The 54,249-nt window shown below is 39.6% G+C and overlaps 2 protein-coding genes and 1 long non-coding RNA gene across 4 annotated transcripts; 2 read left to right on the top strand and 1 right to left on the bottom strand.

Annotated features, from left to right (window-relative positions):
- Window positions 1–10,894: 10,894 nt before the first annotated feature.
- LOC103714783 (uncharacterized) lies at window positions 10,895–35,184 on the bottom strand. Of its 2 annotated transcripts, none has more exons than XR_005507320.3 (4): window positions 34,882–35,184; window positions 34,691–34,742; window positions 11,745–14,464; window positions 10,895–11,437 (listed from the first exon to the last, which is right to left on the bottom strand). It is a non-coding gene; the product is annotated as an uncharacterized LOC103714783 (long non-coding RNA). The 2 variants fall into 2 exon arrangements; XR_605269.6 differs by having other exon boundaries at window positions 10,895–11,430.
- A 4,225-nt stretch (window positions 35,185–39,409) lies between these two features.
- On the top strand, window positions 39,410–40,231 carry LOC103714784 (uncharacterized). The gene has a single exon (XM_008802192.5). It carries the CDS (start codon window positions 39,450–39,452, stop codon window positions 40,128–40,130), a length of 681 nt encoding a protein of 226 aa, XP_008800414.1. The 5' UTR covers window positions 39,410–39,449; the 3' UTR covers window positions 40,131–40,231.
- Window positions 40,232–46,230: 5,999 nt separating this feature from the next.
- LOC103714785 (uncharacterized) lies at window positions 46,231–47,026 on the top strand. The gene has a single exon (XM_008802193.6). The coding sequence runs from the start codon at window positions 46,268–46,270 to the stop codon at window positions 46,940–46,942; it is 675 nt and encodes a 224-aa protein (XP_008800415.5). The 5' UTR covers window positions 46,231–46,267; the 3' UTR covers window positions 46,943–47,026.
- Window positions 47,027–54,249: the final 7,223 nt, after the last annotated feature.

Here is a 54,249-nt window from a genome sequence, read left to right as displayed (position 1 = left end):
CAAAGTCCACCTGCATAGCGGGAAATGATTATTTTTAAAAAAGAACCTTAAGTGGTATGCCTCATCCAAATATTTATTTCTAAGTTTGCAGTTTTTTTTAAAAAATTTTTACACATGAGCTTCCCAATTGTTTAAACACAATTATTTTCTCTATAATAGCCACCTCCATGACAATCAAGGTTCCTATGCATGAAGTTTTGGATCGGTTTGATGGGCATAATTTCAAGGGATGGCTTCTCAATATCCATTTCTTCCTTACTATGTACTTTGACAACAAGATAGTATTGACTTGGCTAAGAAGAAAAGAATCATAAGCAAGTTTAAACATATTTCAAGAAAATATCATTATATTAGAAAACTAGTAAGAAAGAGTAAAATTATGTTAGACTATCTGTCGACTCATGATATACTAACTGACCCTCTTATTAAATCCATATCAAGAGACAAGATATGGAAAACCCAGAGGGAAATAGGATTATTACCACTAATCATTAGAGTTTATTACATAATATGCAATAGAAATTTAGTAATTAAAGTTTTTTATTTATTATAATTTGTTACATTTCAAGAATAGTTAGAAAAAGAAAAAAATCATATCCCATGCATCAAGCAAGCTATATGCTAGTGTTGTTCTAAAACGTAAATCACTTAACATGAAAGCTAACTATGAAGAATCGCAGTTAGCACCTTTTAGGAGTGTGCGCGTGTAACAACCCATGACCTCACCCAAAATGGCATGAACGGTAATATTTGGGATCTTGGTCCGGTACGAGTACCCAAGATCTACCCAGCAAATAACCGATGTGGGACTAAACACACGCCCGCACGAATCCTCACATACTTTTCTCGTTTAAGCTCCGACGTCCTTGCCAGGCTAAGGGTTCAAATCTATTCAAATTTCATCACAAGCACCACAATCGACCCGTGGTCAGCCGCAAGAGATCCGTGCTGCAGTGTCCCCTATTCTGTACGAGTACCCAAGATCTACCTAGCAAATAACCGATGGAGAACTAAACATACGTTCGCACAGATCCTCGCAGTGCGAGTTATATACTAGTGTTGCTAGGGGCGGCCCAATGCATTTGGGGGCCTAGGGCGAACTCACTAAATGAGGCCTTTTTTAAAATAAGAATAATAATAATAAATTTTTAATAAGTATAAAATACTTTAAAAATTTATTTAAAAATAATCCGTCTAGCTTTTTGAGATGCCTAGGGCGAACTCACTAAATGAGGCCTTTTTCTTTTTTTTTAAGTTTTTCATATCCACATTCATATTTTCTATTAGACATTTGAATATAAAAATTATATTACCAAACAAAGCAATTAAGATAATTACTACAAACAAATTAAAATATAAAAGAGAAAAAATAGAAGAGAAAATTTGTAACAAAATTATAGAAATTGCAACAAAATTAGGAAAATTAGACACTGGATGTTGAAAATATAATCAAACAACAAAAAGAGGGTTAGAAGGATCACACCATATGTTGTGCTACAGTGCCACTAGGCCCACTACCCACTGAGTCACTGTCACAGACTGACAGACTCAGTCTCTCAGTGACAACTGACACCGTGACACGGACGTGAGGGCTCAGGGCTGAGGGGACGGCCGGGCCCGCCGGGGTCACGGGACAACGGGAGCCGGGGCCGGGGAGGGAGGCGAGGGCCGAGGAGGTCACGCCGTCTGCCGTCACGGCCTCACGAGTCACGCCTCACGGGAGCCGGGGCCGGGGTCGGGCGAGGAGCGGAGGAGGTCACGGGCTCACGGCTCACGGCCACGGGAGTGACGGACTGACGGCCTAACGGTGTCACAGGCGGGGTCCGGCCGTCCGGGGACTGGGAGGCGCTCAGGCGGAGGAGACGACCTCGCCGGCTCGCTGGATTGAGCCGGACGGGCCGACGGGGTCACGGCCTCACGGGAGCCGGGGGCCCGAGAGGCGGGAGGGAGGCGAGGAGGTCGCGGGCGGCGGGACCGCCTGGATGCCGGGGAGGCGGGGCGCCGGGGTCGCGGGGACGGTCGCGGGTTGCCGGGGCCCAAGGAGGCGGGAGGCGGACTGGCGGAGGCGCGGCCGCGCGGGGGGAGGCGAGGAGGAGACGAGTAGACGACCCAGGGCCAGGCGGCAGGCAGTCACACCTTCACGGCTTCACGGAACAGTCGAACAGAGCTGTCAGAGACTCAGAGCAGAAGAGGATTGAGGAGTGGAGGAGGAGTGGAGCAGGATGAGGATTTTAAAAAGAGCCAGAGAGGAGGAGTGGACAGTGGAGCACCCGCGTCTTGTCGAGGTAGCCGTTGGCTCCTGCGGCCTTACCCTCTAAGGCTCTGACACTGTAACTAGCTAGTAGCTAGGAGCGGCCGAGCGGGAGCTGGGAGGCGGCCGAGCGGGGCTGCGGGAGCTGGGAGGCTAGAGCCTAGGATGCCGTCGCGCGGGGGCCTTCTCTTGAGCCGGGGCCTTGGGCGACCGCCTAGGTCGCCTAAGGCTTGGGCCGCCCCTGAGTGTTGCTCTAAAACATAAGTCCCTTAACATGAAAGCTAACTAACAACTATGAAGAACCACAATTAGCACCTCTTAGGAGGTTAAGTGGATTGGTGAACCCAACTATAAGTAGGTGCTACTGGTGACCATTCATGGTGATTCATCTCACTTCATATTTACATAGCATTGCTCCAGCATATTTGCAATGCCATTAAAGTTCTTTAGAAGCATTAACACAAACAGTTCTTATAGGCTCTGGCGTCGAGAACACGTGAGTCCTAAGGTGCGTGCCATGGTGGTTGGACGCTCCTCGAGGCAACGTTTTCAAGGAAAAGAACCGGGCAGTTGGAGACTGACTTTTGTGAAGGGCTAAGAATTGATGGTGGCCTCGCATTCAAGAAGACTTAAAACGGACAAAAGATTACTCCAGTGAGAGCCTGGAAGTCAGATGATCAGAGTTCTGTATATATCTTTCAGCTTAAAATATTCTGTAAGTCTTTTTTTTTAGAACCGGACCCGGGTGTAACGGCACTTCCAGTTGCTTTGACAAGACGGCAAGCTGATGCATCACCATATTGCCTTCCTTCTCTGACCTTTTGACAACAACAGGAGAGATCGAAATCTAAAGACAGGTAGTTTTCTACCAGTTGACAAGGATGGATCACCTAACCACATACAAAGCTTCAGGTTAGCAAATCTTTGTCCATATCTATCCACTATATATAACTATTATAAGTTTTTTTAAATAAATATTTTTCTAAATATCAAATTTTACAATAATATTCTTTCAAAATTAATATTTGTATCTATACCTTCGTAACATACTTGTTTTGTTATTCTACCTTATTAATCCTTATTTTTGCATATATACCCACACCATCTAATGCTGTTAAAAATTTAATAATTTTAAATTAAAATGACTAAGATATCTTTAATGGATAGACATGCAAAAAGAAACATTTATAAAGCGATCGTGATGGAGGCAAAAAGATAATTTCAAATTGTATTTTATTTTTAATTAAAATAAATATGATTTTTATTAATGATGTTAGAAGAATCGTTATATTAGAAGCATTTGTGTAAAAATAGTATTTTATGAGGATGTAGAAATAAATATAAATTTTTAAAAAATATTTATATAAATTTAAATTTTAGAAAAGTATTTATGTAAAAAAAATCCTATATTGTATAATATGTAAATCTATGTATATAATTTATATAGTAAGCGGCCCTCCTCGTTCCCTTTGGTCCGCTCTCATGTATTATTATAATAAAGCAATGCTACGGTAACTGAGACAAACCATTCAAAAAAATCACCCCACGGCGCCAACCCGAAGGGAGCGGCGACTTCGTGAGTTATATCTTGAAGTTATTAAAGCTTTTTCTGTGACAAGTAACTAGGCGAGGTTTTTTTCTTGCTAAAACAAAAGCTAGGCGAGGTTTTTTTTTTTCGCTAAAACAAAAGCTAGGGGAGGTTTTAAGCAAGCCATTGCCAGTAGAACTGGGAAACTAAGATGCAGCTACGTTTCCATAATAAAAGTTTTTTTTTTTGAATTATAGAAAAATTTACACTTTGAAAATGAGATAGATTATCAAATTATGAAAATCAAATAGTCCAGTCTTTTTCCTTCTCTATCTTTCTCTTTTCTCATCTTACCTATTTTTAGAGCAAAAAAGTTTCCGGTTTTCTCATCCTAAAGCCAGGCTTCCTGTCAGGTGGATGAATTTTCTTTTTTCTTCTTTAAAACAATAAGTATGGGCTGTTTCACCAGTGACTGAGACTCAGTCCACTTGGGACTTCAGTGACACACTGCAACGTCGGAAATAAAATGAAGTATGGGCGACATAGGGAAATTTGGAAGAGAACATCAAATTCTGATCAAATCCAGCAATTGCTCAACCAAAAATTATGATTCAGGGATTAAGGAGGATGTGGAGGATGATCAACTCGGGAAGATGCCGTTGAATCTCCAACTCGAAGCTAAGATTTCCGATGGGAAGGTCACCGGAGGGAGGGGTAGGATTCCTCCTCGGCGTTGGACTCCGATTGGATTTGAGGGAGAAGGTGACTCGCGTCGGGAGTCTGTCTTCCCTTCTGCACGTGCAATGCATGTGTGCTGCACTAACCCCCCGTGCCGGCACATGTGCTGTCAACTTGGTTTCTATTTCCCCAAACCAAGTGGGATAATGGGCTAATTTATGGTTCCTAGGCCTGTCTCGAGCTGACCCAATTCTTCCAGGATGGCAGATGGACCACCCGTCGTTTAGTTGGATCGGACGTTGCGCTTAGCTTTACAAAACTCTACGAGACGAGGGTTAAAGTTGCAAATGAGTCAGGTTGACCTATGATCCAACCCAGCCTGACCCACTTAGACTCGATCCGATCCGATTTAAAAGACTCATAGGACCGGGTCAGGTTTTAAAATTAAACCTATTACATTTTTTGGATCGGATCTGGATTTACTAAATTCTGACCCAACCTGACCTCTAACCTATTTGAATGGGTCTTTTTTTCTTCTTTCTCGCCTAGAGGAATTGTTATTTGGCGCTGGGAGGATCGGAAGACCGTTCGGTGGACCTTGGTGGAGGGTTTAATCAAGTTTGAGTCTGTCCCAGTTATTGTTTGGGAGATCGGAGAGATGTCGATCGCGCTGGGGAGATGGAATGAGATCAGAGGATTGGAGTTCAGCAGGGGGATCCGGTGCTTCTCAATCTACAAGTCGTCAGAGCGGCGGTAGATTGATTCGTCAGAGGAGGAGGAGGTGGTGGGGAAGGGGCGAAGAAAGGGCAGGAGGAGGAGTCGTGCAGCTTGTCAATTGGGCAGAACAATGATTGCTCGACGGCGGGATCGGGATTAGATGGGGAGGAGTCTAGGGAGATTGAGATGTAGAGCAGGTATAATGGTTGCTGGAGACCATAGGAGTGCTGGAGGAGTCACTTCCGATCTAGAACTGCAACGTTTCTTGAGATCCTTCATTTTTTTTTTCTTTTCCAGTTGAAAAATTAGATTTTTTCTTTTCTTTTACTTTTGTTTAGTGATTTTTCTATTTTTTTCTTTCTTTTTTGATTGGGGTTGCAATTTTTCGAAACATACTGAAGAAATGTGACGAAACTGGTTTTAAAAGAATTATCCAGAAAGCTAGATGATTTTTTTAGTCTTCGTAACACTTGAAGATTGTTATAGTCTTGATTCTTTGTTACTATGTTTTTGTAAAGTTGAATGGGTCAACCCAATTCAAACTGGACTTGAATTTTTTTGAGTTGGAATCGAATTATACATGGACCTGACCCGACTGACCCGTTAGATCAAAAATTGTAGCCGTAGACTTGATCCGACCCGACCCAATCTTTTATTGGGTTGGGTCTAGGTCCAAAATTAGGACCTGAACAAGGAACTGTGTTGGGTCGGGGTCCCTCGTGATCCGGTCCGACCCAACCCATCTGCACCCCTAATAAGAGTATGATTTTTTTTCTCCTTTTTTCCGCTACTCTAAAAATGAAATATAGCAATACAACAAATTATAATAAATAGAAGGCTTCCATAAGCAAATTTTTGTTGTATATTAAGCAATAAACTTTAATGATTATCAAGTAGAAATTTTAAACATTAAGAGCAACATTCACTTGATAAACAAAGTAGTTTCCATAAGTAAAGTCTCCATGCAAAAACTTCCCTCATTAATACTAGTATCATTAGAATTGGCCATGCATAATGTGCAGGGGGCACATAATTTTTTCTTTTTTTCAACTACTTTTGAAATGCAATATGAGAACATAATAAATTATAATAAATAAAGATTTCAATAGCTAAATTTTTATTGCAAAGTAAGCAATGGACGCTAATGATGACCTTAAGGTTTGGTTTTTTCTTCTTTTTCAACTATTTCGGAAATGCACTATGACAATGTAACAAATTACAACAAATAGTTGCTTTTTTAGGGTACAATAATAAATAGAGACCTTAATAACCAAAATTCTGTTGTAAATTAAGTAACGGCTTTTTATGATGACCCCATGCAAAGTTTCTCTTTTATTATTTTTTAGCTATTTTTGAAATGTAATAAGGCAACATAACAAATTACAATAAATAAATAGACAAATTTTTGTCGCTCGTTAAGTAATGCACTCTAGTTATGGCCGAGCACATTAATATTAATGTTATTAATATCAACTAAATAAGCTTTAATATATTAATATCGATACCATTAATACTAGCACTCATGCGGTGGATGGGGAGCTCTGCCCAAGCTATATATGTACTCTAGGTATTTACTAGCATAGAACTCGTGCGATGCATGGGTACAATTTTTTATCTTTTTTTGGATTGTTCTTAAACAGCAATATAGCTATATAATAAAATATAGTAAAATATTGTGCAGAGTTGTCAAAACCATCGTAGTGTCATTATAACATTGTAAGTATATTTTTGGGCTTCTCCAATATTTCTCTAGAGATAATTATGTTGTAGCCAACAAACAACCTCGACGATATATATTTATTACAATAGCTAATAATTATTATATATAGTTACTATACATTATTATTTTATAAAAAAATATATAGTTATTATATATAACTATTATATTAGCTATTATATATAAATATTATATTATTATTATAATATAATTATGATTACTATTTATATTATAATATTATATGCATTATTAGAATAGATTTATTTTTGTGATATATTTATTAAGATAATGAATATAATATCAAATATTGATGATTGGAAAGTAATGAGGGGACTCCTTTAAGGCCTACTTCGAATTACCACAAATTTTGTAATTGGAGCTGTACAATTTCAATTACAAAAATTAATAGGTCCTTCATTGCAGTTGAAATGCAGCCCGCGATTGCAATTTCAAGCATCCAAATAATTGCTTTGGAAGACTGCAATTCAATTGTAGCATTTCAACTATGACCACCAAATTACTAGCAAACAAATAACTCATGAAATTTTGGTTTGTCCGGATAGATTTGGGTTACGGGCAGGGCTATAATTAGGGGAGAAATAGCCCACTAATTTTGCTTGAGTTTGACCTAAATTTTTGGATTTGGATTAAATAAGAGGCTCGATAATCTACTAGGTCAGGTTTGCTTATAAATGTAAACATGAAATATTATTCGGTTATATTTGGATTTAGATCGACCTACAATCTAAAACTCAAAGATCAATCTTATGCACCTTATAATAATTTTGTTTTTCGTCGTGGCAAATATCAAGTATCCAAGTTGTAGCCCGCTTTGTTCCATCAAATACCTATATTCGGCATACAATTTGACTACTTGAAATTCATTTCTTTCAAAAAAATAAAAATGATCACAGGATATAACACTAAGCCAGGGGAGGTCAGATGGAGTGCCAACTTTGTTATCCTATACATATTTCTTTTTTTAAAATCTGATTACCATCAATGAAGCAAGTTTTCTACATTTTACAAGTAGTATGTCTTGATCTATTAGAATAGATCAAGATGAGAATATCAGACATGCACTGGCCAAATCTCCTACAGGAAAGCTAAGCTTAGAAGTACGGGTTAACTTTGCAAATGACAAGGAATCAAATGGGAAAATTTTAGCTAATTGTAATTATTGTAAGAAAAAGTTATCTGGGAGCAGTATTAGTGGAACTTCACATCTAGAAAATCATTTGGGTTTGTGTGTAATATTAAGGAGCAAGAAAAATAAAACTTGATGCAAAGCAACAAATCATAAACATGGGTCAGAAAAAAGATGGCAAGAGAATAAGAATCTTTTGATTTATTTTTTTTCTTGAAGATAAGAGGAAGGCATAACCCACCCAATTTACTAATAAGGAGAAAAAAGAGAATACAAATTAGAATCACAATCCTGCAAAATTAAGCTAGGCAAAACAATGAAGGAACCAACTCAAAGAAAGGAAAGAGAACATTACAATAATCTTAATACTATGTAAAACTTTTCAGGCTAGTGGGGTTACACAAGGTTGACTAGTGTCGAAGTAGTTCAGCTGCTTGTCTCCAAGTGATAAATAACCAGAATTAGGTTCAAGTAGGTTTAAGAAGATTCAATTGTTTCTCCAAGTGATCCTAAGCAAAACCAGAGATGAAGCGTAACCTTTGATGTTCAAAGCTTCAGTGTCGTGGGAAACTTATAATAAATAACCAGAATTCGAGATAGTGATTCCAGTTAAGTTCTGCATGAGGGGCAATCACCAAATATATTCCAAGTCTTTTCAGTAGGTTTTGTCTTGTGTTTAGTTTTCTAAGTTATCACCAGCCACAATGAAATTTTGATTATAACTAGTGCTTGTTTCTTCCACAAACTAACGAAGAAAGGAGACCTAAGAGACTAAGACCCCTGTTATTAAAAAAACTCATAGACTTGGTTCGAAAGGTGGTGTTACATCGTCCGTTCCACTTATTAATGACATGGCGCAGAATAACATGTTGTGAGCCATTCGATAAGATATGAAATAACTTCTATTGCTGCTGGCTGGCAGATCCAACGCTCTAAAAGTCTTAACATTCTAACATCCCTTCGTCTACTGGACTGTGAACTTTCACAGCTGAGATATAAAGATTGGGAAACAGCCGGTTTAAAGCCAAATTATCAAATCGAAGATACTCCCATTGGCTCAGAAGAGCCAATAAAAGACAGTGGCATCCTTTCAACTTTTTGTAATTTGTACGTACATCCCAGAATTTTTATTTTTTTTAATTAGACCCCAAAACTTAAGATTTGGTTGCAATATGGCCTAGCTGTCCATCTTCGTAAGGATCCATGCACACTTGATTGTCAAGTGAATTAAGTTTAGACATAAAATTCCATTAGAAGACAAATTACTTTTTGGCAGGAATGGAAGGAGATTACATGGCAATCATGTGATTGCCACTCGTTCTGTTCTTTTTTTTTCTTTCTTTTTGAATAGGAGCTTCCATATCTGGTTGAGTCCGGTAAAGAGAGAGAGAAGAGGAGAGAGTGGAGGGAGAAGAGAGGAACCTTGAAATTGTCAATGGCTTCAAGCATGAAAACTTCAGCCAAAGTTTCCGTCAAATCCTTCCAATTTGCTGCAACTATGAGTTGAAGGCTCCATTGAAGATCTCAAAGACCGCAATCAATCTTGGACGATGGTTCTATGGGTGCTCGATATACGAGATATGGGGTTTGCTAATTTTAATTATTTTTTCAAGCAAGAACTCTCACAAATCTCTTGAATATGTTAATGTAGACCAGAAGATAATGTGATTTTTTTTAATGGTATAATCCTCCATCCTCACCACATTCTAGAAGAAGTAATCAACAAGTTGATACAGAAAAATAAGAATATGAAGAATAAGATCTGGGTCCACAGATTGAGAAGAAAGCGCCTGACACGGTGCTTGGTTGCTTACTGAGTAATCATAGCAAGTTTTTTGGCACTGAAATGGAGAACTAGGAAGTGGGATGGAGGGTTAATATAGAAGGTTTCACCCCATAAGCAGCTGTAGATATAGCAGTCAGGGAAGAGGCCAAGTGTAAATTTTTGAAAGTTTTAAGATATGAGTGATACTATTGTAAGCTTATAGGATTTGTTTGCAATATTTTAAGACTGTAATGAATGGAAATGTTTACTTTTTTGTGTTAATTGTGTTCTTCTGTCTCATGTCTAAAGACAAGAACGATATGATATAACTTTTCTGAAACTATAGAATCGCATCTCAACCACTAGTGAACCCGAGTTGCTTTTAGCGTCCAAATATATAAGAGTCAACTTTTAAGGTCTAAGTGTTACTATATAAACTTTTGGAGTCTGTCTGTCAGTTCAAAAATGCCGTGGATGGAAATACATGCTATCTAGTGCTAGCTATATTCTTAGTTCTGATGTTTATGATGCTTTTGACATGGTAGAATCACATTTCAGCCACTAAAGCTAGTACTGAGGAGCACACTAACCAGCTGTTACTTAAGGGCATGGAATTGTATTTCATTTTATGGAAGCAGATTATGGAATGACTTCAATTTATTAGCTGGTAGTTAAGGGTATGCAACAGATACTTATGTGCAAACCAAATGAGTAAAACTCAGCACAAATGAAATGTCCTGGATTGCTGATACTCAACATCACATTCTACTACATATCAAAGATAATAAACATGTTCTGAATTTAGTAGAAATGCAACAAAAGTAACACTTAAGTTGCTGATACTTGATCTTCAACAGCACAAGTGAAACAAACTTAACGTTCTGCAAACCAAGCTACTGAAATATAAGTTGATACTCAAGTATCAGCCCAACCTACTGATACTCAAGTACTAAACATTCTGTTAACCAAACTAAGTTGCAGAAAGTATCGCATTCAAATGAAACAAAACTGAAAGTATCATATTCAACTAAAACAAATAGTTGCGAGTATCACATTCAACTAAAACAGAAGTATAAGATTCAACTGTGCCATTACATTCAACTAAAAAAAGTATCACATTTCACATTTACCATTATATGAAAGCGTCACATTCACCATTATATTCAATTGTACCATATACCAAAAGTATCACAAACTATGCCATTCCACTGTACAAAATGGTATCAAATAGTATGCGAAAAAAAAGGAACAAAATTATATCAAAATGGTACAGAAGAGTATCAAATCCTCCATGGATGCCTTTTAAGAGGGCAGAGCCTAAATCCTTTAGGATGTTGCTGCTGGTGGTGGTGCTAATGTTGCTATTGATGCAGCTGATGCTCCTAGTGCTACTTGGGCTGTTGCTGTTGGTGCTACTACTAGTCTACTAGTGCGGTGCTAGTGGGTTGCTGCTACTGGTGCTGTTTAAGCTGCTATTGCTGCTACTCTTATGTAGTTGATTTGTTGTTGTGAAATGTTGTCCCCTCCATGTGTTTCTTGGGACATCTCTACTAGCAATCCCAAAATGTCTCCTTGAGGTACTTTCAATATGCAGCTGCTGAGGTGGCACACTTGGATTTTCTGCAGCCTAAGAACTAAACACAAGTAAATATTGAAGGATATGCAACTTACACATTAACCCTAAGGCAACACATATCCAAGCAAGTAAATATGTAAATAAAGTGGCACAATATGCAAGTAAACATGGCACACTATTATGCAAGTAAACACGACACAATATGCAGGTAAATATGGTATAATATGTAATTAAACATGCTTCAATGTACATTAGGTTCATTTGAAGTTCCAAATTGTTGTTTAGAGTGCCCCACTTAAAATTAGAAATCAAGTTTTAATTTCTTTTTTAAAACCAAACACTTGAAAGGGTGTGGCATTGCTTACCTTTTGATGAGCTATCCCCTCTCTTGTTTCTTTTCTAGGCCTCCTCCTTTTAGCACTTGACCTACCAGTTGCCTTGGCTTTTTGGCTTAAGGAACCTTCCCCCTTTTGGGCCATTTGTTTTCTAGTAGGTCTATCCTTTAGGATCTTTGCATGTTCTGGCATTGTGGTTCGACTCCAAGCAATTGGTACATCTAAGAGAGGAGCTACTTCTAATTTTATGCGAGTTGAGCACATCATCCTCCTCCCTTCTTTTGCACTTCTTTAGCCGAGCAAGAGGTCTCCTCAGTGGGGGTGCAACTACTAGATCAAACTATACTGAAGGCTCCTAAATTTGAATACCAGGCACATGCTTAATAACTGGCTTATAGACTTTGAAGAACATATCCCTGGATTACCAATAGTCTACAAAATGCTCTTCCTCCTTCCTTGAAAACATAATTGCTACAGCTGCATAGCAACAGGAGATTCTAGTAAGATCAAACTTTTGACACCTATAGATTCTTCTCTATCAGTCAACTACAAAAGTGCCATTTGGATGATCAACCTCAAAACTGCCACCACCATCCTAAATAACATGGCAATCCATGGCATGTAGCTTAGCTAACTCTACCTTCTTCTGAATTTTGGCACATATTGGACTCCCATACCTATGACAGCCTGTCTCTTGGCCTGAAAGAGTTGCATAAGAATCCTTCTTAAAGTCTTCGGTAAAGTTATAACGGGCTTGTCCCCAGCTTCCATAATATAACTATTAAAATATTCACAAATATTATTCAAAATCATATCACATTTATAAAAAAATTTCGCAACAAACCAAAAAAAATTTGTACAGTATGATTAGTGAGGCCAATATGCTAAGGGATATAATTAAATAAGCCCCACACCTTGGTCTGGTGCTGAATGCATGTCTACACCATAAGAAACCATTTGGCTATTTTTAGGTCGAAATCAACCATAGCTTTCATTATAACCTAAAATTTAGGGGCATCTTTAAAATTCTTGCCTTTCCACAACTTCCAAAAGTTGGCATGCAAATTCCTCGCACAAAATCAACGATTGACATTTGGCATGATGGAGTTAAAGGTCTCCACTAACCCCAGCAAAAAAAAACATTAGATAACAAACAAATAAGGGTTAATACTTTATAATTAGTGAGGCTAATATGATAAAAAATGAATACTAAGCCTTACCTTCTACTTTTCTGATATGAAAGTCCATCCTTTTTCCTCCATCGTTCCTATATGTCATCATTCCCATCTCTCTTAATAGCAGCCAGCAGTCGCCCTCCCATGGCACCCTTCAAGTGGCAAGCATATAATAAATCTCTATCTATTTAGGAACCCCCTCTTGCATGCATCAATGCAAACATACAATCTGGAAGATGGGCTGCTCCCCTTTCCTAGGCAAGGTTCCCATAAGTATAGAGCTATCAGGGTTTGTCTTCTTAATGATGTCACAGTACTTCCAAAGCTTTCCATACTGTCTCTGTGACCCATGAATGGCTACAAGTACCTTTTTCTTATCCCTATATGCTTAGGCCTTAGAAATTTGTACTTTCATTTGTCTCCTCACACGTGCCATAAAACTTTCAATATTCCAGTTGGCATCAGACTTGAAATCCTCCATGTAGCCATCTGGAATTGACATTATGGTTCTCAAAATGCTTATTGCATTTATGAGTAGGATCAAATTTTTTTATTTGATATGTCTCTACCCTCAAGGGATGAGGCATGAATCCTCTGCCCACAGTTCTTCTCGCACACTGCAGTAATTTTGGCCCTCTTATTGTGTTTGTAAGCTTAGTCAAAGCCCTCCTATATAGAGTACTACCTCAATGCCTTCCTAAATATATGCACTGAAGTAAAAAAAGCATGCCAAGCTTCAGCTCTATAGGTCCGCTAAAATTACTTTCCTTATTGAACTCTGAAAACCTAGAATATTCTGAAGCTTCTCCTTCTAAAGACCTACCCAAGCTTCTAGCCTCATCACCATCAGGTATCTCGTATTCCCTACCAATCAACTCATCTGCTTCATCAGTTTCTTCCCTAATGTATTCTCCAATTTCTTCTTCCTACTGCTTCTGGACCTATGTCTCAATAACGGAGTCATCAATGTAATACTCAAAGAGGTCATCATCATCCTCATCACTTTCCTTGAAGTCACTTAAGGACAAGTTACCGCCACTATCTTCTTGCACTTGTTCTACTAGAGGCCTCTTACAAGGCCTACTTCCTTGTTCATGTATTATTCATGTCCTCCCTCTTCTATATTCATATTTACTAAATCCTCCTCTTCCCTACAATGCTTTGGAACCCTATCCTGTGGTGCAATATGATGAGCAACAGATACTTCTTTATCCTGCTGGGTCGATGGAAGTGCAGGGGTGCCTCCACTAGATCTAAATCAATTTCATCCATACCATGCTCTACATAGATTGCTACATTGCTCGCGCTGCTTGTATCCTCTATCATCTTCAACACATCCATATTATTAGTGTCCTTAGTCCCTTTTCCATTAACTGCCCAGGAACTAAATAATACAATTGCTCAGTCTTCTGATAATCGAGATCTATGGTCAAGTTTTCTATCTCAATCAAGCTCATCTTGCCTCGGTCACAATTGTCAAAGTAACTGACAGTCCCACCCACATACTGCATTATGGGGGAGAAACAAAGGCAACCCCCATGGTGGCTCTTCGAAGTGAAAAGCTCAAAAGCCATGCTGCATACATAGAAAATTAGTGTTAACAGTAAGACAGGGTATGTAATGACAATAAGACAACATCCAACAGAATTACAGGAACCTACTACTTATATAATAGGTTTTGCAACAGAAAGCCATAATGCTTAAGAATATTGCAGGGTATTCTAACAGTAAGACAACATACAACAGAAAGTCATTAACGGGCTTGCATACCAAGCGAGGGAACCCACTGTTATTTTTATACAGTCTGCATGTCATATGGGCAATGCCATATGGGAAAAGTAGTGCAATGTGGGCAATGTTAACATAAAGAATCCTAAAGCCTAACATAAAGGCATAAAGTCCAACCTTGGCAGATATCTGTGGTCATATGATCCACAGTCTGCATAAAATCTAACATAAACAATCATGTGGACAAATAAAAGTCTGCACATCATACATTCGGAAAAAAAAAAGTTTGCATATTATGTGGTTACCAATATGCCGTGGAAAAAGATCCACAGACAATATTGTACATATTCCACATCGGCAGATATCATTACCATAAATCCTAAATTACATTCCTACATGGAAATAGGTTCCTAGACATAATAATGTGGCTCCCTAACCCAAGCAATATTTTAGTATAATCCCTACAGAGTAACAGTGGGTTTTCAACCCAAGCAATATTGTACTACAATAGAGCTCCCTAACAAGCACTATTCTACTAAATAGTTCCAAAACATTAGGGTCTCTGATTCATGAATAACAACAGGAATAGGGAGAGGACCTTATCCAAGAAAGTCAAATATAACAAATATACACAGAAGCCACATAACATACTATATAAGTGTTGATCACAAAAATCAGAAGTTGCACCTCATGTTGCTTGGACAAACATAGAAATACATACTTAATAAAAAGCCTAAAACCATAATAGATAAAAGAAACAGGACTTATCTCATCTGGATGTGTTCCGCTATATGAATCGAGGTATGGTTCATTAAAGTCTGATACAATTTTTGACACTTTCATCACATCAGCCACTATAATATGCCAAATACATAGACAGATGGCTTTGGACAAGATAGGGGCTAGCCATGAAACCTATAAAGCTAGTTGTTGTGTAGACCCACCTAATGCTTACAGCTAATGCAACAAAACCATTTAAGGCTTCCCCAGAGTTGGAAGAGTCCACATGATAACGTACAAAAAAAATAAAAATATGGAAAAACATCATAATATACAAAGTAAATATGAAGCCATGACCAACAGAAGTTGCATTTATTCATTTTTCTCTCCCAACCAATAAATAGGAGTGAAAATTAAGAATAAACCAACAATGGTAAAAAAAAAAAAAATCACATAACATGTGCACATAGGTGTGCACATGGAAGTCAATCAGTCAGTGGGCTCAAATATTTTAAAGCAGTGCACATTGTAATCATAAGATGTCACCAGCATATTCAAATATTTTAAACAAAACATCTATCGACATACATTAGGATCATGGATTCATAAAACAATTGGCATTATTAAATACAAACAATATTCAAATGCCAATACACAAAGTCGTAGACACTTCTTACCTAATTGACAGATCCAGGGATGGCCTCTCAGTTGAGCACATAGGTGCACCACTGGGCTACGACTTCCACCTTGGTGGGGGAGATCGAAGGAGGGTACCAGTTGGGGAAATAAGAGGGATGGAGTCAAAATATAGGAGGAGGAAATGAGAGCCTGCAGAGATGGAGGCGGGGGGCTTAGTTAGGCTGAGAGGAAATTCGATTAGTGGGGCCTGGCCAGAATGGAGGAGGAAATGAGAGGGATAGGTTGGGTGCTTGGCTGGAATAGAAGAAGTAATGATAGGAATTAGTGGGGCGCTTGGAAGTGGTTTTTTCCCCAAACTCGATTTTAAACCCTGAGGGTACATTTGTTATTTTACACTGCCATTAACAGTGTTAGAACTCGAATGGATGGCTGGACCACATTGCAACCAAAGCTTAAGTTTTGAGGTCTAATTACAAAAATCAGAAGTTTTGGGATGTAAGGGCAAATCGTGAAAAGTTGAAGAGATGTCGTTCTAATTTTCCCTAAAAGATTTTATCTCCTACAACACCACCTTGAAGACTTTCCTCTCTATTCCCATGTAATCCACCAGCTCAATTGGCTCAGATCTGAGGTTGCAAAGCTGAGGTTCATCCTGGAACATTTGCATGTAGCTGATTTTGTTGCTAAAGCCATAAAAGTCATGATAACTACCAAGAAGAGAAGGTGGTTTAGGAAAGGTCTAGGCCTTGAGTAATATATAGGAGCTATTTGCATGAGGTGTGTTATAATTTGCTTTTATTCATGTCTCAATCCTAAATAAGGACATCGATGTACTAAATTTCCAATGTCCTCGAAAGGTATCAAATTTCTATTTCCTAAATACGATGTATCACTACTAAAGAGATACGGATGCATGCAGTATATACTATATATTATTCGATGGTTTTGAGAATTTTATCGCACCAAATATGGCTTTCCTCAGCTCTACAATGGCACACGATTTTGATTTTATTTCGAACTAGAAGAAAAATGAAATCTAATTTTATTATTCCATTGGGAACAAACTGGTGAGAATATGTTGGTTTTTTTTAGGTACAATAGGGGCCAACTATGCTAGTTTTATGACTGTTCCTAGACACATCTACATGATTTTTTATAGCTTGTTGGTACACATGCTATGGGAGTTATGATCCTAGATCATCCCAAAGTCAAGATCTAATGCTAGAGAAGGAAATATAGTGACCCAGATACCTTCATGGAAAATATGGGAATCAGAGGAAGCATAGAGTGGTCCCAAAGGCCACAGCCTTACCATTTGGCTTAAGCGATCTACCAGAATTAATCTTCAAAACAACAACCTGTGGGGGTGTCCAGAAATGGATGAATTTTTTAGAAAAAGAAGATTATGTAAGAAAGATATAAGAGATGATTAAATTAATTCTGGATGGTCAAAAGTAATGGTCCATATCCTAAAAGTGCCTTGTGAACTTTTCTTAGTTGTCACTTTTCTAATATTCATGATTAATCTTAAGGATAGTTCAGATCAATGTTGTCCATTTCAATGAAGTGATTGGAGTTTTACTAACCACCTATGTAACAATTGGCACATGGTTGTGGATTTGTCATCTATTGGACTCGTCTAGTTTGCTCTTATTCAATAAATTTAACTTTGCTTTTGTGCAAGCACTGTAAGAATTCTTAACTTGATAACCACATAATAAGATGATGAGTGATAAAGGACACATGTAATTGACTTTGCTAATTTGCTCTTGTTCAATAAATTTAACATCACAAATGTTTTATACAAACATTGTTTGAATGCTTAAATTGACATACCACTTGGCAAGATACTAGGCATGCATTAGGGGGCATAACATTCAATCAACTCGTCTAGTTTGCACCTGTTCGACAAATTTTTGGTTCTTTTTCTACTTATCTATAAATTATAGTAGAAGCATTGGGCATATGCTATGCACTTTAAGAGAAGTAACCATGATAGCAATTTCCAAACCTATGGATCCAATCCCAAGGATCCCCGTGAAAGGGAAAGCAAAATAGATGAGAATGATCTTTAAATAGTGAAGCTAATGAAGTAAATAATTATAGTAAAATAGGAAAGATGAAGAAAGAGACTAGCATAAGTTGATGGGCCTAATATGTATAATTTTGTTTCCTCTTATAAATGTTAAATACACGACATGTGTTGCACAATGACATAAATCTCCCAAACACTTTCCTTCATATTTATATTATTATAGATAGAGATGGTGTCAATATATGAGCCAAAATAAAATGTTTATATCTTTGGATTTTGCTGTACTCCCCCTATTTCAGTTATATGCATTTTATTTCTTAGTTTTAATTATATTTTATATTTTTAAATTATTGCTTTTCTCTATTCTTACTCACTTGTGTTCTTGTATTGCTTCATATAACTTCCATGGTGAAGTAGGGCATTCCGAGGACTCCTTGTGACCCCTTATTTGCTTGTGTTAGGCATTATAAGAAGCATAAGCTTTTCCCAAACTTGAGATGTGCCTATTAAATCTCATGATTTAGCTCATTTTTTCCATTTTCTTATTTTTTTGTTAAAAAATCTTTGTATAATGATGTATGGCTATTTAATCAATACTATTCATCGCATGAATATATACTGATATTTGCAAAAGCTCTTAGGTTAGTGGGAACTAGTAGGTGTGACAAAGAGTGCTATAGTGGCATCCATTTCCTTTCTATCATCTATGTGTGCCTTTTATTCTCAATGGCCAACTTGAGATATTTTGATTCAAGTCGAAATTCCCTACATTAAGCTTCATGCTAAAGCAAACAATCAACCCCAAAGCAACATGAATGACTACCGTGAAGCCTTAATTGATGGTTAAGCATGGACATATAGTGGCACTTGGTTTTCAAGTTCCTGAAGAGCTTGAACATTTATAGTGCTCGGATATGTTGTAGGTACCTGCAATTTCAAAACTTCATCAATGATGATATTGTCATAACTTGGAATGAGACCACTTCCATGACATCCATAATCAAGTTATCTATCCAATCCAACTTTCACATTAATGGCCAAAAATTGAAACTATGTCAAAAAGAGAAGTGAACCTTCCAAACCTATGGATCCAATCCCTAGGATTTCCATGAAAAGGAAAGCAAAATGGATGAGCATTATCTTTAAATATTAAAGCTAATGAAATACATAATTGATGCAGAACGAGACTAGCATGAGATCATGGGCCTAGCATGTATTATTTTGTTTCCTCTTATAGATGGTAAACACGTGATATGTGTTGAACATTGACATATGCGTCACAAAAGATTTTCTTTTATGTATTATTCTAGAAAAAGATGGTATCCATATATCACGCCAAACAAATGTTAGATGTCTTGGATTTTCCCATACTCCCACCTTTTTTAGTTGTATACATATTATTTCTTAATTTTAATTAGATTTTGCTTTTTATCTCTTGCCTTTCTATATTGTTTTTTTACTTACTTCAAGTGTTTCTTGTAGTGCTTCATATAGATTTTATGGTGAATTAAGGCATTCCAAGGACTCCTTGTGGTCCCTTCATTGTATGTGTTAAGCATTATAAGAAGCACAAGAATGTCTCAAACATGACATATGCCTATTAAATGTCATGTTTTAGCTCATTTTTCCATTTGTTTTTTTAATCCAAAAATCTCTATTTAATGAAGTACATCTAGTCAATCAAAAAATTTGTTATCACAGTTAATAGATATTGATTATTGCAAAAGCTCGCAGGTTAGTAGAGTTTAGTTGGTGGGGCAAGGAGGGATAAGGATGACATCCATTCCCTTTCTATCATCATATAAATGCCCCTTCTTCTCGATGGTCCAACTTGTGATCATTTGATTGGGGCCAAAAACACCCTACCCTAAGCTTCATGCTGAAGCAAACAATTAGCATGAGTAACGCTGGAATGAGACCGCTTCCATGACATCCATCATTAAGTATCTTTCCAATGCAACTTTAATTGTACTAATGGCCAGATACTGAATGATGTCAATGCTGCCCAGTCCATTTATATTGAGGGTGGCTTCCTAACTATCAGATCATAATATAATGCTACAACCCTATAGTCAGATAAAATTGTAGTGTTTGATTTCGCTTAGGTCAAGGATTTGTGATTAGATTTCCCAACTATTAGTGCAATTAGGTATAGACCCTGCTATTGCTAATCCCTTGTTAGGAAATGTCTTGTTGTTTGCTAATTCTCTATAATGTTTTCAAGCTTATTATACTTTTGGGAAACGGAACCAACCAACTAATTAGTTGGCTACAAGGTAGCTTCTAGTCTTTCAAATGCTTATTGTAATGTTAGTCTTCCTCCAGAACTCTCCTATCTTGGAAATACTAATAGCTATGGTTGTACCTGTACTCAAAAGTAATAAACTTGAGTCCTTGCCTCTTTATTACCAAAAAAACAAAAAAGTAAGGTTGTCATTCACCCTTAAGGCATGGGACTAATCCTGGAAGTCTAGTTTTCTTATTATAGTTTTAGTTGGAGTGAAAATCTAGAGACACTTAAAGGCCCTAGAACATTATAAATTGCCTATCCTGGCACTCTTGATTTTAAAGTCCCTAGAACATATAAATTGTTTATCCTGGCACTTTTGATTTTAAAGGCCCTAGAACATTACAAATTCCCTATGTTCTATTTTTTGCATTATACTGAAAAAAGTTTAAGTTTCTGAGCATGCTTTGTGATTATTCTTAACAATCTGACTCTAACTTCTCCTGATCAGATCCTAGAAGGTTCTATTTGAAGCTAGTGCTACATCAGAAGACACAAGAGGTTCAAGTGAGACCAATTCATCTTTGGTCAGATAGAGGGATTTGAGCAGTAAGAATCTAATTAGTTAACTTATTTTGATCTTACTTTTTAGGTATCTTATTTACTTTCCTCACTTCCATAATTGTATAAAAGTCCAAAAATATCATTTCATTATCTAATATTCATTCTTTATTAGAGGGCCTTTAAATTCACAAGTTGGGTGGGACCAGTGATCCAATCTTGCTAGATTTATCCTAACAATTTGCACTCTTAGTTTCCTCTCACTTGCATGCATCCCTAACCTATGACTTCTGCAAGTCAAACTAGGGTTTACTTCATGCATACATCTAAACTTACCTAGTTAGATACTTAAGCACCATGATCACTGCCCCTGCATATTCATTCTTTGATTATATTGATCCTATAGTATTTCCTATTTTTCACTAAAGTGAATATTGCATTGATGCAGGCTGCCAATATCCCTGCCTCAAGATTGATTCATGCTAGGGGCAAAAAAGCAGCACTAAAGCATCATAAGTGACCCTCAAGAATCCTAAATTGATGGCCCAACTTGAATATGTGGAGGCAGGAACTTGACTCAAAGGTGCCTTGAAGTTCCAATACATGCAGTGTCAGGTTTACATAAGTAGCAACAAAAGGTTTTCATAAGCAGCGACAAAAAGGGCCTTTGAGTGCACAAGGCTCTCGCTACTGTAGAGTCTAGAAAGGGGCAAATGTACATAGCCTTATCCCTATATGTGGAGAGCTTATTTCCATGTTCCGAATCCATGACATCCAGATTACTATAATGGAGCAACATTATCATTGTGTCAAGACCTGCCCTCTGTGTCGTAGATAGAAATAAATTTTTAAATTTCCAAATATAAGATCGATAATTTTTTAAGATGAAATCACCTCCATCACGTCCATCATTGAGTAAGCTTTCAAGTGTAACTTGAATGACATCAATCAAAAGTTGGATAAGAAAGTTATATACAAAATACCACCAGCTTTGTTAGTGCAATTTGAGTCTATTAACCAATGACAAGAATCAGACTATCAGTTAGTGAATGGACGGTAACTCCTGCATCATCATTTTGATGGGAAAACTTGTTGTTGGAAGTTACTAAGGTCCTGGTCAATACAGAGATCAAATGACAATAATCTAGCCATCATTGGCTTATCCCGACGAATGCGCATGTCAACATCAAATGGTTTTTAACATGTAGAAGCACTCTACAGATAAGATTTGTTCTAGAAGCCTTCTTTGATGTTATCCTATCCGAGTCAAATTGTAGAGGCCCTCTGATGCCGGACAGCAGGGAAGGGAAAGGAGAAAGAGAGGAGGAGAGAGGAGGAAGGAGAGAAGGAGAACTAGGCTTTACGCCTAGCCCTAGCTCAAGGTTTCACACTAGGGCTAAAAGAAAGGGAATCAATATTTTATTCATAGCATACCCCATACGATGTATAGTCCAATATATTTATAAGACCCAGAAAATGTAAAAGACTCCTAAAAAAAAACTAATCTTACAAAGACCCTCAAAGATAACAAAATACCAAAATAAGCTCAAATAACAAAATACCCTAATAAGCCCAAAGGCTATCAAATAAAATAAAATCACTTCAAACACAATGAAACTGGCTGAACCATCCTCCTGTGGTGACTGTAGACCCAAGTGACAGATGATCTGGCACTGGTGTCCACACCAGCTTTTCCCGTGTGGGAAGAAGTCGACCTCGACAAGCGCAGCTTGGTGTAGCTCTGGTAGTACTCCAATAGGTCCAAGTCAATCTACTGAAGCTCCTCGTGTGTGATCCAAGTGAAATAGGACTCTGGTCATGCTCGCCAACGAACCAAGAAGCACTGGATGCCTCCACTAGTAAAATTGTCTGATCGTCTAAAATAGCATCAATGTGCTATTTTAATGCTCGGTGGAGGGGTAAAGAAATCGAAGCTGGTATAGGACCAGTAATAGGGGAATTATCGGGCTTAGGAGAGGGCCCAGCACAAGGGTCATCGGAGATTGTTGGTGGGCCCTTGTAAGCAGCCAAATCTTCAACATTAAAAGTTGGGCTAATACCAAAATCAGAGGGAACGTCAATGACATAGGCATTAGTGTCAACCCTGTGCAACACCCTGAATGGCCCAGCACTACGAGCCTACAATTTCTTAATGGTACTAGGAGAAAACCGCTCAGGCCGAATATGGATCATTACATAATCCCCAGTTTGAAATTTCTTAGCACGCATGTGGGAATCAGCTTGCAATTTATAGTGAGCATTACTTGCATAAATATGCTTGTGAATTTTCTGATGCAACTCATGAATGTGTTGTGCAAATGCATGTGTAGACTCAGAAATCCTAACATGTGGTGATATGGGTAAGAGATCTAGAGGTTTCCTAGCTTGGTAACCATGCATAACCTCAAACGGACTCATGCTTATGGGCCTGTTGACTGAATTATTGGATGCAAATTATGCTACATAAAAGATTGAATCCCAATTACGGGTGTGTTCGCCCATAAGGCACCTCAAGAGGTTACCAAGACTTCGGTTCACCGTTTTGGTTTGGCCATCAGTATGTGGATGATAAGTAGTGAAAAATTTGAGCTTTGTACCAACCATGTGCTACAAAGTTTTTCAGAAGTAACTCATGAATCGGACTCTCTGTTGGACACGATGGTTTTTGGAAGGCCATATAGTTTGACAATCTCATCGAAGAAGAGTTTGGCTACTTTGGAACCATCAAAAATTTTTGAACAAGAGATAAAGTGGGTCATTTTAGAAAAACGGTATACAACTATAAGAATGAAATCGTGTTTCCTGAAGGTACGAGAAAGATGAAGCACGAAGTCCAAACTAATGTCGTACCAAGAACGATCTAGTACAAGCAAAGGGGTATATAGGCCTGTGTTCTGTTTCCGGTGTTTGGCTAATTGGCAATTTCCAGAAGAATTGACGTTCCATCTGTCCAAAATGCCCTGAAAGACTACTTGCATGTACTTTCCACACTAAAAAATCTCTTACTGATGTCCGTGGAATACCGAGCTTGGCTGCTTTAAACAAATAACCATCCGAAAGATGAAACCCATCGATCAAAGATCGTTGTCCATCAGCGAGGGCTTTGTAGAGTTTCCCAAAATCAGGGCAAGATAAGTAATCCTCTTTGAGTTTGTCGAAGCCCGTGATATTGATAGACATGGCTGAGAGTAGGGTCACTCGATGACTCAGTGCATCAGCAGCTATGTTTGTGGCACCTGATGTGTGCTGTAGGACCAAAGTATATTCCTGAAGAAACTCAACCCACTTAGCATCCCTAGAATTTAGCTTCTTTTGGGAATTAAGGTAGCGAAGAGCTTCATGTCAGAGTAGAGGACGAATTTACTGGGCAACAGATAATGGCGCCAATACCGGAGGGCCTGGACTACAGCATAGAATTTTTTGTCATAGGTGAAATATTTCTTCTTAGCCTCATTTAGTTTTTTCCTAAAATATGTTATAGGATAGCGTTCTTGGCTGAGCACCCCACCTATACCAAGGCTAGATGTGTCACATTCCACTTCAAAGGCCTTGCTGAAGTCAGGCACATAATTGGCGCCTCAGTCATCCTCTTCTTGATGTCGCTAAATGCTTTAGCAGCAGTGCTATTCCACTGAAAGTCGCCTTTCTTAAGGCAATCAATGATTGGGGACATAATCGTACTAAACTCCTTACTGAAATGACAGTAGAAAGTAGCATGCCCATAAAAACTACGAACCTCACTAATGGTTTTGGGTTCGAGCCACTTTACTATCGTTGACTTTATCAGGGTCAGCAGACAAACCCTCTGAGGAAACAATGTAACCCAAGAAGTTGATGTGAGAAGTAAAGAATGAACACTTCTTGAGGTTGGCGTACAGATTCTCATTCCTCAGGGTTGTGCAGATTGCCTCAAATGAGCCAAATGCTGCTCCTTTGACTAGTTGTAAATGAGTATATCATCAAAGTACACAACCAAAAATTTGCCCATGAAAGGTCGCAGTACTTGAGTCATCACCCTCATAAAAGTACTAGAAGAATTGGAAAGACCAAAAGGCATAACTAACCATTCATACAGGTCATCTTTCGTCTTGAAGGCAGTTTTCCATTCATCCCCTAGGCGAATTCGGATTTGATGGTAGCCACTTTTCAAATCAATCTTGAAAAAGATCATGGCGCCTACCATCATATCCAACATATCATCGAGTCGAGGAATGAGAAAACGATACTTGACCATGATTCTGTTGATGGCCCGATCGGAAAAGAGAGGAAGGGAGGAGGCGGAGTGCGGCGGAAGGAAGAAGAAGAGTAGAGGGAGAGAAGGGAGGGGTTGTGGGGGTAGCGATAGGGTTCGGGGTGGCGAGCGAAGAGGAGCGGAGAGCGGCTAGAGGGAGGAGGGGCGACAAAGCTCAGGCGGTTGTGTCCCGTCGTCCGACGCCGCAGATGGAGACGAAGACGAAGATGCAACCGTGATGCGGGGGAGGCGCTGTTTTCGCGGATCGCGGAACGTGATAACGGCCGAGCGAAGGGTCGTGGGTGGAGATGAGGCGGCTGCGGTCAAGGGAGGCGACCGGAGGTAGTGTTGGAGTTCTTCCTCGGCTCCGGATGATGGGCGACGACAGTGTGGGGCAGCGGGGCGGCGTCGGGTCACTTGAGATCGGGCATGCTCCACTTCTCGCATCCGATCGCTGGCCTTTCTTCCTCGTGTGCCGTCGGATTTGGGTTTTCCACTTAGACAGGGAAATAGGGAACCACTCCTCAGCCGGAAGGAAAGGGCGGATAGCAGGGAGGGGTTTTGGAAGAGACGTTCAAACCCTTATTTCAACTTGGGCCCCCACGTGAAGAACAATGCCCACAATACCCCAAAAAATTTTGTTGCCTTGCTTCGATACCAATGCTGATGCCGGACAGCAGGGAAGGGAAAGGAGAAAGAGAGGATAGAGGAGAAAGGAGAGAAGGAGAACTAGGCTTCACACCTAGCCCTAGCTCAGGATTTCACACCGGGGCTAAAAGAAAGAATATCAAAATTTTATTCATAGCATACCCTATACGATGTATGGTCCAATATATTTATAAGACCTAGAAAATGCAAAAAACCTCTAAAAAGAAACTAATCTCACAAAGACCCTCAAAGATAACAAAATACCAAAATAAGCCCAAAGGCTATCAATAACAAAATACCCTAATAAGCCCAAAGGCTATCAAATAAAATAAAATCACTCCAACCACAATGAAACTAGTTGAACCATACTCCTACGGTGACTATAGACCCGAGTGACGGGTTATCTGGCACTAGCGTCCGCACCACCCTCAAGACTTCTAGTCATCATAAGGAGGCCTTCAAGAGTTATACCCCATATAACCCACTCTTTGGCATATTAGTGAATTCAACTATAGTTTTGAAGCACTCATACAAGCAAGGTCGGCAGAACCGTCCCGAACCAGACAGTTCCGATTCCGGTATGAGCCGCCCCAATGGCGGACCGAGAATGTTCCAGCAACGAAAATAAAACCTGTTACCAGATAAGGAGAAGGAGAAGGAAAGAGAGAAAAAGAGAGCGAGTGGAGGAGGGAGGGAGAGGGAGAGGAAGAAAGAGAGGGGAGGTGGAGGCCGGCCGGCAGAGGGCCGGCGAGCCACACGGAGGACGCTCCACCAGGCTTCACGGTCGAAAAAAGGTCGAGTCCCCCGTTTCGATCGAAACAGGGGTCAGACCCCTTTCTAATTTTGCGATTTTTACATTAAGTCGGCAAGTGATTTACCGACTTCACTTAAAAATCGTAAAATAAAAAAAAAGGTGTCGGACCCCTATTTTGAACGAAATCGGGGACCCGGCTTGTTTTCCGGCTACGAAGCCTTTCTCTGCCTCCTGCCCGGGTCGCCGGCCTCCGACGGCCCTCCGTCGGCCCTCCTCTCTCCCAACCTCCCCCTTGTCTCGTTTTCTATCTCCCGTTCACCCTCTCCCCCACCTCCTCTACTGTGTCGGTACAGGCCCGGCATTGCACGATGCATGTCCGTACCGACCCATGCCACTAGGCAACCGGTCCGGAGCCTGGTACTAGCACAACAGACTATTGTTGCAAGTGTTCTTGGTGGTATAATTCTACCTCATTATGATGCAAGACCATAGCAACCTTCATGCACCTCAAAGAGTCTCCTCTTCTAATGACTTCGGAAGAAGTTATATGAACCCAATATAGCATCAGCGAAGACGTCGAAGCCCAAGTGAAGACCAGTGTAGCTGTAATCAGATCAAAGGATTTAGTTGGTGAGACTTCAACTAGTTATCCTTGTAATCTAACTTGTAATCTAACTTAGATGTTGCCTTCTGGTTTAGATTTAGCTATCTAGTTATTCTATGATCTTTTTACAAAATTCAGTCCCTTCCAAGATTAGAGAGATATTGTTTGAGTCTCGCTAAATTTATGCTAGTGGTCCGCACCCAAAGTTCTCTTACTAGCAAGCATCCTTAACCCAGTTGCTTCCGCTACCCATAAGAGTTTAATTTTTCCTCCATGCATGCATGCTGACCTCACACAATCGGTTCCCCTGGTCCCTCATCCCTGGCCTATGTCATAACTCCTCTTCTTATACTCAATAGAGGTGCACATCAAGCAATTTTAGTTGTGTTAAATGTGGCTTATGTGCTAAAGGTGGTTCAACACCAAACTTGTACTACATAAGGCTCGGCACAAGCTTGGGCAAACTTATGTCTTAATCCAACATTGTCATAAATTGATCTTTTTATCGATGTTTCGAGTTGAAAATTTTATGAACAATCTTATTATTTTCTATTGCATAAGGAAATAATTAACATAGAAGACAAATACAAAGAATGATCCCAATATCTCTTTCAAAATAAGAGTATTCTTATATAATTTAGTTATTAATTTATAATAGAAGAATTAATGTTAGGAGAATCCTAGAACTCCACCACCTGCGAAGCTCCTCTACCAGCAATTAAGCCTACAACTTGGTATTTGGTATGTTTTAACTGCTCCCCCCAAAAAAAAATAGGTTGGAGTTCTTTCTCCATTTAAAATTAGCACCGTGTTTGAATTGGATGTTAAAATAGAACGGTACAATCTATAAAGATTGGCATTTATTCCAGTCATAGAAATTTCATGCACTGGGAAATATAGAAGATCTTATGAAACTCACTGAACCTAGACAGGATGCCAAAAAGATATGCATATCTATCTTTACAACAAACCAGATACTAGTAAAATTAGAAGAGTCCAAAATTACATTCAATTCGAGACCATAGTCCATGAGCATTGCATGAGACATGAAAGGAAATAAAAGGTAGCATTTAATTTCAACATTCCTAGTAAAAGAAAATAAAACTAATGAAAGGTTTGTAACAGGCAGACGTTACACCCAGCAACCATGTGCCAGACAATTTTCACACTAATCTTGCATCTCTATCCTTTATATACCTCTCCATTGCTCAATCCTAGCACTGTCTCAAATTCCTCTGTCTCTCTCTATCTCTATCTCTATCTCGCCCTCTGTTTCTCTCTCATTTCTTTCTCAATGGAGAAAACCACTAGTCCCATGGATATCTCTGGTTCCAGAACCATTCCTTTAACCTCGTCTTTCATTGAAGCTGCCAATACCGTTCCCTTAGAGTCCCCTCTACCTGTAAAACTAAGCATGGATACCCCTCTCATTGTCACTCCGATGGCTCAACGCTATGCAACGAACCAACACTTACCTTCTCCTTGGTCATTCAACAACAATCATTCCATCAAGAAGCTCAATTTCATGCCAACCAGATCTAACTCATTTCCATTCAATATGACCAATCCACCCCCTAGCCTCACTAACCAAATTAACTTCAATGTAGCAGGTTCTTTGCAGATCATGAGCCAAGGGTTTTGGTCAGCAAATGCTTTAGGAAGATCATTTTTCTCTCCAACAAGAGCTCTGAATCATCACCTTGCACAGGCTTCTATCTCCCGCTACTCTTCACCTACAATTTCTCCGGAAAGATCATCATTTTGCTATCCAGCAAGAAGCTTTCCCATCAATACTGATGAATATCCAAATCGTCCATGGAATGCTTCTTTTCAACAACATATTTTCCCTTCTGGCTATTTTGCTTCAACAAACCAAGCAGCATTCATGGAACCTCAACACACCAACCCCTTCCATGATCCAAATCTGCAGTTCATGCATCCATTGCCAAACTATGAAGATCTAAACAGGGATTGTCCCTCAAATGGATCACCCATAGCAAATCCAGAAACGAACACCCGCTATAAATGTGATATTTGTTCTGCTGAGTTCCCTAATGGGCAGGCCTTTGGGGGGCATATGAGTTCTCATAGCAAGATAAGAAAGGCGGACAGAGCTCCAGGAGAACCATCAAAAAGGTTGAAGAAGTTTAAGACTATTCCATGGACCCCTGTGATTTCAAATGACGCTAACGAGCTCAACTTGCATTTCTTGAATGAATCAGCTGAGGAAAAGGAAAAAAAATCTAGTGATAATGTCGTCTTGAAGAGTTCAGCTGAGAAAGATGAGAAGAAGAAATTAGTGGCGGCCAATCAAAAGGAAAAAGGAAAAAGTCCTATTGGAGAGATACCCACAAAAGCTCCAATCTACATGGATGATGAATTTGCGAATGGTGAGGCCACTCTGGCAGGCACAACTTCCCTTCACCTCCATTAGGGCTGCTCATGAGAAAAGAATGACTGCTCGTGTTATTCTTTCCTTTTTCCTGTTTTAATTTTCATTGTTCATCGGTATCAATGTTTACTTTTTGTGTTTTTGTCCCAAGTTGCTATCATGTCAAGTGTCATGTTTAATCTAGTAGCCTTCACTTTTGGTTTAAGTTGGGTCTTTAGTTTCATGTCTGTCAATCCATGTATTTCGTCCTAAAATGCTTTCTTTATTGAAATAAAATCATCTTCTTGTTAGTTTTGTTGTTGGAAAATCTAAATGTCAGTCACCCCAATCCCTCACTTCATTCAAGTGAAACTGTCAAAATAGATGTCTCCCACTTTTGACATGGAATCAGTTCGAAGAAAAATGGGGAAAAAGTAGTTTCTTCTTAAAAGAAAGTTGCCATTAATAGTATCCTCCATACCTTTGATCTACACTTTGAATATATTTCCTATTTTCATCTCGTTATGTTTTTCAATTATACACTCTAGTGATTCACTTACTAAATATCCTTTTGAGAGAAGAGAACCAAAGTAGGATCCTTTTCTTTTACAATCTTAATATGTAAAATAACATTAAAACAAAGTAGTTCTTGGGATTCTTTTATTTTATGTATTCTTCGATTTCAAAAGAGTAAAAGAAACTGTACAAACTTCTTTAGTCCAGTTTCCTTTCATACCATAACAATCTGGCCTTTTTTCAACTATCTAGAGCTGGCTGTATCAATCCTTATTAGCCAAGCATTTCTATTCAGGATCCATTTTTAATGTTATTCTAAGCTTATCTATATCTTTCTTCACAACCTCCATGCATGTTATTTTAGATCCTTTTCTCATTTCTTATAGCCTTCTATATAAATTAAAATACCTCTCCTTATTGGAAGCTCCTCCAATCTTCCCCTCACTTCATTCTTACTTTGTGCAAATACAAGAGATCTTTTAATATATTCATTTCTGAATCTATCCTAAGTTTGCCCCATATCTATCTTAGCACTTCTATTTCTACCACGCTCAGAACCTGCTCTCGTGATCTCTCTTTATTGCATAGCATCATGAGTTATATAATATTGCAGGTCTTATTATTGTTTTGTAGAAATTTTTTCTAAAATGTTTAGGATATGCATCAATCATAAAAATCAAAATACACCACCCCACTTTATTTAACCAACTCTAGTTCTAACTTCGCTTATTCCCTATCATTTTTTAGAAAAAATTCTAAGTAAAAAAAGAATAACTTTGTCTATCAACCTTAATCGAAATACTGTCTTAATTTTTATTCTCACTAAATTTATATTCTATAAACTTGTTCATTGTTCTACTAATTTTTAAGCTCCTATCCATTAAAGCTACATTCCAGAAGTTCAATTTAGTATTTAATCTAATTCTTTTTTCATCAATTACTACTATCATCTGTATATAATATATACATGGTACATGCTCTTGAATCTTAACAACAAATTTATCAATAACTAGTGCAAAAGGATATGAATTTAGTACTGACCCTTGGTGCAACTTTATTATGACTAGAAATACACTTGTTGTACCGCCATTAGCTCCTGACACATCAATGCTCCAGCATATAGAACCTCAGCTAATTCACTATTTCATTTAAATATGCACTTCCTTCTTAAAGCCCATTAAATTACTTTCCTTGTTACCTATTAAAATTTTTCTTTTATGGAATACATCATTAGGTTTCTTTAGTTAGTAACGACCATATGTTGATATAGAGCAAATCTACTAGCCATAGTCACTTTGTCAACACAAATACAAGGAAAATCCCAATTGAGCCAAGCACCACAACCTCCAGTACCAAAAAAGCTCTCCAACACATTCAGAACCACTCAAGATGGAGGTCAAATTGGAGAGCTAGGATAAAAGAATTGAAGGCATACTAGTGCAGACCAATTCATGATCCGATGGTAACAACATCAGAACCATTTAATGATGCAGTACCCATCATAAAATGCATCCAAGACACCATTAGAATGAACTAAGAACTGCCTCACCATCCAAACAACACAGTCTGAATCTGACCTAGACTATTTCTCATAATCAAAAGGAATTTAGCATCTAAAATCCTTTAAGGAATGATTTCTTAGTTTAATCTTCTTTTGACTTGTTTAATTTGAGTTTTAGTTGAGTTTTAAGAGATCTCAAAAATTTCTACAATATAAGGGCCCTAGAAAACTATAAATAGGACCCATTTCTACCAGTTTTTATCATTGAAGTTCATTAAAATTATTCTTTTAAAATTCTCTTTCAAAGCTCTTGTACCCCTCAGATGGTATTCTTCACCTGGAAGCCCTCACCTCTGAGTTTCCTCAAAGTTAACTTCGACGGGTCTGTTCTAGATGGAGGTACGGGGGAGGTGCGGACTTTGTCGTATGGGACTCGCACTCCAGGGTGGTGGCAGCGGGCGGTTGCCGGTTGTTCGACACGTCGGTCCCCAGGGCGGAGTTGCAAGCTGCCTGAGCGGGTCTTCGACATGCGAGGTAGGTGCTGCAGGCCAGTTCGGTTATCTTGGAAGACGATTCGGCCACGGTGATCAGTTGGATCCAGGAGGGTCCGAGGGGCATGAGCACGGACCACCCTCTGCTCCGGGATATTAGGATGATGATGAGGGATGGGGTGGCCTTCTAGGCTAAGCATGTTTTTAGAGAGGCCAACGGGGCGGCCGACCGGGTGGCTGCCTATGCGGCTCACCACTCAGGGTTCACCTTGTGGTCAGAAGAGGGGAAGCTGCCTCGGGCACTCCGTGAGCTTATATATTTTGATTTTATTGGATCTATTCATACACGCTTTGTATGATGAACCCGCCAAAGCAAAAAAAAAAAAGAAATACAAGTCAAATGTTGGACTTCAACTAGGGCCCTACAAAGATGAGAGGTGGGGCTCCAAAGGTTCATCAAGAAGAAGAGACTTGATGCCTTTTAGTTATTCCTTCTAATTCTAAATCTCCATTATTTTAGCTTCTAATTTTAATGTTAATTTATTTTCTTCTGCTTTAGCATCTAATACGATTTGCTTCCGCTTCTAGTTCTCTTTCACTGTGCTACTCTAGTTTAATATAGGATTGGGGCACCCTTAGTAGCACCACATGTAGTCATTTCCTTTTCTCTATATTTTTATCAATTACTTAAATAAAAAGATAGCCTCCATTGCTTATATTTCAAGCATAAGTCCAGATTGGTTACGTAAATTGTCATTATATTTCTAAATCTTTGTTTGGTTACCCTTTTGATAATTTCATCAAATGACTTGTGTATTTAATTCTCTATAATTAGAAATAAATTTATACATTTTCTTTATTCTTATAGATGGATACTATAAGACTTCCCCTCCTATCATCCGATATTTTTCTGGTTTCTAAAATATTCTTAAATAAATTATAAGCCAAGTGAGCCCAATATCTCCCATTATTTCCCATCTCAATAGGTATTTTATCATATTTTAACGCCTTATATTTTTGCGAGCTATCTTCATTTCACTTTTCCTTATATTTTTGCAAGCTATCTTCATTTCATTTTTATTAAGTTATACGAAAAGAACCTTGAGTTCTCTTTAAGACCTTAACCATACTTCTTTGATAAACATTTTCTTGGTAAAATCTCTATCTAGCAATTTTTCAAAATAATATCTCCATATTTTTTAAATTTCGTCATTTTCATCAATAATCTATTATCTGCGCTTTTAATGCTTGCAACTTGAACAATATCTTCAGATTTCTTTTAATAGTCTAGTCTCCTTTCATTATAATAGTAATATGCTTATTAAAGTTAAAAGGAAAAAAAAAGTTGATATAGGAAACTAGGAATTAAGCATTTAATGCTCTTGAGTTAAATTGCAATATATTTAAGAAGTTCCTATGCTCCTATACTAAAATACTGCTAGATTTTACCTTAGAAAATAAAATGTTAACTGTTGAACAATTCAAAAAGCATGATTTTCATGCCAAATCTAACTGGTGATATTAAAAAATAAAGACAAAACAATTATACGAAGTTTATTTGAACATTTTGAACGTAAAGGAGAATTTTTATCAGGCGAAGGTTTTTCCTTTTGAGTACCCTTATATGTATGTGTGCCTTACTATTCAAAAAGAGCCATGTCATATGTTATTTCTATCATATATCCTTCAATTTATGTCAGCCCTATTGTTTTGCAATGGATAAAGCTACCCTTAGTAGCTAGTGAAGTTGTGATGTCATCTTCTTGTTTTGTTTGCATCGTAGCATGGATGGTTGCACTTCTCATAGGACTATTTTAGTTATTTAACAATGTAGAAGACAATTGCTATTTGTAATCAACCTATGAACAATGGGTACACTTGCTTATGAGTAAGGTCCGCCGTACCGGTACCGGTCGGCGTACCGGTGGCCGGCCGGACCGGTACGGTACTGGTCCGGTCCGGTACGTACCGGCCGGTACCGGTACGGTACGCGGTGGTTTCAAAAACCACAGCGCGCGGCGCTGTGGTTCTAAAAAAAAAATCATACCGGTGCGAACCGGCCGGTTCGCACCGGTACGAGGCCGGTACGGGCTCCGAACCGGCCGGTACGGGCTCCGAACCGGCCGGTACGGGCCCGTACCGGCCGGTTCGGATAAAAAACCGGAAAATACCTTTTTTTGCCGTTCCGGTACCGGTCTAGGACCGGACCGGGACGTACCGGCCCGTACCGGCCGGTACCGGCCGGTACGGCATTCCATGCTTATGACAACTGAATTTGATCGAGTCTCCCCTCCCTAACCCCATGTGTCCCAATTTTATCTTAAATTTGAAAAAAGAAAAGTGAAAAAAGTAGTATGTCATTGACCCATCTTATTAAAGAAACGTGTCACTAGATTTATTTGGTATTATATATGGTAATTTTCATTTTTAGAAATCATTTTAAGTCGAATTATGAGTATGGTTGCTTGATAATTCACTTGAACAAAATACCTAAAGATATATAGATGAGTGATAGATGATAAAAGTAAAATATAGTTCACTCATTTCATACTTAAAAGCAACCTTATTCCTCCTATTATAACCAAACAACACAATTAGTTATACAAGAAAGGGAAAAAAATCTAGCAAAACAAAAACATGCATAACTTATGGAATAACTACTGCAAACAATATAAATAGCAAAAAAAGTAAATATACATATATATATATATAACATAAAAAAAGGAAAATAGTAATGCATATAAGATCGCATAAATTGTGATTGTTGATTCAAACCTGAAGCTGCGCCATGATATTAGAAAGAATCCATTTTGAAATATGATCAGACCTGTAAATTTTAGAAAATCAATAAAGATCTCTACTTTATTTTTGATCTGCAAAGATCTCCCCGTTAAAGACATCAAAGTAAAGGAAACAACAGAAAATTTTTAGATGAAGAAGGAGAAAGATCAACACAAGGGAATCACCTTATCCCACCAAGAAGAGGACCTCGATGTACCCAATCATGGGGGGAAGGGCCAGAGGGTGCAGAAACAGAGGCAGCGAGAGAGTGCGGGGGGCGAAGCAAGGTGAAGACTGGAGAGAGAGAGAGAGAGAGAGAGAGAGAGAGAGAGAGAGGCGTGAGAGCGAGCGAGCGAGCGAGCGAGAGAGAGAGAGAGGTGAGGGGGGAAATGGTGCTAGGGCCGGATGGTTTGGAATTGGGGGTTCAGGCCGGAGAGAGAGAGTTGGGCGAGGCGATGCAGAGAAACGGCCAACAAAACGGTCTCGTATATTTTTATTTTATAGTATAAGATAAAAGATTTGTGCATAGCGCCGTCCAAAGGCCAACAAACGGGCATGGCCCGAAACCTAACACAGCTTGAAGCCTTGAACCGGACTATTGGTGCCGTACGACAAGGGGTGAAAATCGATCATAAGTGACCCCAATCTAAACTAATTTTTTTTTATTCAAATTCTAATATTAAACCCAGACCCAACTCAATAGAAAATCAAATCGAATCGGATTGAATCTACAGCTAAAATTTCTGACTCAACAGTCATTCAGGTCAGGTCAGATTCATGTATAATTAGGTCTCAACCCAAAAAAATTGGGTATGGGTATGGGTTGGGTCTGAGTCGAGATTGAGTAAAAGTGCCTAAGCATTCTTGATGCCATTACAAACTAATTTAAAATATGGTGCAAAATTGGAAGACATGGATGTCATCACACATACTAAACAACTTGTTTCTTTTATTCTCTTGTCAAACATTCAAATTTAGTAGGATTATAAATTAAATTTTACACTCCGTCTGCCATTGAATCAGCATTCAATGTTCAATTGTTTTCCCTGGTCTAGATATATGGCATCTGCAATAAAAAGCAGTCAGTGAAACAACTTTGGCAAACCATTGTGGTATACTCTAGAGGCTCAACAATATACGCGCCTATATGCAACATATGAACAATCTTTAAATCAAAGAAGGAAATCTCATTCAAATTGGCCGTGCTACCACCAATTCTACTACCTTAATCATCCATTTTCTTCAATCACAGTCCTCATACACATCAGATTATGAGGTCAAGGTTTCAGGACTAGCAAAATAGTATAGAGAAAGCTTTAAAAAAAATCTATTATGTCATATTTTAATAATGGAAGCTTGAATAACAATTGTTATTCAATATTTCATCCATTCCACTTGATTTAATAGTGTTTTTGTTGGATTTATTAACGATTAAATGTTTTATTTTGTCACCATCCGTAGGTGGTACAGTTGGTTTGTGTGTGGTGTTGTTCTCACAAGGACGTGAGTTCGAGTCCTTCTGCTTTTACGTCCGTGCAAGTACGAGGGGGGCGCGTTCTTGAGCTTTTACGTCCGTGCAAGCACGAGGGGGGTGCGTTCTTGAGGGACGCACATCCACGCGAAGGATCGCGCCCGTCCCTGCGAAGGTTCGCGCCCACGAGGTCGCGAAGAGTCGCGCCCGTCCGTGCGAAGGTTTCGCGCCTCATGCAAAAAGACGCACCTCATAGGCATACGTTTGGTAGAAGTCTATAAATAGACAACCTCTACAGATTAGAAAAAAAAAAGAAGATAAAAACAAAGGATTCCTAATTCCTTTTCTTTCTCTACTCTCTCTTCCTACCAATTAAAATATTTCTTTCAAAATTGTTTAACGGGCTTGCTGCATATTGATTCTGGGTTCGAAGCCTTCTTTGATCCGTGCAAATCATCGAGGCAGAAGGAACGAGAGACTGTTGTATCTCAGGAGTAAAACGCCATCCAAGCCTAGTGCACTGTAAGGCAGCGAAATCTACTTCAAGAAAAGTGACCAACATATCACGCCTCAGCATCTCGGGTTCCATTTTTCTACTTTTATTTTTTTTTAATTTTTGTTTTAGCCTATTACTGCCTATTATTTATTGAAGTAGAATAGTTTAGTTTTATTTCTGCTTCAAATTTATTATCAACAATTTTTACACTCAAATCTTAAATCAGTGAGCAGTAATAAGCAAAAATACTATTATTGACAGTTGTTTCCCGTTATATTGGCAAACAACAGCCATTATAGCAGTCACTAATTCAATCCAAATAATTGCAGCCCATGCAGAACTAGGCAAATCAAGTCTGTTATGGTTGTTTTGTCAATAACAGTGTTGCAGGGTTTATATGGTTCCAATTTTATCGGATGTCTCCAAAGAGGCAGGGCTCCTTTATTTTTCTCTTATAGACAACGAATGGCACTTAAGCTACCATGCATTCAAGTGAATCTACATGGTCTACGGACCCTATATCCTGCAAGTAATTTCTTATGAACTCTAATGTACTCTTTAATTTGTAAAATAATTGTCTCAACCTATTTGCCAAGATCTAGACTCAAGTTTCAGACATGCAGAAAATTGTACAGCGGTTAATTACAGTTGAAAAAATAGAAAAATGATTCAGAGTTGTGCTTCAATGAACCCAATGCAAGGAATTTGGAGTGGGACATGACAAACATAAAAGCTCATCACCTCATGGAGGGGATATGGATCCTTTTATTTGATTTTTGAAAACAAAAATAATACCAAAAAAACAACTTGCATCAATATGAATCAAAGAACAATGGAAAATATTATTGCTGGAAATCGGACCCGGGGGTGATCGCGAACTAGGAGCTTCTGCCGCAGGCGGTGGCGGACGGCTGTCTTCGGTAGACCTGCAAGAAGCCCAGGCCGGAGGATCTGACGAAGGCCCTCCAATGTTTAAATCAGAGAGAATTTGTAGATATTTTAATGAAGAAATCTTTTCTGTCGAAGGGAGAAGTCCTTCTCTCCCCGAAATTCCTCCCTCTTTATAGGAGGGGGTGTGGTGGTTACTCGCAATTGGATGTGATTGCGCAAATTTTGGGTTAAATAAATTACCTTAAATGGCATGAAATTTCAGGCTAGCTGGCAATCGGTTGAGATTGCAAGGATTCAAATTTGACAGCTGTTGTGGCAGAGACTGCAGTATTTGATCCCGAATATGGAGGATTGGGGGACCCCTTCTTTATGCAGACGCTCCGATTTAGAGACCGTCTTGACTGTTAGTGGAGTTGGGGTCGGTCTCAGCTTCCGACTAGGTCTTCCTTGGCCTCGAGGTCAATCAAGATTTACTTAGCCAAGAACGAGATCACGCTCGCCGAGACCACGTTCGCCGAAACCATGCTTACCAAGATCACGTTCGCCGAGACCATGCTTACCGAGATCACGTTTGCCGAACCATGCTTACCAAAATCACGTTCACCGAAACCAGGCTTACGATCGAATTTGAGTAATTTAACCCTATGCGTTGGGTGATCCACTTTTTCCCCATCAATATGATGAGATCGGGCAGACCTTAGCTCCCACCGAACTGGAACAGAAAAAGAAAACTGCGTCCCTACAGAAGGTATTGTCCGCTTTGGGGCAGGATACGACACAGGTCGGCCTCCCTTACGGTTTTGCCCTTTAAAAGGCGCCTCCTAAGGAAAGGGTAATCGAGCCCTCTATTTAAGGCACTGACCTTTTCGCTATTCAGTCGATGTGGGAATAAGTCCGAGACCCTTTATTCCCACAACATCAGCCCCTCAGCGGGAAGGTCTGAACCGAGGTCAAGGGCCCCTTCCTGGCGTGCCGACTCAGGCCTTAGTCCCTACCGAACTGGAACAGAAAAAGAAGACTGCGTCTTTACAGGAGGTATTGTCCGCTTTGGGGCAGGATATGACACAGGTCGGCCTCCGTCACGGTTTTGTCCTTTAAAAGATGCCCCATGAGGGAAAGGTAATCGAGCCCTCCATTTAAAGCATAGACCTTTTTGCTATTCAGTCGATGTGGAATTAAGTCTGAGATCCTTTATTCTCATAACAGAAACCAACAAAAATATGACAAAAAAAAAAAAGCAAAAAAATCAAAGTCACCGGAGTAATATCTAGAGAAATAGAAGAAGGGAGGATAAAGAAGATCTAGAATAAGCTGCAGTTCTAGAGTTTCGGAGGAGGTGGATATCTCGAAAGTTGTGACAAAGCACATGAAAGTTGCCAAACGCCGAAGTCACCGAATGCCGAAAAGACCAATCCACTGTGGGATCTAGAGTTTTGGACCACCTACGGGGAGATCGATCGTGATGGGAAAAAAAAGGGGGAAATCTACGAAACTGCAATTAGGGCCTGGGAGGAATAGTCGCAGTCAAGAACGGCCGAGGAGTAGTCGCAATCTCTTGATTCACGAGCGACGTGATGTTTTTTTAAAAGTCAAGTGGAAGTTTCGTGATGTGAACAAAAAACAAAGAAAAATTGGGTCGGCCGGTGAAAGGAACCCGACGATAACCTCCTCCCTGCATTGGTCTGAACCCTGGGCCCCACGACCAATGTGTCAAGTTACTTAGTCGTATGGGACACACTTGGCGTCAACGATGACTTGGTCAAGGCTCTGACTTCGTCAATTTAAGCAAACCCGTGAGACTAGCCAAACCCATGCATTCAGATTGCCACTTCCCCACAATATAAGCATAAATCCCCCCTTGATGGTTCCTCACAAGTGAAGAGGAAAGCCAAAAAATGGCACTGCTAGCTCTGTTCATGATTGCTTCTCTCCTGGCCTCAGCTACCTTGGACACCGCCAGGGCAGTCGAATACGAGGCGAGCAACAAAGCCACCGGCACCCCCGGCGGCACCCGCTTCGACAACGAGATCGGTCTCGACTACAGCAAGCAAGTGCTGGCGGCTTCCTCTTCCTTTGTTTGGACGTCGATCTTCGAGCAATCGGAAGGGGACAGGAAGGATGTCCAGCTGATCACTCTGGTGATCGAAACCATGGATGGCGTCGCATACACGAGCAACAACGGGATCCATGTCAGCGCCAACTACATCGCCGGCTACTCCGGCGACGTGAAGACGGAGATCACCGGCGTGCTCTATCACGAGGTGACCCATGTCTGGCAGTGGAACGGGAATGGCAACGCGCCGGGAGGACTGATAGAAGGAATAGCGGACTACGTGAGGCTGAAGGCCGGGTATGCTCCAAGCCACTGGGTTAAGCCGGGGCAGGGAGACCGGTGGGATCAAGGTTACGATGTCACTGCTCGGTTCCTTGACTACTGTGACAGCCTTAAGACTGGTTTTGTGGCTCAACTCAACGCCAAGATGAAGAACGGCTACAGTGATGACTTCTTTGTGGAGCTTCTTGGAAAGACAGTGGATCAGCTTTGGAGTGACTACAAGGCTAAATATGGAGGTTGAGATCGTGTTTTGTACTAATTATAGACTATTATATACTTTATGAATGCCGCGGACAGGTTTATCTGTGTGCGTTCTTGAATAAAACGGAGGTATTTTGTCAATTCTTAGACAAAGTTTATTTATAACCCCCCCAAAAAAAGGAACACAAAGCTTATAGTTTGTTTAGTTTGTTTCTCCTGGTGGAGGAGGTGCTGGGATCGTACGAGATTATGTTTTATTCGTTCCACTCGAATTCTTCCATAAAGATTTCAAACGGCGGATATTTATTAATTGATAGACGAAATTTTGTCATCTCGTTTTTGTTCTCAAGTAGGGTCCCACGTAGACCGTAATTTGCGGTGGTCATCTTCTTGGACTCCGTATTTCATGAATAATACGGCCAGAGTCATTCCTCTAGTCACACAGAAAGTCGCCGCTCCATGTAGTGCCGTGAATTAACCAGTGACAGTACGGTTGGCTTTTGAAATTTTTCTTTTGGAAAAACGTAACGTATGATGCTACGATTGACCAAAGACTGGTGCAAATCTATTTATTTTTGGTGATAAGTCAATGATATGTTGGGGGTCAAAATACTTATAATGTTATTATAACATAATAATATTATATGCATGGTCATTATAATAGATTAGTAATGATGATAATTATATTATATTATACATTATATTGTATTGCATTGTATTGTACTATAAAAAACTGCATTAATTCGAACCAGAATCTTTTAGAAAATTAGGACTTTCCAACATATCTCAAGTGGAGCTTTTGCTCAAAAACTGCAAATTGAAGTTTTCCGTGTTACACCTCTTTCAATTTTCAAGAAACTAGAAAGTTAATATTTGATGAAATTAGATAAAATCTTGCTTAATTGAGCCTATAATTGATCAAATGGTATGTACGAGGGCGGATGAGCTCGACTTGAATGACTAGGAGTTGGTGGAATTGGATCGAGGTTACTGAATCATGATTTAAAAATAGAGAAATGAGCTAATTGATACAATTGAGCATAATTGGATTTGATTCTGTGGGCAGCTAATTAGTTGGGGGTAGGGTGAAGTGGGATTTGATCAACCCAAAGCCAGTTGAAGGAAGCAAGGAAGGTAGTAGGATGAAGATCCACCAAAACAAAGAAAACCGTAGAAAAAGTGGTGGGTTTGGAGCCAAGAAGATCACAATCTACAATAATTTCTAGAGCATACTTATGCTGGCATAAAGAAATTCCTTTGGAAGTACGAGCTACTTCTAAGCCCAAGAAATTTTTAAGAGGACCCAGATCTTTAGTCTTAAAACAACCATGAATATAGACTTTAAGGTTAGCAATAGAAGCATTATCATTGCCGGCGATGATAATATCATCGACATAAAAAAGGAGAGCTGCAAAAAAAGTACTGTGTATCTGCGTAAAAAGAGAATAATCATATGAGGCTTGTATAAAGCCATGCTCCTGAAGAGTGCTCGAGAGCTTAAAGAACCACTGCCGAGAGGCTTGTTTCAAGCCATAAAGGGATTTGTTGAGACAACACACCTGATGCTCCCTCTGACTAGAGAAATTCGGTGGAAGGGACATGTATACTTCCTCATGGAGGTCGCCATGAAGAAAGGCGTTGTTGACATCAAGTTGGTGCAACTCCCAATTCTTGATAGCTGCTACAGCCAGAAGGCACCGAATAGTAGTTCATTTGGCTACAGGAGAAAATGTGTCGTGGTATTCAAAACCTTCTCGTTGAGTATAACCTTTGGCCACTAAGCGAGCTTTGTAACGCTCGATAGTGTCATCAGATTTGTACTTGATTTTATAAATCCACTTGCAATCGACTGGATGCTTGTTAGGAGGAAGAGTAGTGATTGTCCAAGTATTGTTCTCCTCAAGTGCTCGAATATCAGTAGCTATGGCATCATGCCAGTGAGCATGTTTAACAGCCTGCTGAAAGGTGCGAGGTTCGATATAGGAAGATATAACTAAAGCAAAGCACGGTGAGTGGCGGACAAGCAATCATAAGAGAGCGATGAAGAAAGATCATGAGAAGTACCTGACTGCTGGAGATCCGACCGCATAGTGGATGATTGGGAAGATTTAGGAGATGACGCTAGATGGCAATGATAGTCCTACAAGTATCCTGGTTGTTGCCGTGGCTGTGAAGATCGCATTGGGTTGGAAAGGTGCGGTGGTAGGGTCGAAGGAGCAGTGGTGGTCTCGGGTGGAGGTGAGGAGGAAGTTGGCACGTGTTCAGGAATGGGGCGAGGAAGCACAATTGAAGTTTTAGGAGAATGATTGTGGTAGGAAAATGTTGTTTCATAGAAAACAACGTCCCGAGAAATGAAGATTGCACGAGTGTCAAGGTTAAGGATTTTGTAACCCTTGACACCATATAGATAACCTAAGAAAAGACCACGCCTAGCACAGGCATAAAACTTGGAACGATTGGTAGCATTAGTGGAAGCATAACACAAGCTTCCAAAAATGCGCAAATGGGAATGTGATGGCTTGGAAGAAAAAAGAAGTTCATAAAGGGACTTGCCTAAGAGAAGTCGAGTTGGGAGGCGATTGATAAGGTAGGTGGCTGTAAGTACGCAATCTCCCCAAAATTGAAGAGAGAGGCTAGCTTGGAAACGGAGTGCACGAGCAACATTGAGTATGTGTTGGTGTTTGCGTTCAACAATTCTATTTTGTTGGGGTGTGTTGACGCAACTCCGTTGATGAATAACTCCATTTTCAGCAAAGAAATCTCGCATGTCAAATTCAAAGCCATTATCACTGTGCACTTGTTTAATATTTGCATTGAATTGAGTAGAAACAAGGGAAAAAAAAGATCAAATGAGAGAGTGGGTTTCATACTTAGTGCGCATGAGATAGACCCATGTGCAACATGTAAAATCATCTACAATAGTTAAAAAATATTGAGAACCATCGCGAGAAACCGTAGAAAACGGTCCCCAAATATCAACATGAATTAAGTCAAACACATGTTTCGATTTGATATAACTAAGTGGAAAAGACAAACGGTGTTGTTTTGCATGATGGCAAACAGTACAATGATTATTTGAAGAGAGAAAAATATTAGAAATAGAACGTGCTACTAATTCTAAATGAGAAAAAGAAGGGTGGCCAAGACGATAGTGCTATAGATTTGGAGAAGTGACAGCCACAGAAGCTGCAACAGCAGGCAAGCCAACCGAATGATGTAGCAGGTGATATAGCCTAGCGTATTCCTCACCCATCCCAATCGTCCTCTATGTGCAAGGGTCCTGTATAAAACAATATTCAAGCAAGAATATAAGGCAACATGAAAGGGAACAAACAAGCTTACTTGCAGAAATAAGATTAAAGGAGAAGGAAGGTACAACAAGAGGTGTACAGTGCCTATATGGGTGACAGAAGCAACATCACTATTGACCAATTTGACAGTAGCTTGAAGAGTCGAAGTGATGGAAGTGAGGCAAGTGACGGATCCGACCATGTGGTTGGTCACGCCTGTGTCAATAATCCAAAAATTTTTATGTGAAGAGAATGATGCAAAACAAAGGGATGTACTTGCAAGATTAGATGTAGGCTGAGATTGTGGGGATAATATGTTACTTGCATGATTGGCCGAGGCTTGAGAGAGAGAAGGGCTCTTGAGGAGAGCAAGAAGTTGCTGGCACTGTTCTTGGGTAATCGACAATTGTGAAGCATCAGAAGGACAGGCTGTGGTGGCTACTTGGTTGGCCAAGCGTTGAGAATTGCTCTTGGTGTGATAGCCTAGAGGGTACCCATGAAGTTTGTAGCATTTATCAACAATGTGCCCAACGATGTTGCAATGAGAGCATGTTGGACGCTCACGGCAAAAAAAGTTGGAGCTATTTTTCTTGCCATATAACCGAGTAGGTTGTTGAGTAGTATGTGTCCTGCTAACAAAGGCAGTGGATTCAAGGTTGAGGGACGGTACAACAGTGATATCTTGTTGTCTTTCTTCTTGAATAACAAGGGCAAAGACTTTGTTATTGGATGGCAAGGGGTCCATAAGAAGAACTTGACCACGTATATTAGAGAAAGAGTCATTGAGACCCATTAAAAAATAGAGAACATACTCTTGTTGTTGGTAATCAACCAATTGCTTGAAAGCGCCACACGAACAATCGGGTAGAGGTCGAAAGTTGAGCAACTCATTCCAATAGCTTTTGAGTTTGGTGAAATAGGTACTTACAGAATTTTGATTTTGAGTAAGGGAGGAAATCACCTTCTTTAGTTGAAAAATGTGAGGACCATTGCTATGGGAGAACCAGTCTTTGAGATCAAGCCACATGTCACGGGCATTGTCCATGTAGATCACGCTAGCACTCAATTCTTTAGAGATAGAATTGATGATCCAAGAGAGGACCATGTGGTTGCAACGAACCCATGACATATACAGGGGATCAGTCGGGCTTGGCTTGGGAAGAGACCCATTAATGAACACTATTTTGTGCTTGGCACTTAATGCCACATACATGGAATGGCTCTAGGTGGGGTAGTTATCCATCAAGGGGTTGCGAGACCAACATGGTGCCTGGGCTACTGCCATGATGGAGAAAATATGGGCCGGAATGTTCAGCAGCCGTATGGGGCATGGAAGCAGAGGCACTCGAGATAGAACTCGAGGATGAACTCGAAGATGATGCCATAAAAAAAAAAAATTTGCTCTGATACCATGACAAAATATGAGAAACCCAAGCTCGGACACCTCGCTCAAACACCTACTTCCAGATTAGATGGACGTTACCCCCCTGCCCCCTCGGGGGGATATCCGGTCCATAAATGGACCTGTCACCTGGGAATTGGTCGTTACCCCCCTTCGGCCTGTGGCCTCGTCCCAAGATTGGAGGAAAGATGCTTTGTGCCTTGTTATTGTATTTGTATGCTTTGTCTATATATACAAGAGTTTGAAATAATCAATAGCTACAATTAAGGACTACTGAAAAAAAGGAACAAAAGAAAGAAAGAGCTAAATAAGGAAAACAACTAGTCCTTGCTTGCTGCTAGCTTGTCATACGTTAAGAAATAATCAATGGCTGCAAGGAAGGACCAAAGAAAGGAAGGAGCAAAAGAAAGAAAGAGTTAAATAAGAAAAATAGCTAATCCTTGCTTGCTGCTGGCCTGTCATGCATTAAGATGTTACACAATGTCTACTCAAGATAAAGATCTTTTTCTAACGGTTCTGAAAAATATGAAGGTTTCTAATAGGTATGCATCGAATATTTTAGGATACATAAATCTCAATTTTAAAAATAACGATGGTCACATTTTGATGCAAGATATTTTTTCATTGGATTTAAGATCGTCAACGCTGAAATAAGTTGTTACAATTATTTCTCAGTTGTCATTATTTTTTAAGACATTATGTTCCAAGGTTCTTGATCCGAAAAAACTTGATCAGTTAGAGTCTAATATTGCACTTACGCTTTGCCATATGAAAAAGATCTTTCCTTTTGGTTTTTTACCATTATGGTTTATCTACTCATTCACTTAGCAGCGGGAGCTAAACTTGGTTGATCGGTTCACTACCGATATATATATATATATATATATATATATATATATATATATATATATATATATATATATATGCTATTAAGAGATGAATTTATTAAACTCTAATGTACATATTTAAAAATCATTAGCTCCAACAATATCTAAATATGAATAGTAGTATCCACTTGAAACAACAATAATTATATTATTAAAAAAAACTAGAAGAGGGAGAGGGGGGGAAAAAAATCCACGCCCATAGATATTGGGACGCGCACTAAATTAATCTTGCGCGAGCATAGTGCGCATCATATACATAATGGCCAGCAATTAATGGACGTCCGGAATCAAAGAACCGTTGAACTTATACACTTGGGGTACCGCGTAACGCACGTTCAGCCGCCTGGAACGGTCGCCCTCCAAGTTTGATCAAGCGAAAGTAAGGTTCTTAAAAGTCTTGAGGACTATTCTTACGTCTCCCCATGAACCAACGTTGAAGACCTATGGCCCTCTTTTCATTGGTCTGAACCGTGGCCCCATGCCTGAAAGTCAGTTTAACCTCATCCTGCCGAACTAGAACTAGTCAAAGCCACCCTCCACCTTTATAAATAAAGGCTCTTTGACGCTTCCACACAACTCAAGTGGAAGGGAAAGCAGAATGGCACTTCTAGCTTTGTTCATTGCTTCCCTCCTGAGCTCTGCTGCCATGGGCACCACCGAAGCAGTCAGATACAAGGCCAGCAACAACGCCGCCGGCACCCCCGGCGGCACTCGCTTCAACAAAGAGATCGGTCTCGCCTACAGCAAGCAGGTGCTTGCAGCCGCCTCTTCCTTCGTGTGGTCTACCTTCAGGCAGTCGGCGATGGACAGGAAGGATGTCCAGCTGATCACTCTGGTGATCGAAACCATGAATGGCGTCGCATACACGAGCAACAACGGGATCCATGTCAGCGCCAACTACATCGCCGGCTACTCCGGCGACGTGAAGACGGAGATCACCGGCGTGCTCTATCACGAGGTGACCCATGTCTGGCAGTGGAACGGGAATGGCAAGGCGCCGGGAGGACTGATAGAAGGGATAGCAGACTACGTGAGGCTGAAGGCCGGGTATGCTCCAAGCCACTGGGTTAAGCCCGGCCAGGGAGACCGGTGGGATCAAGGTTACGATGTCACTGCTTATTTCCTTGACTACTGTAACAGTCTTAAGGGTGGATTTGTTGCTCAACTCAACGCCAAGATGAAGAACGGCTACAGTGATAACTTCTTTGTAGAGCTTCTTGGCAAGCCGGTAAATCAGCTTTGGAATGACTACAAGGCTAAATATGGAGGTTGAGATCGTGTTTTGTAATAATTAATGGCGTGGACAGGTATATCTGTGTGCGTACTTAAATAAAATGGAGCCATTTTAATTTGTCAATTCTTAGACCAAGTTTATTTATAACCAACAAAAAAACACCAAGCTTATAGTCTAGTTTGTTTATTTATCCTTCAAAGTTAGGTCCAGCTTTGTCCACTTGTACAGATACAACCAAGAAAATTAAAAAACAGTACATCCCGGAGAGCACTAGGCACCTCCGTCTCGCCCACCCATATGTAGTCCTCCGAGTGGGTGGCGTCAATCGGTCGCCCCATTGGCCTCTCAAAAAACATGTTGCGCCTGAATAGCCATCTCATCGCAAACCATGACCCTTATGTCTCTCAGCAGCAAGTGGTAATCGTCAACCCCCCTGAGACCTGTTGGATCCACCCAATGATCGTCGCGAAATCCCCCTCCGGGAGGACCTCCCTCGCCCGTACAATACACCGCACATAACACAGTCCCAACCAGGCCGCTTGCAACTTTGCCCCCAGTACCGAGGTATCGAATAGCTGGTAACCTCCAGTAGCAATCACCTTGGAGTCCGGGCTTCTGATCACAAAGCATGCACCTTCCCTCGCACCACCCTGTAAGATGCAGCCATCGAAATTGATCTTGAAAAAACTCAAAGGTGGGGGCTTTCTGGTGAAAACCACCATACGAGGCGCTCAACGTGCAGAGGTAGAGCCCCATGTGTGCTGTCAAAGGTCTATCTGAATGTGCAGCCTGAAAGCCCTCAGCTGTTAGCAGTCGTGCCCTCTCCACCACCACCTTTGAAGAGGGGCACCTCTCTCCAAAATAAAACTTATATATTTTGAATAAAAAGAAAAAATTGCATAATTCATCCCATCATATCTTAACATAATAAGCAAATTTACCAAGTTCTAGTTTAATAAAAATTAGTAGACATCATGAAACATACGAATCCAATGATGAAAAGATATTATGCTCCTTACGCAATACCAAAAGTTTTCAGAATGATCTAAAACAATATAGAAGACAAATTACTTGATTGAAATTCAATGAAAATTTATAGCAGTATAGGAGAAGTTAATTAACTTAACCTAACATTGTTTGCAAAAAGAAAAAGTGCAACTTTAAAAAATGATTTGTATGCCACCATAATACATCTCAATTTTGAAAGCTTAGATGTCAAAATTGGAGATAATTTGTTCTCTTCTCAATCCATGTGGTGGAAAAAAGAAAATGCTGCAAACCATGAAGTCCGAACTTGAATGGAAAGAGAGCCAATTGCGTAAAAGGTTGCAAAATCTAAAAGATCCAATCTAAAAGCTTAAGCTAGTAGGTAGGCCTATAAATATATAAGCATCACTAGAGTTCTTAACCTATCCAATGTGGGACTATTTCTCAACACATGTAAGTATAAAGAGAAACCAAATCATAATGTTCATCGGATAAAACTCCCACTGTTGAGTGAAGTAATATAGAGATTGTGAGTAGGGAAGTTATGCATGTAACATTTCCCATGATTGTAGGACTATTGCTGAAAAAGTTTGCCCCGATATCATGACCAAAGGCAAGTAGAAGACCTACTGCAAGAGCTAGAAGCTAAGAGCGTTGGCAACAACATTCTTAGCCTTCTCATTATTTCTAGCACAAATCTCATTTGACATGGGGTGCTGCTATGAATTTTTCAGTCAGTAACTAGGGGGAGGGTAAAAGGAAACTTTTAATACCAATAAATTTAGGGCTATAATAAGCCACACCTTACGGTTGCATTGAATCCATAAGTGATCATGTATATGTGACATCTTTTGTGTTCACTCTATATTTCCAAAAATACTGAATCATCGTTACCTATTACTGGCGTTATATCTCTAATTTGAGTTAAAGCAGTGGTAAAAAGAAGATGAATATATATATATATATATATATATATATATATATATATATATATATATATATATATATATATATATATATATATATATATATATATATATATATATATATATATATATATATATATATATTGCGGCGGTCAACTTTTTGGACTCTGAATTCCATGAATAATACTGTCCGAGTCATACATCTAATCAAGTAATCATACGGAAATGCGCCGGTCCAGCCTGGCTATATGGAGCGCCGTGAATTAACCAATGACAGGACAGTTGGCTTTTAACATTTTTCTTTCGGAAAAACATAACATGTGATGCTACGATTGAGCAAAGACTGGTGCAAATCTATTTATTTTTGGTGACAAGTCAATGCCATGTTGGGGGGTCAAAATACTAATTTTGTGCTTGATGGCTTAGAAACAATCATGAGTATTTTAATTTTTGGTTAGTAATAATAATTATAGATATTTTTTTATTTCTATAATAAAAATTATCTTTAATTTAAATTTGAGAAGATCTTATTTTAGGCAGCTAAAAGCCTAAAATTAACTCTTTTTTGTTAGAAAAATAAGGTTGCAAATAGGTTGATTAGATATGTGATCCAATCAGGTTCTGACTTGAATAGCCCAACTGAATCATTTTTCGAAGATCGTGCATCAAGTTAGGGCGAAGGTTGAACTGCAATTGAAGATGGGATTGGCTCTAGGTTTTGTAATTTCTAAGCTGACCCATCCAGTCTAATCCATATATCATCATGGTCAAATTAAGATGAAAAAAAATTATTTTAGACCCAATCCAAATCTAGTCCAAAAGCTACTTGAAATCTGAACCATGTAATACGTTTTTTACCTTATCCAGAATCATGTAACTTGTACCGTAAAAATGATTATTATAATCTTAGGACAAATGAGAAAAGCTTTTTTGGATGAAAATTCTCCCAAAATATACATTTTGTTCATGATTTTCCAAAATTATATTTAACTTATAAAATTATAGATAAATGTTTGACATAATTATAAATATGACCGGACCCAATCCCAAAATAACCTGTTGTCTAAAATATTTCTCATGGGCTCAATCCTCCCTAGGCTAGGTTCAAGTCCAAAATCAAGACTCAATCATAAATAGGGGTGCAAATGGATCAGGTCAGACAGGGTCATAAGTGACCCGGCCCAACTCGGTTTTTTGTTCAGGTCCTAATGTTGGACCTAGACCCAACCTAATAAAAGACCGGGTCGAGTCGAGTCAGGTAAGATCCACGACTGCAATTTTTGACCTAACGGGTCGGGTCCATGTATAACCCGATCCCAATCCAAAAAATTTGGGTCCATTTTGGATCCAGATCGAGTCATGCTATAATTCATAATAAAGAAATATAATTCACTACTTTATTGTTGCAATTTTTATCTGATTTTTTTTTTACCAAGATAAACAAGTTTAAACACATTTTAGACTAACTAGTCTAAGCTAAACATCCCCAAATACATCAGAAAAAGTGGAGATTCTACTAGCAAATAGAATTTCATACACATTTCGAAGAATAACAATGCTATAAGTTCCACCCCCTAAAAAATTACATGAAAGTCCATTCTAGAAACATTCTCTCAGGTCAGTCCATGCGCTTTTCTACTCCTCTGTTTAGGGAGTTTGTTCTCTCAGCTCAGTCCATGAGCAATTTTATTGTCACCAATGTAGTAATAATGCTCCATGACACAATAGATTTCATCATAAATTATATAAATTGTTAGTGATGACATTTTTTTTTGATGGTATACTAAAAAACTTCATAAAATTTTTTTTCTCAAAATCATGCACCATTGCTGCCACACTTGTGGTAACAAAAATTTTCTATGATTGTAATTTCATCACTAAAAATCACTAATATTAGTTTGGTGATGAAACCCTATTATCTTCACTAAAATCACAGTCACTAGTGACGCTATTGTTTGTTACAAATAGTGGTGATAGATAATTTTTAATTTTTTGAAATGAAACAAAAAAAGGCTGACAAGAAATTTCAGTTGCCAAAAGTATAATATTTAGTGATCTAAGATATTTCGTCATGAAAATTACAAATTGTTAGTAACAATAAATGTTATCATGATATACTAAAAACCCTCACAAAAAATTGCATCAATATGTCGAGAATTAGCGCCAAAGTTTACTGACATGATCTTGTAGCAAAATTAATTTTCATCACGTAAAAATTGCTAACTCTAGTTGCATGATGAAATCTACGTTTCATCACCAAATTTATACTTTCACTGGCGAAATTATTTTTGACATCAAATTTTTTGTTACTAATAGTCTTTTTTTGTTGTAGTGATACTAGATTTGAATGTGAGTGAGGCTCTAACTGTCTAACATGCAATCCATCATCTAGCATAACATCCATATTAGAATAGAGAGATGATCTGACATGGAAGACTTTAAGCCAATGTAGGTGAATTTTAGTAATGATTATTATTTTGACAAAGTTATGATAATCATAATTAATTATTTTTAAAAATTCTTAGTAAACTATTTTTATCTAAAAGGTGTCATATTTCAGATTCTAACGCATCATAATATCGTATAACTAAGTGTTTGATAGTGCATTAGATATCAGTGATCATACGAGAACATGAAAATAATGCACTACAACAAAAACAAGATTTGGCGACGCTTTTTAAGGCCTTTACCGACGCTTATAAGCGTTGGTCTGTTTCCTTTTGACGCTGTTAAAAGCGTCGCCAAAGGGTCGGCTATGTCAGAGTGGAAAAAAGAATTACCGACGCTTCTAGAAAGCGTTGCTAAGGTTGTTTTTAGCGACGTTTTTTAGCGTCGCTAAAACTCCCTTTAGCGACGCTTTAAAGCGTCGTTATAAATATTTTTTTTTAAAAAAAAATTTAAAAATTATTTTGAAACAGAGCCTCGCCTTCCGGTTCCTAGGATTTTTCCCCAGCACCTTCCTCTCCGCCTCCTTCATCGCGTCCCTCACCTTCCGGTTCCTAGGATCCCACAGATACCCCATGCTCGCGCTCAGATCCAGCGGCTCCATCTGCACCACGTCGACCCCCTCGACGCCGGCGATCACCTCGATCTCCGCCAGCCCCGCCGCCGTCTCCACCTGGCACATCACCAGCAGCTCCTCGTCAACCCGCGCCAGGTAGCCGTCGTCGATGCCGTAGGCGGAGGCGCGCACCACTGTGTGGGTGGACCCACGGAAGCCGTGCGGCGGGAAACGGCAGAATGAGATGGCAAGCTCGGCGGCGCCGGGGGACTCGATCATGGGGAACATGAGGCCCTGGGGGCCGAGATCGAGGGCCTTCTTGGCGCAGGCGGCGGAGAACTCCGGAAGGCGGAGGATGGCCGGGGTGCGGGCGGCGGCGAGGGCACGGAGGCAGGGGAGGGCCTCGGCGATGCCGCTAGAGCCGTGCTCCATGTCGACGACCACGTAGTCGTAGCCGGCGAGGCCGGCGATCTCGGCGAGGGTCGGGGAGGAGCGCAGGAGGAAGAGGCCGTAGAGGGTCTCGTCGGCGACGAGGCGGGACTTGAGGATCCGCGGTTCGGGGGAGAGGGGGGCGGAGTCGGGATCCAAGGAGGCGGCGAAGAGGCGGGCGAAGACATCATCGCCGGAGCCGTTCTGCTTCTTGAATCTAGAGGGGGTTAGGGAGGGGGGGCGATGATGATGAGAAGGTACCTTTGACGACCTTGTTGGTGCCTTTAATGGTGTAGGAATCGAGATCCTTCTTGCCATCGCCGGAGCCATCGCCTACCTTCCTCTCTATACCTCTATCTCTATGAATGGGTTTGGTCTTGGCCATCGCCTCCATCGCCTACCTTCTTACCGATGTTTCTGGAGAGAGAGAGAGAAGACGAGGAATGGGCGAGAGAGATGTGGGCGAGAGAGATGCTTGCACGTTTTCTCTTCGATCTCTGGAATGGGTTGAGGGAGGAGGGATGAGAGTGAGGAGGGCGGTGGTCAGGAGAAGGCTCGTTGGGATTTAGCCTGATGCTGATAATCACCAGCTCGTTGGCTTTCGACGACGCTTTTTAGCGTCGTCTTAGGCCGGGGACTACACCGACGCTTATTAGCGTCGTCTATTGCCGACGCTTTTTACAAGCGTCGGCAACTTTTGACACTAGACCAAAACTTGCTGACGCTTGTAATAAGCGTCGGCAAAAAGGCGTCGGTAAAACCGACTTTTCCTGTAGTGATGGAGGACTAAATTACAATATAAAGCTTGCATAAGAACAAGCAGACCACTTGTTTTCATCCAAATTCGCCAGGAGCTCAATAGCGTGACCATGTCCCAAGCTACACCATGCTGTTAAGTTGGAACAATAAAGGACCTATAAGGCATGTGTGAACAAGAACATGAGTCGATCTATCTTAGTAATATATCAAGCACATATTGTTTATTCCCACATCGATATACTAGATAGATCTTGGGTATTTATGTAGGGCTAAGAAATCCAAATTATACTCTTTGTCTAGCTTTTTTGGGTGAGGTCCTAAGTTATTACAAATGGTATTAGAGCGAACTCAACTCATGGCCTATGTGGATTAGAGATACTACAGCACATGTCCATTTTGGCTAACCATGGGATGATCATTATGTTTATGATTAAATTTGAATGGATTTGGACATGTAGTTTGGTGAAGATGCTAGGAATTAAACAAGAGAAGTATATGAGGACTCGTGTAGGTGTTATTTAGTTCTACATCGGCTACGCACTAACTAGATCTGGGTACTTATACAAGACCAAAAAATCCAAATAGTATCTTCCGACTAGCCTTTTTAGATGAGATCTTAAATTGTTACAAATACTTAGAAAAATTAATTAAGCCTTTAATTAGGCCAAGGTAATAGCCTAAAGTAGGCTCAAGATAGGTTTAATCAATAAAGACCAGACCGGACCTTGACCTAGGCCCACTTAACATCCGAGCAATGGGCAACCACCCTCTCTTTTTGTCTCCCTACATCATAAGGTGAGTCGTGCGATGTTGCTTAAATATGGATAAGCCTCCCCATGGACTGCACATGATGTTCTTAAAAAGCTGAGAGACAATAGGACTTTGATGGATGTGTCAAGTCCATGATAAGTCATGTAATGTTTCCTTTATTTTTGAGGTTATACACTTTTCAATTGTGTTCCAACTAAATCAGCCAGACTCACTCCATATGAGATGTGGAGACTAAAAAAGCCTAGCTTGACACATGTTAGAGTATGGAGATGCACCACCTATGTAAAGAGAGTCAATTCAATCAGTTGGAAGAATGAGATGGCTTATATTGCTATATGAGATATCCAGCAGAAAAGAAGGGCTATTACTTCTACAATAAGGAAGATCAGAAAGTCTTCATAAGTAGAAATGTGACATAATAGGAAGAGAATGTGATTCTCTCTAATCAAAATTCCAAGATGTGGACTTTAAAG

The sequence above is a fragment of the Phoenix dactylifera genome, chromosome 3 (genome assembly GCF_051530095.1).
Source record: "Phoenix dactylifera cultivar Ajwa chromosome 3, Ajwa_hap1_PhDact_Kaust_v1.1, whole genome shotgun sequence".
Lineage (NCBI taxonomy): Eukaryota > Viridiplantae > Streptophyta > Magnoliopsida > Arecales > Arecaceae > Phoenix > Phoenix dactylifera.
The sequence above is the reverse complement of the archived record's forward strand: the minus strand, read 5'-3'. Positions and strand labels throughout refer to the sequence as shown.

What these genes read in the sequence shown, in the direction of transcription:
- LOC103714784 (XM_008802192.5), top strand. Translation starts at nt 39,450, where the DNA reads ATGGCACTGCTAGCTCTGTTCATGATTGCTTCTCTCCTGGCCTCAGCT.
- LOC103714785 (XM_008802193.6), top strand. Translation starts at nt 46,268, where the DNA reads ATGGCACTTCTAGCTTTGTTCATTGCTTCCCTCCTGAGCTCTGCTGCC.